General features: G+C 61.6%; 5 protein-coding genes across 11 annotated transcripts; 3 read left to right on the top strand and 2 right to left on the bottom strand.

Moving 5' to 3' along the window:
- Positions 1-12,612: 12,612 nt before the first annotated feature.
- LOC101555887 (centrin-4-like) lies at positions 12,613-15,068 on the bottom strand. Its single transcript, XM_004606289.2, has 5 exons — positions 14,950-15,068; positions 13,729-13,875; positions 13,371-13,499; positions 13,036-13,173; positions 12,613-12,891 (listed from the first exon to the last, which is right to left on the bottom strand). The coding sequence occupies exons 1-5, from the start codon at positions 14,950-14,952 to the stop codon at positions 12,802-12,804; spliced, it is 507 nt and encodes a 168-aa protein (XP_004606346.2). The 5' UTR covers positions 14,953-15,068; the 3' UTR covers positions 12,613-12,801.
- A 113-nt stretch (positions 15,069-15,181) lies between these two features.
- BBS12 (Bardet-Biedl syndrome 12) lies at positions 15,182-19,962 on the top strand. Of its 2 annotated transcripts, XM_055144918.1 has the most exons (3): positions 15,214-15,257; positions 16,297-16,361; positions 16,529-19,962. In XM_055144918.1, exon 3 carries the CDS (start codon positions 17,281-17,283, stop codon positions 19,309-19,311), a length of 2,031 nt encoding a protein of 676 aa, XP_055000893.1. In that variant the 5' UTR covers positions 15,214-15,257; positions 16,297-16,361; positions 16,529-17,280; the 3' UTR covers positions 19,312-19,962. The 2 variants fall into 2 exon arrangements, with proteins under 2 accessions (XP_004606345.2, XP_055000893.1); XM_004606288.2 differs by lacking the exon at positions 16,297-16,361 and having other exon boundaries at positions 15,182-15,257.
- A 5,207-nt stretch (positions 19,963-25,169) lies between these two features.
- Positions 25,170-39,015, top strand: FGF2 (fibroblast growth factor 2). The gene is made up of 3 exons (XM_055144924.1): positions 25,170-25,382; positions 34,516-34,619; positions 38,830-39,015. Exons 1-3 carry the CDS (start codon positions 25,223-25,225, stop codon positions 39,013-39,015), a joined length of 450 nt encoding a protein of 149 aa, XP_055000899.1. The 5' UTR covers positions 25,170-25,222.
- NUDT6 (nudix hydrolase 6) lies at positions 38,510-47,151 on the bottom strand. 5 transcript variants are annotated; one of them, XM_055144920.1, is made up of 6 exons: positions 46,115-47,151; positions 45,896-45,953; positions 45,300-45,503; positions 45,011-45,066; positions 42,118-42,175; positions 39,041-39,414 (listed from the first exon to the last, which is right to left on the bottom strand). In XM_055144920.1, the coding sequence occupies exons 2-6, from the start codon at positions 45,912-45,914 to the stop codon at positions 39,041-39,043; spliced, it is 711 nt and encodes a 236-aa protein (XP_055000895.1). In that variant the 5' UTR covers positions 45,915-45,953; positions 46,115-47,151. The 5 variants fall into 5 exon arrangements, with proteins under 5 accessions (XP_055000894.1, XP_055000898.1, XP_055000895.1 ...); XM_055144921.1 differs by having other exon boundaries at positions 45,896-45,923; XM_055144922.1 differs by having other exon boundaries at positions 45,896-45,923; positions 47,011-47,136.
- A 156-nt stretch (positions 47,152-47,307) lies between these two features.
- On the top strand, positions 47,308-59,653 carry AFG2A (AFG2 AAA ATPase homolog A). 2 transcript variants are annotated; one of them, XM_055144916.1, is made up of 16 exons: positions 47,308-47,566; positions 48,315-48,436; positions 48,858-49,015; positions 50,177-50,235; positions 50,492-51,100; positions 51,397-51,526; positions 51,720-51,776; positions 52,023-52,146; positions 52,250-52,505; positions 53,483-53,637; positions 54,874-55,083; positions 55,533-55,586; positions 56,384-56,463; positions 57,722-57,848; positions 58,059-58,223; positions 58,314-59,653. In XM_055144916.1, exons 1-16 carry the CDS (start codon positions 47,317-47,319, stop codon positions 58,488-58,490), a joined length of 2,733 nt encoding a protein of 910 aa, XP_055000891.1. In that variant the 5' UTR covers positions 47,308-47,316; the 3' UTR covers positions 58,491-59,653. The 2 variants fall into 2 exon arrangements, with proteins under 2 accessions (XP_055000891.1, XP_055000892.1); XM_055144917.1 differs by lacking the exon at positions 51,720-51,776.
- The last annotated feature ends 8,308 nt before the right edge of the window (positions 59,654-67,961 follow it).

Below are 67,961 nucleotides of genomic sequence, written 5' to 3'. Positions count from 1 at the left end.
AGCTCTTAGCCAAGGGACTTGACCGGAGAGACGCCGCAGGCCCCTCAGCCTCCTCACCTGTAAGGCCTGTGGAACAGGCCCTGTTCTCCTAGGTCCCCATGGCAGGCTCTTGGGGCCCTCTGCAAGCACTGGGGCCACACTTGCTCACCTGTCCAGGTCGACGTGGGAACTGGGTCGGCAGAGCGACTCTGAGGCAGGGGGCGGTTCCAGGACAAGTGTCTCGCTACCTTTCAGGGCCACGGGCCCATGGTGTCAGGCCGTGCGTTGGCGGGATGGGCTGCAGCTCTTCCTCTGGGCCTCCTCACCACCGCAGCCTCAGCCTGTGGACTGATGTCAGCTCCCCAGGAAGGAGAGAAAGCATGAGTAATGAGTCTGTGGAGCTGATCTTTTCTTAGGATTCATGTTCTGCTTTATAGATTTTATCAGGTAAAACCCCATTCCCTTTAGAAATCAGCATCAAAACTTTCTAATTTAAATTTGTTTGTTCACATTTGGATGGTTTCACCAGCACTCAAACAATACTCTGAGGGGAAACATGAAAAACAATCCCCTTTCTTTGTTTCAGTCTCTGTTGCCTTTCATCCCAGTCATCTCTGTAGAAACAGAGCGCCCCGGCCTTCTGGTAACAGCAAAGCTGCACAGGAGGCAGGAAGTGCTGAGCCCGTGAGTCATACGGGGGCGAGCATCACGCAGCCCCAGGCGCTGCATGGCCCAAACACTTTCCTCACCCACAGCCAAACAGATCAAGGGCACCACCACGGAAGGCTGGGCCATGCATGCAGCTGGGTACATGCCCAGAGCACACACAGACACGCATGCACATGGACATGCACAGAGGCATGTACAAGGGCACACAGAGACATGCCTGGGGCACATTCAGACACATGCACACATGTACACACGGACACATAGGTATGTACATGAGCACACCAGCATGGTCATACACAGACATGTACTTGGGCACACAGGGACATAAGGACACACATAAACACACAGGCATGTACTCAGGCATACACAGGCACACATGATGCAGACACAAATTCAGGTTTACATGTGGACACACATGGGCACACATAAGCAACATGGCACACACAGGCATACACATGGGCACACACAGGTATAGACGCATGTGTGTTCTGAGTCCTCTGGCAACCAGTCCTTGGGACACGTGTCAGTGCTGGGGGGGTCTGAGCTGCAGCCCAGGAGGGACCGAGGGTGACTGTGTGGATCCTGGACTTGAACTCTGGCCCTGAGAGGGACAGGGCAGATCCTGGAGCCCCAGCTGGTGGCCTCACGGAGGACGAGAGGACACTGCCCGGTTCTACACCTTGCCCTGAGGAAGGAGCCCACTGAAGTGCAGCTGCGACCGTGTGTGCATGTGTGTGAGCGTGAGAGTGCAGTGTAAGCATTGCATGCTGTGTACGTGTGTGAGTGTACATGAGTATACTGTGAGTTGTGTGAACACTCGGGGTGTAAGTGTGAATGCATTGTGTAAGTGTGTGAGAATGTTGTGCACGTGTGTACGGAATGTGTGCTATATGAACAAATGTGAGTGTGCGCATGTGCGAGAGCCTGTGTATATGTGTGTGTGCTCGTGAGCACCCAGCACTCAGATCACACTGCCCAAGTGAGTGCCACACCAGCCCCATGCAGGGGCCACTGAGAGCTGCTGAATCAGACTGGTGTGTGGAGGCCAATCACTGTCTCAGACTCAGAGCATTGCCCTCCCGGGCAGCACACGGCAGAATGAAGGAGCAGTGCCGTGGTAACAAACACAGCACAGGGGACAGATACTCCTGGAGTCCAGCCTGTGCGGTCTCTGGTTCTACAGACTGACATGGTAGGACAGCAAACCACCGCATAACACAGTAGGAGAGCAACACCCACCGGAGATGGTCTATGGTCAATCCACATCAAAATACCGCATAGGAGGAGAGCAGTATTCTGGAATATAACGTGACAGGAAAGACAGCACAACGCCAGGAGAATACCGTATGGCATATGTGATGTGAAACCCACAACCCTGTAACAGGAGGCCCCACAGACACAGCAGGAGACCCTGTCGTCTCCCAACACCTGCCACTGGGCCTCAGCATCACCGTTGGGGAGACCACGGGGTGTCAGTGTTACTATCAGAGTGCCCTCAGGGTGACCACAGGGCCTCGGTGCCACTGTCAGAGGTACCCTCACAGCTACCACAGACACCCTGGAGTTCGTCTACATCAAAGAGGGTTTCTTTGTCCCCACATCTGAGATCCTGTCACACGAGCAAGTATGTCTGATGGAGGGGGGGTAACTGTCCCCCATGGCCCCCAGAGAGAAGATCAAGAAGTCACTGGGCCCTGTGTCCATCTTTCCGGGGTGCCAGCTGGGTCTGTGGGCCCTCAGAGCACGGGCCAGTCACACAGTCTCAGGTCAGCAGGGCCACCCAGGCATACCTGCAGCAGAGAAGGTGCTGTGAGCACCCACCTCTGAGATGAGCCACCACAGGGGCTCCGGGCTGTGGGTCCCTCTTCCTACTTGAGAGCTCACTGGCTCAGCACCCCAAGCCCACACAAGGAAGCGACTCCAACTGGACGTGTTTTCAGTCTCCAGTGGACAGAACAAGGACAGAGGAGACAGGCCATGGGAGGGAGCTGGTGTGACGCAGAGAAGAAAATTCCCTGTGCTGAGGCGGCAGTGGCCGCCCTGGGTACTTTTCCAGTGACTCTCAGAGGTCTTGAGCCCAGAGACTTTCTGCCGGCAGGGGCTTTCCAGCCAGTTCCTCCACTGGCTCCCACAGGAAACTGCTTTGTCACCAGGGCAACACGGCAAACAGCACTTCCTGACGCAGGATCCAGGGGCTCCTGGGGAAGCCACAGAGTCCCCCAAAAACTACCCGAAAAGTAAGAGTTTCCAGGAAAACTGGGCCAAGTGGGGAAGGTGGACTAACTCGCCTGAAAACTCCCTTTGATGCACTGTCTGCTCTCAGGCAGGCCTCCCTGCCTCCACCCACCTTTCTTCCTGGGATCACGCAGCCCGAGGCGAGACAGCAGACAGATGCTAGAGTGGGGTGGGGAACAAGCCCAGTTCCAACCATGTCTGAGGACACGAAATGCTCTCCTCACAAGCAGGGGCACACACACATGCCCCGACTGAGTGGTTACTCTGGAGCTTGTGTGCACACTGCGAACCGAGGGTGCTGACCACAGACCCTGACCACGGACACAGCACAAACACCATGACATTATATGGGACACTAATACCTACTGAAGCTGACAATGACACCCATGGCGACACTGATAATGACACTGAACATGATGCCAACATGACTGACACTGTCACTGAATCTGACACTGACACTGACACTATCTCTGAAACTGACTAACTCTGACACTGGCACTGACACTGACTCTGACACTGACTCTGACACTGACACTGACTGACTCTGACACTGTCACTGACACTGACTCTAACACCAACTGACACTGACACTGACACTGACACTGACTCTGACACTGACTCTGGCACTGGCACTGACACTGATACTGACCCTGACACTGACTGACTCTGACACTGGCACTGACACTGACTCTAACACCAACTGACACTGACTGACACTGACTCTGACACTGACTGACTCTGACACTGGCACTGACACTGACTCTAACACCAACTGACACTGACACTGACACTGACTCTGACACTGACTGACTCTGACACTGGCACTGACACTGACTCTAACACCAACTGACACTGACTGACACTGACTCTGACACTGACTGACTCTGACACTGGCACTGACACTGACTCTAACACCAACTGACACTGACACTGACTCTGACACTGACTGACTCTGACACTGGCACTGACACTGACTCTAACACCAACTGACACTGACACTCACACTGACACTGACTCTGACACTGACTGACTCTGGGACTGACACTGACTCTAACACCAACTGACACTAATGCTAACACTGATACTGACTCTGACACTGACTGACTATGACACTGGCACTGACACTGACTAACACCAACTGACACTGACAATGACACTGACTCTAACACCAACTGACACTGACACTGACACTGACACTGACTGACTCTGGCACTGACACTAACTCTAACACCAACTGACACTGACTCTGACACTGATACTGACCCTGACACTGACTGACTATGACACTGGCACTGACACTGACTCTAACACCAACTGACACTGACACTGACACTGACTCTGACACTGACTGATTCTGGCACTGACACTGACACTGACTCTAACACCAACTGACACTGACACTCACACTGACACTGACTCTGACACTGACTGACACTGGCACTGACACTGACTCTAACACCAACTGACACTGACACTGACTCTGACACTGATGACTCTGGCACTGACACTGACTCTAACACCAATTGACACTGACACTCACACTGACACTGACTCTGACACTGACTGACTCTGTCACTGACACTGACTCTAACACCAACTGACACTGACTCTGACATTGACTGACTCTGGCACTGACACTGACTCTAACTCCAACTGACACTGACACTGACACTGACTCTGACACTGACTGACTCTGGCACTGACACTGACTCTAACACCAACTGACACTGACACTGACACTGACTCTGACACTGACTGACTCTGACACTGGCACTGACACTGACTCTAACACCAACTGACATTGACACTGACACTGACTCTGACACTGACTGACACTGGGACTGACACTGACTCTAACACCAACTGACACTGACACTGACTCTGACACTGACTGACTCTGGCACTGGCACTGGCACTGACTCTAACACCAACTGACACTGACACTGACTCTGACACTGACTGACTCTGGCACTGACACTGACTCTAACACCAACTGACACTGACACTGACTCTGACACTCACTGACTCTGGCACTGACACTGACTCTAACACCAACTGACACTCACTGACACTGATACTGACCCTGACACTGACTGACTCTGACACTGACACTGACTTTAACACAGCTGACACTGACACTAACACCAACTGACACTGACACTGACACTGACTCTGACACTGACTCTGGCACTGGCACTGACACTGACTGTAACACCAGCTGACACTGACACTGACTGACTATGACACTGGCACTGACACTGACTCTAACACCAACTGACACTGACACTGACTCTGACACTGACTGACTCTGGCACTGACACTGACTCTAACACCAACTGACACTGACTCTGACACTGACTGACTCTGGCACTGACACTGACTCTAACTCCAACTGTCACTGACGCTGACACTGATACTGACCCTGACACTGACTATGACACTGGCACTGACACTGACTCTAACACCAACTGACACTGACACTGACACTGACACTGACACTGACACTGACTCTGATACTGACTGACTCTGACACTGGCACTGACACTGACTCTAACACCAACTGACACTGACACTGACACTGACTCTGACACTGACTGACTCTGACACTGGCACGGACACTGACTCTAACACCAACTGACATTGACATTGACACTGACTCTGACACTGACTGACACTGGCACTGACACTGACTCTAACACCAACTGACACTGACTCTGACACTGACACTGACCCTGACACTGACTGACTATGACACTGGTACTGACACTGACTCTAACACCAACTGACACTGACACTGACACTGACTCTGACACTGACTGACTCTGGCACTGACACTGACTCTAACACCAATTGACACTGACACTCACACTGACACTGACTCTGACACTGACTGACTCTGTCACTGACACTGACTCTAACACCAACTGACACTGACTCTGACACTGACTGACTCTGGCACTGACACTGACTCTAACTCCAACTGTCACTGACACTGACACTGATACTGACCCTGACACTGACTATGACACTGGCACTGACACTGACTCTAACACCAACTGACACTGACACTGACACTGACTCTGACACTGACTCTGATACTGACTGACTCTGACACTGGCACTGACACTGAATCTAACACCAACTGACACTGACACTGACACTGACTCTGACACTGACTGACTCTGACACTGGCACTGACACTGACTCTAACACCAACTGACATTGACACTGACACTGACTCTGACACTGACTGACACTGGCACTGACACTGACTCTAACACCAACTGACACTGATGCTGACACTGACACTGACTCTGACACTGACTCTGGCACTGGCACTGACACTGATACTGACCCTGACACTGACTGACTCTGACACTGGCACTGACACTGACTCTAACACCAACTGACACTGACTGACACTGACTCTGACACTGACTGACTCTGACACTGGCACTGACACTGACTCTAACACCAACTGACACTGACACTGACACTGACTCTGACACTGACTGACTCTGACACTGGCACTGACACTGACTCTAACACCAACTGACACTGACTGACACTGACTCTGACACTGACTGACTCTGACACTGGCACTGACACTGACTCTAACACCAACTGACACTGACACTGACTCTGACACTGACTGACTCTGACACTGGCACTGACACTGACTCTAACACCAACTGACACTGACACTCACACTGACACTGACTCTGACACTGACTGACTCTGGGACTGACACTGACTCTAACACCAACTGACACTGACACTGACAATGACACTGACTCTAACACCAACTGACACTGACACTGACACTGACACTGACTGACTCTGGCACTGACACTAACTCTAACACCAACTGACACTGACTCTGACACTGATACTGACCCTGACACTGACTGACTATGACACTGGCACTGACACTGACTCTAACACCAACTGACACTGACACTGACACTGACTCTGACACTGACTGATTCTGGCACTGACACTGACACTGACTCTAACACCAACTGACACTGACACTCACACTGACACTGACTCTGACACTGACTGACACTGGCACTGACACTGACTCTAACACCAACTGACACTGACACTGACTCTGACACTGATGACTCTGGCACTGACACTGACTCTAACACCAATTGACACTGACACTCACACTGACACTGACTCTGACACTGACTGACTCTGTCACTGACACTGACTCTAACACCAACTGACACTGACTCTGACATTGACTGACTCTGGCACTGACACTGACTCTAACTCCAACTGACACTGACACTGACACTGACTCTGACACTGACTGACTCTGGCACTGACACTGACTCTAACACCAACTGACACTGACACTGACACTGACTCTGACACTGACTGACTCTGACACTGGCACTGACACTGACTCTAACACCAACTGACATTGACACTGACACTGACTCTGACACTGACTGACACTGGGACTGACACTGACTCTAACACCAACTGACACTGACACTGACTCTGACACTGACTGACTCTGGCACTGGCACTGGCACTGACTCTAACACCAACTGACACTGACACTGACTCTGACACTGACTGACTCTGGCACTGACACTGACTCTAACACCAACTGACACTGACACTGACTCTGACACTCACTGACTCTGGCACTGACACTGACTCTAACACCAACTGACACTCACTGACACTGATACTGACCCTGACACTGACTGACTCTGACACTGACACTGACTTTAACACAGCTGACACTGACACTAACACCAACTGACACTGACACTGACACTGACTCTGACACTGACTCTGGCACTGGCACTGACACTGACTGTAACACCAGCTGACACTGACACTGACTGACTATGACACTGGCACTGACACTGACTCTAACACCAACTGACACTGACACTGACTCTGACACTGACTGACTCTGGCACTGACACTGACTCTAACACCAACTGACACTGACTCTGACACTGACTGACTCTGGCACTGACACTGACTCTAACTCCAACTGTCACTGACGCTGACACTGATACTGACCCTGACACTGACTATGACACTGGCACTGACACTGACTCTAACACCAACTGACACTGACACTGACACTGACACTGACACTGACACTGACTCTGATACTGACTGACTCTGACACTGGCACTGACACTGACTCTAACACCAACTGACACTGACACTGACACTGACTCTGACACTGACTGACTCTGACACTGGCACGGACACTGACTCTAACACCAACTGACATTGACATTGACACTGACTCTGACACTGACTGACACTGGCACTGACACTGACTCTAACACCAACTGACACTGACTCTGACACTGACACTGACCCTGACACTGACTGACTATGACACTGGTACTGACACTGACTCTAACACCAACTGACACTGACACTGACACTGACTCTGACACTGACTGACTCTGGCACTGACACTGACTCTAACACCAATTGACACTGACACTCACACTGACACTGACTCTGACACTGACTGACTCTGTCACTGACACTGACTCTAACACCAACTGACACTGACTCTGACACTGACTGACTCTGGCACTGACACTGACTCTAACTCCAACTGTCACTGACACTGACACTGATACTGACCCTGACACTGACTATGACACTGGCACTGACACTGACTCTAACACCAACTGACACTGACACTGACACTGACTCTGACACTGACTCTGATACTGACTGACTCTGACACTGGCACTGACACTGAATCTAACACCAACTGACACTGACACTGACACTGACTCTGACACTGACTGACTCTGACACTGGCACTGACACTGACTCTAACACCAACTGACATTGACACTGACACTGACTCTGACACTGACTGACACTGGCACTGACACTGACTCTAACACCAACTGACACTGATGCTGACACTTATACTGACTCTGACACTGACTGACTATGACACTGACACTGACACTGACTCTGACACCAACTGACACTGGCACTGACACTCACTCTGGCACTGGCACTGACTCTAACACCAGCTGACACTGACACTGACTCTAACTCCAACTGACACTGACGCTGACACTGACTCTGACACTGACTGACTCTGACACTGGCACTGACACTGACTCTAACACCAACTGACACTGACACTGACTCTGACACTCACTGACTCTGGCACTGACACTGACTCTAACACCAACTGACACTGACACTGACACTGATACTGACCTTGACACTGACTGACTCTGACACTGACACTGACTCTAACACCAGCTGACACTGACACTAACACCAACTGACACTGACACTGACTCTGACATTGACTCTGGCACTGGCACTGACACTGACTGTAACACCAGCTGACACTGACACTGACTGACTATGACACTGGCACTGACACTGACTCTAACACCAACTGACACTGACACTGACACTGACTCTAACACCAACTGACACTGACTCTGACACTGACTCTGACACTGACTCTGGCACTGGCACTGACACTGACTCTAACACCAGCTGACACTGACACTGACACTGACTCTGACACTGACTGACTCTGGCACTGGCACTGACACTGACACTGACACTGACACTGACTCTGACACTGACACCAGGTGTCTCTGACACTGACTGTCTCTGACACTGACTGACTCTGACACTCTCACTCTGACTGACATTGATTCTGACATTGACTGACTCTGACACTGACTGATTCCAAAGGGAGCACTGAGAGCTGTGTCATGAACCCCCTTAGTCACCACTCCAGAACCCTGCGACTACCACAGCAAAGTGGCACCTTGCACACGTGGCCAGGAGACAGCCGGTGCTGGCCAGCCTGGGAGTGGGGACCAGCGGGTTGGCGTGTGCAGGGCTGGGGAGTACCCTCGGGAGGGGCCAGGCATGTTAACTGCCAGGGCCAAACCCAAGGGTGCCCGACTCACAGGTGCCAGGCTCATGTGCCACCAGTTGAGCCTAACTCCTGGCCCAGAAACACTTTTTAAATCTTTAAATGTTTCTCTCTGTTGACTCCATGGCTCACAATTTGGAATACAAGATTTGCTTCCAATAAAAATGACTTTTCATCAATGTAAACTCAGTACAAAGGAAATGGGCTAAAGTATAAGCAATTTCTATGAAACTTCCTCTGTATTGTTCCAGGCAAATGACATCTTTAGTCCTGACGTTCCTTTACATTGTCACTAACTACATCCCGCTCTCAAGCTAAAACCCACGGTCCACGGGCCGGGGCCTGAGCGCCCCCTGCTGGCGACTCCCTCGGGCCAGGGCTCAGCCTTCTCCCGGAAGCTGCGTCCGTGCTTCTGTGAGCAGCTGTGTGACCCTGGAGTCCAGAGCAGCACCAAGGAGCTGGCCTGTCCTGGGAACAAGTAGAGAACAGGATCCAGGCCAGCCCCACCTGGGGCCGGTGCTCGGCTCCGGCCGGCCGGGTTTTCGGCCCGGTTGCCCATGCCTCTGCAGAGCCGGTGGATGTGGAACGAGCGGGAACCAGAGACAGCTTTAGGAATTGGGGTTCTAGCAAGTGCTTGCACCCATGTATGGAGACTGTGAACTATCTTTGGCTACATGCTTTTCCAGGAAGGGAAATGATTCATTTTCAAACTTCAATCTTCGCGGACTTAATTACTATAATACAGAAATTGTAAACCGCGCGGCCGCGGTAGCAGCCGCGCGACATTTTATCTCTTCATTCTCATCAGTGGAAAACTTATTATCAAATATTTCCCTGTTAATAGAGCTGTATTCTTAGGGGATAAATTCCAACAAAAATAGTGAGTCTGTTTTGAAACTCTAACAACAATAGTGAGTTATGTGTTGAAATCTGGAATGTAATCAAGGTAAAGAGAAAAGGAAGTGAAATTATCACTCACGTACGGGGTGGGTTGGGGGGTGAGTGGTGGGATGTTTACTTTTTTGTTTGTTTGTTTTGTTTTTGCTTTTGTTTTTGTTTTTATTGGTGGTGGAATATGGGCACTGGTGAAGGGATGGGTGTTTGAGCATTGTGTAACTGAGATATAAGCCTGAGAACTTTGTAACTTTCCACTTGGTGATTCAATAAAATAAATTACAAAAAAAAAATTAAAAAAAAATAAAGAGAACAGGATCCAAATCCAGACCCGCCGCACGCCCTCCCTACCCAGTGTGGCTCCTGCCCACTGTCAGCCCTCCTTCCTCAGGAACCCTGAAACCAGGCCATGTGGCCTCCCCAGCCATAAGAGCTCGTGGTCTGCTGTGTCACCGTGACATATTGGCCGGGACCAAGAGAGGCAGGGGCGTCTGGAGCTGCATGCTCGGCCGCCCCCTCCCAGGACCCTGCTCTACAGGATGGAGGAGCAGGCCCCTTGCAGGGTTGGACGTGGGGTGGTGAGAGCGGCTGCTCGGGTCTGGCATGGTGCAAGAGACCCGATGCTGTTCTGGCTCGGCCGCAGTGGCCGTGGACTCGCCTCGCCGGAGGGGCAGCAGGGCTGCAAGTCCATCCCGGGCATGCCTGAGGGACGGGCAGCTTCGGGGCTCACAGGCCCCCAAACCACCAAGCCCAGACCAGGGGTGTTTGGGGGTCACTCCCGGAGGTGGTTGGCTGGCCAGGTGCGGTGGAGAGGGGGAGCCCCAGCAGGACACCGGCCCCGGGGGGTTGCACCTGGGAGGCGCAGAGGAGTGAGGTGCAGGAAGAGTCACAGTGCCAGGAGGCAACGCTGTCCCAAAAGGCTGGTCCAGGAAACGGCCAGTGCAGCTCACGCTGCCGCCCCTGCGTGCTGGGCTCAGCTGTCAGGCGAGCTCGCAGGCTGGGAGCTGACTCCCCCTGCAGGCTCCTCGGCGCACCTGCTGGGAGCGGGTGCCGTGGGCAGTGGGCCACCGAGGCTGCTCTAAGACTCCCCCCACGCGGACGCCACCGGGAGCATGTGTCTGGATCCCAGGGCATCGCAGACCCCACAGCCGCATCCAAGGGAGGGCTGGGGGACGAACTTGCAAGAACTCTCAGACATGCTTAAACACACGTGCACGGGTCTGGGGCTGGAGACAGAGTACAGCAGGCGGGGGCTTGCCTGGCATGTGGCCAGCCTGGGCTTCATCGCCACACCCCCGAGTGCTCCCAGGAATAGTCTCTGAGCACAGAGTCAGAAGTAAGCCCTGAGCACCGCCCGGGGTGGCCCAGGCCCCAAATTTATTGAAAGGGTAAATTTCAACAAATATCAGCAGACTGCTATTAATATGCTGTTTTCTGGCAACAGATAATTACTAAACAACAGCACTTAAAATTCCACAAGGCCGGAAGTAATAGTACAGTGGGGAGGGCATTTGCCTTGCATGTGGCCAACCCGGGTTTGATCTCCGGCATCCCGTATGGTCCTCCGAGCATCGCCAGGAGTAATCCCTGAGTGCAGAGCCAGGAGTAACCCCTGAGCACTCCCAGGTGTGACCAAAAAAAGACAAAAAAAAATTCACATGAATTTAGAAAATAAAAACATGTTATAAACCACTAGTCAGAGTTAATAACCTTAACTAAAAGGGTCTAGTTACAGGAAGGTCTGGAAGGTGCAGTATGTAGGTCTGATTTCAACTTCTTTACATCCAGAAGAAAATCAACAAGTAACATAGTTGCAGAAAGTTTTGTAAAATAGTTCACACTCTGAATAGCTGATTAAAAACCAAATGTCAGTCCACACCTTAAGAGTTGCACAAAAGAAAAATAACGCCTTGGAGGCATTTGGCTGTGGGGCCAACTTCAGTCACTTTATTAAGTCCCTGGCCCTGGAACTCTGAAACTCACTGCTGGGATTAATACTGGCCACCCATGGCTCAGGGGAGAGAGCAGAGCACTGAACTGCAAGACAGGTGTGAATGTGCATCGCGGAAGGAAACCACCTTCCAGAAGGGGCAAAGCTGTTAATACAAAGACGTCTTCCTCATTATTCTCAAAAACTCTTCCTCGTTTAGTTCTCCATCTCCATCACAATCTGCCTCGTTGAGCATTTCCTGTAGGACAGGAAATGTAGGTAGGATGGCCAGAGTGGAGAGGTCAGGTGCATGCCCAGGGCCGTACTCCACACCCATGGCTAAGGGACGTGACCACGGCCACCGCGTGAGGAGCACACAGGCAACGGAGTGTGGGCGGGCTACCTGCAGCTCCTCGTCCGACAGCTTCTCCCCCAGCTCCTTGGCCACCCTCTTGATGTCAGTCAGGGTGATGCTTCCCGTGCCGTCATCATCAAACAGCTTGAAAGCCTTCAGGATCTCTTCCTTTTCGTCCTTCTGACTCTGAGAAAACAAGCAGGTGCTGTCATTGGGTTTTCACGTTTGATTGCTCAGGCACTGGTGCCAGGGTGCCGAGCCCATCCCCGAAGCCCACCCCAGCCCTCTGCTGGCTCAGCGGACAGGAGGGAGGGACACACAGAAGGCTCTGCTCCCAAGGGCGGCTGGCCATGCCCCTCCCCTCCCCCCGCCTGCCTGCCTACCACTTTCACACTCATGACGGCGAGGAAGTCCTCAAAGCAGATGGTGCCGCGCCCGTCCTTGTCGATCTCGGCTACCAGGCTCTTGGTCTCCTCCTTCCTGGGCTCAAACCCCAAGGCCTGCATGGCAATCTGACACACACACACACACACACACACACACACACACACACACACACGGTCAGTGCCTGGCCTCTCCCAGAGGACCAGCTCAGTGCACTACGCACTGGCAGGGCCCAGACGCTCCCCGCACTGCGACGCCCCAGGACGGAGGCTGGCACGCTCCTCCCTCAACTGAGCACAGCTGCTCTCAGGGGCGAGCAGCAGGAGGAGCTGCCTGCCTGGGTGAGGGGTCCAGAACCTTCAGATCCTTGACATCAATGGCTCCAGACCCATCCACGTCGAACAGGTCAAAGGCCTCTCGGATTTCCTGCTTCTGGGATTGGCTCAGTTCAACTTTTGCTGCTTTTTGCTTCCACTGGTCGGCAGCCCGACGGAAGCTGGATGCCTGGAAGAAGCGCACTCGAGTGAGCACGGCACCGGGTGTGACGGAGCAGCTCCCAGGCCCAGATGGGGAGAGGTGCAGGCCAGAACCCAGAGGGCTGACCCGACTCGGTGTAGGAGAACCCAGAGGGCCGACCCACAGTCCGTGTAGGACCAGAACCCAGAGGGCTGACCCGCACTTGGTGTAGGACCAAACCAGGAGCGTCGACCTGCAGTATCTGTAGAACCAGAAACAGGAGGGCTGACCCAACTCGGTGTAGGACCAGGACCCAGAGGGCCGACCTGCAGTCCATGTAGGACCAGAACCCAGAGGGCCGGCCCACACTTGGTGGAGGACCAGAACCGGGAGGGCCGGCCACACCTGGTGTCTGCCCCCTTCTCGTCAAGGCACGGGTCACTGGCTCCCCTGGGGCTCACTACTGGGCGTCTGGGAAAGGCTGGTTCTTTGTCATGTGGGCCCGGGTGGGAGCGGTGACGCCTGTAGTCCAGCCAGTCCCACTGGGACGGTGAGAGCGAACAGGACTGTGGTGTGCAGACACAGCAAGGGAGGCCACTGTGTCCACCCTGGCCCAGCGTTTCCCGATCAAATGCCCAGACCGAGTCTCCAATGTGCTTCCCTGCAGCCCAGGGCTGAGGACCAAGTCGCTGTGTTCCAGGCCTGTGGGGCAGGAGTGTGGGCGCAGGGCGGGCACTGTCCAGGGGGCGGGAGGGGGTCCCGTCTGCCCGGTTCGCCCGGTTGTCCCGCTGGGCTGCAGCTCCCTCACTTCCACTCTTTGTGCATGCGGCTGTGGAGCCCCGCAGTGTCCCCTGCCCCGAGCCCCACAGGCAGCTCCTCCTGTGCTGTCCACCCGCCAGGGACACCTCGTCGCTGTGCTCACCACAGAAGGACTAAGGATCCCGTGGCTTGTGGCTCAGCCGCCAGAGGAGCCACCAAAGCTCTCCCTGGCCCACTCGGGAACCTTCAGCCCGACCCCACACCCAGTGCACGGCCCCTCCCCTGTCCACTCCCGGCCTCCCGGCCGTCCCCATGCCCCCACCTCCCGCCGTCCAGCCCCCGCCCGCCCGCAGCCCGGCTCACCATGTCCAGCGGCCGTGCTTCCGCGGCTTCCACGCTGCCCCGGCCGTCACTAAGGCCGCTATCCTCAGCTACCCCGTTGCTAAGGCCGCTCTAGGAACTCCCGGCGCAAGGCCCCTCTGATGGACAGTCATACTGAGCAATGGGAGCAAGGGGACTCCAGTGGCTCCCGCCCCCTCTCTCCTCAAGACCAATAGCGAGCTCACGGTCTCCTCGCCGGTGGGAAGGCGGGACTTCCGGAGTTGCCTAGCGACCGGGCCGGGCCGTACGGACGCCGGCGGCGGCGCGGGGCGTGCGGGAGCAGCTCAACGGTCAGTGGCACGGGCGAGGCTGGGCCTGCGGTGGCCGCGGCGGGTGGGGAGGGGCCGAGGGGCCGTCGGGGGCCATCAGCGCCCTTGGGGTGGCAGAAGCCGCCGTCGGACCGCCAGGAGCGGCTCTCACCCCCGCGCGAGGGCAGATGTGGGCCGAGACTGCAGGGACGTGTGTGCCAGCGCCTGTACTGGGTGCGAACACGTGTGTGAGTGTGCATGTGTGTGCGTGCACGTATGAGTGCATGTGTGCGTGAGCGCCTGTGCTGGTGTGCGTGCGCCTGCATATGTGTGTGTGCGTGTATACGTGTGTATGAGTGTGCGTGCGCAGGTCCACGCATATTGTATATGCGTGCGTGAACGTGCGTGCATGGGTGTGCATGAATATGCATGCGTGTGCGTGAAGGTGCTTGCTCGTGCATGCCCATGTGTGTATGTGCGTGAGTGTAGTTGGATCTTCCTGGGTTAGGGGAGACTGGAGTCAGTAGTAACGTGTTGGGGCTGGAAGGAGCCCCTGGCAGCGTTGCTGGCTGTGCTTTCTCCATGCGCCCTGGCCAGGAGCAGGCGTGGGGGTCCCAGGAGAGGAGTGTGACTGCTCTTCTGTCTCTGGGAAGGTCAAGGTGACACTGGCCAAGGGAGCCGGCTCTGGGGGCCGCCGTGTCGGCACAACAGGAAAGGGAGGGAGTTGGCAGAGACTTTCACGCTCCTTCATCCTTCTCTCTGTCTTCGCCTTTGGGAGCGAGGGATTCTTATTTTGAGTTTTCTGTTCATGAATCATAGTGAACTGCCACACCCTTAGTTGTTTAGGAGCTCGAGTGTGCTTAGGAAGGTTAATCGCAGACAAAGCGTTCTCAAATGGGGCCGGAATAAGGCGAGAAAGATATGGGAGGGGGCCCGTTGTGCACAGGGGGGAGAGAAGGCTTCCGGAGGGCACAGGAAATAGCCACCTTGGGTGGCAGAGGAAGCGCTCGGGCCTGCCCAGGCTGCTCGACGGGACGCCTCTCCGCAGGCCGCGTGCAGCTCCCTACGTTTCCCTGCACAGGGCAGGTGGGCAGTGGATGGGCGGATTCCAGCACGGAGGATTTGCAGGAGAAGATAGAGCAGATGGTGAGTGTGCCAGGAGAGAGGATGGGTTGGGAGGCAGATCAGAGGGCATTGGTGTTACTGCACTGGGAGAATGCGGTGGACAGTGGAAATGTGCCCACTGGACGGTCTCGAGACTGGGGGGCTGGGGGCTGGGCCTGAACGGGTTGTGAGTCTTGCTTTCGTCCTAGGGAGTGTGATGTCACTCAGGACAGACTGCAGAGCTCCCCTCGGCGCCTGGTCTCACTGGGCTGCCTCACTGCTCCCTTTGCCCTGGGATCCATCCTGCCTCGCCATCTCTCAGCTTCCCGACACACATCAGCAGTGCTGAGGCCGGCATAGAGGAAGAGCAGAAAGCTCGGCGCCGTTTGCTCCTTGGTACCTGGGATGCTGAGACCGTGGTGAGATGCTCGAGTGCCGTGACCTCCGTGTGACTGTGAACTTCGGGGCAGACGCAGCCGTTCTGCTGCGCCCCACATCCTCCTCCTCACTCCTCTTCCTGCTGAGATGCGTCCCCGGCACCCAGCTGCACCCAGCAGCGGCCCAGAGCACCCCAGCACCCTCCAGTCCTGCTCGTTCTCTCCGCCTCCGGTCTGATCGCCCGTGTCATTTCTCTCTAACCCGCCTTTGGTCCCAGTGTGGCTGCACGTGACCACATGCTCCCAGGACCAGGACTGGCCCTGCCCCACACTCGTGGCTCTCTCGGCTGGACCCCTGCCCTCTGGCACTGCTCCAGCGGCGGCCTCTCAGCACCCACGGCTTCTGGGCTCGAGTCTGGCCCCGCCCCAGCCCCGCCCACTAGCCTGCCCCCCTTGCTCTTCCCTTCGGACGCCCGCGCCTGTGCTGGAGGCGCTGCCCGTGGTTCCGGGCTGCTGTGTCCTCTCCACACGGGGACACAGGGACTGTGCAGTGAGCACCGAGGGCAGGGCCTCAGCTCTCGCAGATGACGGCACGCGGCCACGGTGGGGTCGTGGACCCAAGGCAGCACCGAGGACTTCAAGAGCTTTCGTCACTGGCAGAGAAGGGGCAAACGCTCCTGGGCCCCGTCAGAGCGTCCAAGTTCATCGTGGGCGACGGGGGCCGTGAGAGCGAGCTGGTCCGGTCAGCGCGGAGGCTGCTGGGCGCCCTGGACCTCAGCAGCGCGGCGGGCCAGCTGCTGCGGGAGGCGGTGGAGGCGCAGCACGGCACGCACCACGCGGGCACCAGCACGCTGCTGCTCCTCGTGGGCGCCTGGAGCCGCGCGGCCCAGGAGTGCCTGCAGCTGGGGGTGCCCAGCCCCGTGCTGGTGGCCGCCATGTCCGAGGGCCTGAGCGCCTGCCTCCGGGCCGTGACCGCCCTGCAGGTGCCTCTGCACGGCCTGCCCTCTCGGGGCCCCTTTCTGCAGGATGAGACCCGCGGCCCAGGGGCTGCGGGGCCGCAGCAGACCACGGCTCGCCCTCCCGAGACACCTGTCGAGCCCCGCCCCACCACCAGAGCCCAAGCGGCGGCCGGGGAGGGGCGCCCGCTCGCAGAGACCCGCCCACGGCCGTTGGCACTGACCCACAGCAGGCACTTTGCTCGGGCACGAGGGCTTCCAAGGGAGCAGGACGCCACCATCCCCCGGACGCTCCCCCGGGAGGGCCCGCCTGAGGCAGCCTGGGTGCCCGGGGCCGGTCCCGGGGTGCCCTGCTGTGAGGGCCCCGCGGGCCTGGCGGAGCTCGAGGCGGGCCTGAGTCACGGGGACCCGGGCAGCATGCAGCTGGTGGGCGTGGTGGCACGCTGGCAGTGGCGCAGTGCCCGCGCACAGCCAGGCAGCAGCCTTGACTCCTGCAGCCTGGACCTCTCCAGAGTCTTCACCTGCTGCTTCCCAGGCTTTCCAGAATCTTCTTCTTGTGTCTGCCCAGGGCTCGTCATGGCCGTGCCGTCGTCTCACATGGCTCTGGTGGCGGCACTGCAGGCCCAGCCCGTCCGGGTGGTCCTGCTGGAGGGGGACCTCAGCGCGAGTTACCGCCACCCTGGGCTCCGTGGGCCGGTGTGCCCCGTGGTGGCCAGCGTGGAGGGCCCGCAGGCCAGCCCGGGGGAGCTGTGGCTGGAGCGTGTCCTGCAGGTGCTGGCCCAGTTCAGCGTGAACCTGGTCCTGGCCCGGGGGCGTGTGTGCCCACAGCTGCGGGAGCGCTGCATGCACAGCGGCTGCCTGGCCCTCGGCTCCGTCAGTGGCCGCGCCATGCAGGCCCTGGCTGAGGCCTCGGGGGCGGTGCCCCTGGCCTACGTCACACAGCTGGAGGAGCACTGTGTGGGCACGGGGCTGCGTGTGGCCGTCGGGGAAGGCCTGCCCCGGGAGGCCGCGGAGAGGACGGGCAGGGCGGCCATCACACTGTGGGCAGAGGGGAGCCCCTTGGTCACGGCCGTGCTGGCCAGCCCCGTGGCCGCCCAGCTGCCAGCCAGGGAGGACGGGTTCTGGGTGTGCGCCCACCGCCTGAGCCAGGCGCTGCGGGACGGCCGGGTCTTCCTGGGGGGCGGTGCCGTGGAGCTGCTCTGCCTCTGCCAGCTGCACACGCTGGCCGGGACACCCCCCGGGGGGGAGGGCCAGGCCCGCCCGCCCTGGCTGGCCTCCGCCCTGGCCCTCCACAGACCCACGGTGCTCCAGGGCCTGTCCCGTGGCTGGGACAGGTACCTGTGTGCCCTCTCTGTCAACAGCGCCAGGCACGCCACGGAGCTGGACGCCAGCACCTGCACGCAGGGCTGGGTGCAGCAGGCCCTGGCCTCCGGCTCCCCTGCCGCCTACGTCATGAGGATGTGGGAGCAGCTGGGCTTCGGGGCGGTGGGCGTGGGCCGGGCCCTCAGGGCGTACGACGTGGTCACCCCTAAGGTGGAGGCGTGGCGCCGGGCGCTGGACTTGGTGTTGCTGGTCCTTCAGACAGACTGCGAGGTCATCACTGGACTCGAACCCACCCAGATAAGTTCCCAGGACTCTGGAGAACTGTTGTTTTTGTAGCGTCCATCTCCGGAGAGTGACCTGTGCTCTGTCCTGCCAATAAATGCCTCAAGCCGGTCCCTGCGGGAGCCGGCTGCTGCCCACCCGGGTCCCTGCCGTCCGTCTCTGGTGGGAGCTGGCACACACTCCCCTTCCTCCTCCACACAGGCGGGAGCTTCTGAAGGGTGCTTGGTGCTGGGAGGAGGCGCGTAGCCACGGGGGCCCCAGCTCGGCTCGTCCTGCCTGGGGGCTCTCAGGTGGGGACTCAGAATGTGGGGCTCACGGCTTGCGTGGGGAGTGTTTGCTCGGGAGATTTTGCCTGGTTGACCTGGTGCTCGTGGCACAGCCAGAGAGCTCACAGGTCTCGCCAGTGTCCAGTTGGCCCTGAAGTGTCCTGCGTGTGCCCCAGGGACAGTCGACCCGTTTTAGCTCCGCTGACTAAATGATCAGGATTCGGAGCCGAGCGGATGGAGGACCCACAGGGAGCATTCCCGCCTCACTCTGATGTCACAGGCTGGGCCCACAGGTCCTCCCTGCAGACCGGCCCCACTGACAGACTCCCTGGAACCGGGCCGGGTCCCACAGCCCCGCCCACCCTGCATGCACCAGAGGGCTGCGGGCACCAAGGCCTGGGCCTTGCTCAGCATGATCCCGTTGCTGTGTGCAGGTGTGTGCTTCCCCAGAGCTGACTGAGACCTAGCCTGCGGGGGGCGGGGGGGAACCTTTGTGTAAACCCCTGGGGCTGAGTGCTGCCTGGGCCCGACCCTTGCGCGCAGAGGCAGGTGCACTGCTGGCACTTACCAGTGCGGTGGGGGAGCCCCCTGAGCAAAGCCCAGCCCCCACGGCACATGCAGGCAGCAGGAAGCTTGTCCACACGCGTTGCTGACAGACCTCGTCAGCCCAGGGAAGGCAGCCCCTCCGTGTGGAGGGCACCCTACCTGCCCCTCAGGGGCCTTCCCTGGGAGCGTGCAGAGGGGACGGCCCTGAAGGGAGAAGCACTGGGCTCCAGAGGTTGCTGGTGGACAGAGTGTGTCAGCCAAGGGGCCCGCCTGCCCTGCCATGCTCCTGCCAGCAGAGTCTGCTGGGACCATGTTATGGCCAGTCATGATCGGTTCTGGGGCCTAGCGGATGGGTGTAAGGTGGTCAGCCTGCCCACGGGAGCACCTAAGGGCTCGGGTTGGAGTCTGCCCTGCAAAAAGGAGCCGGGACACAGGGCCAGCACTCCCAGGGCTAGCCCCAGACCCCCTCACTCACACCTGCACTAGAGCATCGCAGTTACCGCCCCACAGTGACCTCTGCTATCTGATTGGTTATACCTTACAGGTCATCAGCCGGAAGCCACCAATCTGCTTGTGTATGCAAATGCGGGTGTGGGTTGATTGTGGTGTGACCAATCAGGTTGCACATGCCCTCTGCTGGGCTTATTAGAAGATCTCAGAGGCCCTCATGTAAATGAAGTGTGTTAGGTGGCCAATCGGATCACGCGTGCGAATTTGGGCATGTAAGTCCTGGGTCCTGCCCGTCCTCCCTGGCACAGTGCCTCTGCTCAGCGCCTTCCTCCTGCTGTCCTCAGGGATCCAGGAGCCTCCGTGCACCCCGGTGTCCTGGGCTATCATCCCTTTCTGCCTTTCTGAAAACTTCAGTTTTGTTCGTGTATCTAAGACCTTGGGTTTCCAGAAGTGACTGCAACACTGGGAGTTTCTGGGAAGTATCCACTTCATCTGCAGCACCTCTGACACTCGGCGCTGGCTCCTGCGGGTCCAAGAGGACCATGAGAGCAGCTGCCTGCTGCCTCTCCAACAGTGGAAGCTCTGGCATTCTTGTCCCCTCTCACAAGCCCGCCGACTCCCCCAGTCACGTCCTCTTCAATCTAGGGCTTTGCTGGACAAGAGCACAAAGCCACCTCCACATCCCTGTACCACATGCAGGTTGTCCTCACCAGTCCAGAGAACAAGTCGCTTTCTCCTCACTCTCCCTCAACCGACAGTCCTGTCAACTCTTGCTTTCTAATGAAGCTCTTTGCTCCCATATAAGGAAAATGAACCCGGATTGCCGAGTGCATCTCCCGTCTTGGCTGCTGAAGTCAACAGCGGGTTCCATAGAAGAGGTGTCACCTAGACAACCAAAACATTACCTAGATCTCTCCATGTCCTCTAGATGCCCCGAGATAACTAGGGTGCAAGAAGGCATCCCTGAGATAACTAGAACCTGAGATAATGATCACCCTGAGCAATGTAGCTTCTCTGAGGTAACCAGAGCCGAGATAACAGCACACTGAGCAGATACTGAGCTGCTCTGAGAAGACGGAACCGTGGGGGCGAGAGAGGCCCCAAGGTGACTGGGGTGTGGCTGTGTAGAGCTGAGGCCCTGAGGAGCACAGGGCTGGTCAGTCACAGCCTCTCCTTGCAGGAAACACCATTGGAACCAGAGGCCACATCCCTGCCCCAAGCAATGCTTTCCACATCTGGACGCTGATTTGTTTGGCTGTTGTGGTTTTTTCCCCTCCTTAATGCCTTTGGGGTGTTTTGGTAAATATCCGGGTCCCCTTTCACGCAAGGCTCAGCCCCCTTAACCCAATAGTGTATGAACCCACTGGGGCCTCCTGAAGACAAGTCTGTCTCTGCAGACAGTTTGTGATCCCGACCCCCTGGTGCCTCTGTCCTCCTTCCCCCATGCTGCTCAGGCTCGGGAGGGTGGGGTCACGGCCAACCTGGGGCTGGGCAGCTGGGTGTGAACCCAGGCACTCGCGGCAGTGCCGTCCTGGGGAGGGGCAGCAGGGGCTAGTCCCGCAGCACCTCCTGAGCCTGTCAGCTCGGACAAGGGCGTGCGCTGCTGCGGTGGTCCAGGCAGCACTGGGTCACGTCCTGCCACGGGGTCACCGTGTTTTCCTGGTTGGTGGAGCCATTCCCGGCACGAAGGGCGCTCCAGCTCAGCCTGTTTGAGCTGCAGTGGTTCTCGGAGGCCCTCCCAGGCCCGCTCTGCTGACAGCTGGTGGTCCAGGGAGGCTGAGCAGTCGCTGAGCACCGGAAATCACTGAGCTCAAGTTTGCTGCCAGCACCTCCATCCCAGCTGACTCTTTGTTTCCTTAAGTGAGGGGCCCAGCCCTTGAGTGGGTTCAGGATGAAAGCAAGGCTGCTTCCCGATGACCAGCGATGAGTTAAACGCTTTCTCCACCCCAGGGGTCGCGGGAGGTCAGACCTGCATCAGGTCATGGCCGAGGAGCACAGTCATCGTGCTGGTGGAGGGACCATGAGCTGGCCAGGGGGCAGAGTGGAGGCCTGTGCAGACAGGGGGCCCAGCCCTGGTGTGGGGTGTGGCCGCCCTGTCCTCCGGCTCAGGGGCCCACCGAGGGCTGCGTGGCTGTGGCAGCCGGGCGTTTCCAGGGAAGGAGAATTGTGGTTTTGTGGGCGGAAGGACACTGGGGCCTGTCCTGGTCAGGGAGGGTGCCGGCGAGCCCCCGGGGGAGTGAGAGGGGAGCAGCTCCCCTGCCCTCCCGGATGCTGTGGAGTTACCATCCTGCCTCAGTCCCTGGATGTGGGGCCCTGTCCTGGTTAGAAGGGAGGGGCACCTTCCTCGCTGCAGCCCCTAGGCACCCCGGTATGCACCCCCCAGCTGACCATGCTGGACACGGCCTGTCCACCTTGAGGACAGTGCCCTCCGTGATCAGACGTGGCATCACCTCAGGGCTGGGCGGCTGGGGCCCTGCTGTTTCCTGTAACGTGGGTGTCACACGGTATCGCCCCTGTGCGGCTGCTAGAGGCCGTGAAATTTTAATATTTTTATAGTTTGGGGCCAGGCCCCCACTGTGCTCAGGGGCCACTCCTGGTGGGCTCTGGGACCATGTAGGGTGCAGGGGATCGAGCCAAGGCCCAGCTCTGCGACACTCTCTCTCCTGCCCCAGGGGAGCCGGGCCTCTTGCTCTCCTGTGGCTGTTGGTTACCAGCCTCCTGCCTCCCTGTCCTCGGCCACCCAGCTCACACTGGACACCAACATGTAGGACTCGCGCGTGTCTGCCTCATTGTCACTGTGCCCTGCAGGGGCAGGGCCCGCGGCCCCCGGGAGGCCTGCCGTCTCACCAGCCTTGGGCCCACGGCTTGGTGTGCGGCCAGGTGAGGCTCAGGGCCCGCCCTGAGCTGAGGGGAGTTAGCCGCCCATGCCCACACACCGGGCTGACTCCAGACACAGCAGCTGGGACCTGACAGCTCCTGAAGGGGGGTGACGGGGCAGGCTGCAGCCCTGGGCAGCAGGGGCCTCGGACAGGCGTGTGCAGGTGGAAGGGCCCTCTCTGCGGCCACCCCAGCCCAGCCCGAGCTCACCTGCCAGCGCCCAGCCTGGCCGCCACCCAGATGGCCAGGGCTGTGGTGCTGGGGGCGACGCCAGGCTCCTGTCTGCAGACTGTGCTCCCGCCCTGGGCCCTCCGCCCTGCCCTTGACACGGGTGCTTTATTTGGTCCGGCAGTGCTCAGGGCATCCTCCTGGCTCTGTGCTCAGGGATTACTCCTGGCAGTGCTCTGGAGACCGTATGTGCTGCCTGGATCAAACCCAGGCTGGCTGCGTGCTAGGCAAGCGCCCCACCCACTGCACTCTCTCTGGCCCCAGCGCCATCCCTCCAGACACTGCGGGTGCCCCTGTGGCCACTCACAGGAGTCCGTGTCCCGAGCCCAGCTAGCCACGGGTTACTGTCCTTCCACTCTCCGCCGTGCCGAGGACACCGGCCTTTATTTCAGCATGGTTTGGTTTTCCTTCTGGGACAAACTTCTGTGCCTTAGTAGTCACCACTCGAAAGCCCCCCGAGAGGTTTTCAGTGCCACAACTGTGCGAGCATCCCCAACCCCCGCAACTGCAGGGCTGCCCGTCACTCAGAACCAAGCACCCGGCCCCGCGCCAGCACAGGCGCCCTGCGCCCCACGGCTGCACGCCTCTGCCGCGCTGTGCGGCCTCTCCTCGTGGTCCCTCTGCTGTGGCCCCTCGTGGTCACTTCACTGTGGCCACTCTGCCCTGGTCTTCCCCCTGCGGTCTCTCCAATGTCACAGAGCTGTGGCCTCTCGCCTGTGGTCTCTGTGGTCACTCCGCTGTGGTCTCTCTGTGGTCTCTCTAGAGGATCAGGTGTCCCTCCTGAGGGGTCCCAGCCACAAGGGCAGGTCTGGCTGGGGGCATGGAAGAGGCACTGAGGGGACAGCCCCGCCCTGGCCTGTCCCCGACCAGGGTCCCCAAGTCTACGCCCCTCCCGGGATGTGCCTTTGCTGCGAGGCAGGGCTGGACTTTCTGGACTGTCTTGGAGTCTCGGAGCCCCTCAGCCTCCCGGTGCGCCCTGCCCTGCCCAGCGGCCTCCAGAGACAGCTCTGTCCCCCAGCTGCGGGGGTCCGGCCCAGCGGAACCGGGAAAGCTGCTTCAGTTGCTCTGGTCCCAGGTCTGGGCCCGCAGCTAGGACGGCTGCCCCATCCCGACCCGCACCCCAGCCCAGCTGCCCCCAATGCCTCCCCTCCCCCCGCCCCTCCCCGCCCCCAGCCCGGCCCTCCACACCCCCAGCCAGGTCCCCCAGCCCGGCCCCCCACATCCCCTGCCAAGTCCCCCAGTCAGGCCCTCAGTGTCCCCGCCCGGCCCGGCCCCCCAGTGTCCCCCAGCCCGTCCCCCAGTGTCCCTCCCTGCCGGTCCCGCCCGCCGCCACCGGCCCGGCCCCGCCCGCGCGGCCCGGTCCCGCCCCCCGCCTGGGCCGGGCCGGCCGGGGACTAGGGGGCCGGCGGGGGGCCGGGCCGGGCGGGACCGGCGGGGGGCCGGGCCGGGCGGGACTGGGCCGGGCGGGACCGGGCCGCGCGGGCCGGGCCGGGCCGGGCGCAGACGGGCCGGCGCTGCTCGGGCGCGGCGAGCTGGCGGGCCGGGGGCGCGGGCGGGCCCGGGCCCGGGGGGCCGCGGCGCGGGGTCCCGGCGGGGCCATGGCCTCGGGCGCCGTGTCCACGCTGCCCGACGGCGGCGCCTTCCCGCCCGGCCACTTCAGGGACCCCAAGCGGCTCTACTGCAAGAACGGGGGCTTCTTCCTGCGCATCCACCCGGACGGCCGCGTGGACGGGGCGCGCGAGAAGAGCGACCCCCACGGTGAGTGGCGTCCCCGGGGGTCAGTACTCGCGGGGCTGTGCTCCGCGCCCCCGTCCTGGCCGTGCGGCCAGGTGGGGGAGGTCTCGGCCTCCTGGGAACGTGCTGCCCACCCGCCTGGGCTCTGGGTCCCTGATGTGAGAGTCTGAGCCCCGCTGGAGTCCAGAACCTTCTCAAACTGGACCGTCAGAGTCCAGCTGGCCCCAGAGCAGGGCTTGGACACGCGCAGGGCCCTCGGGATGTGCCAGGGAGGTGCTGAGGTTGGCCGCCCGACCTGGGACTCGGGTGTGCGGAGGAGAGGGACGGCGTTCCCCAGCGCCCTCTCCCGCCCCACGCTCAGGGCCTCCAGGCCAGCCCCCACCTAGGGTCTCAGGTCTGCCCCGGGTGGGCTTTCACCGCCTGGCCCTGACTTGGTTCTTTAGCTCCCAGCGCCCTCTCCCGCCCCACGCTCAGGGCCTCCAGGCCAGCCCCCCCACCCCCAGGGTCTCAGGTCTGCCCCGGGCGCTGCGGGTGGGCTTTCACCGCCTGGCCCTGGCTTGGCTCTTTAGCTCCCAGAAGACCGTCGTGTGTTTGCTGTTCCCCTGGCTCTGTTCGTGGCCGGGCCCCTCCGGCTGCCGCTGCGCTGCAGTAACCGTGGCACGCCCACCCATCGTCCTCTCGGCGTCTGCACCACGCCTGAGGAGGTTCCAGCCTCAGTTTCTCCAGCAGCCTCTATGCCGTTGGCACCCACGAGGCGTGAGCCTCCTTCTTGCCGTGGGGCCCTGGCACCGGTGGTGTGCCCGCACGCTGTTTCCGTGCCTGCGCGTTCCCCAGACCCGTCTATTCAGCCTCTCGCCAGTTTCTGTTACTTTGTTCCTGGGTTCTAGGCGTGTTACATGTCTGCATGTCAGCCTTGCTGGAGGCACAGCGGGGCGGTGAGAAGGGCCCTTCTTCTGTCCTCTGGGCGGCTGGGCATCTGTGCTTGGAACGTGGGTCCGAGCCTGTTTCCCTGCGGCAGGCGGGGCCCGTCTGTGCGGTACGGCTGCCAAGGGTGCTCTCAGTGTCCACCTGGCCCTGGCGGGAAGAAGGGTCCTGCCCTGCCACAGGGCTCCAGGTGGGGACAGGGGCTCGTCCCGCTCCGCTTGTCGCGTCCTATGACACAGGAAGTGCTTTAGCCTTAGGCCCAGGAGAGTCAACTCCGTGGCCCAGGTCGCACTGGCCGAGGAAAGCGGAGAAGGACTTTGATGCTAGTTGGGTCTTTAGTGGTCCAAGGAGCTGTCATGAGGGTCCGGAGCTGCCATGGCTGAACGTCTTTGCCAGCGCGTACATGAACCACGGCACTGAGCCGTCTGGGCCCTCGGGGAGGGGCTGCGTGGCGGTGGCCATGCCGTCTGGGGCCTTGGAGTCAGCCCTGCAGCTGCGGGCTCTGCCCGGCTGGCACGGATCTTGCCATCAGCCAGACCGTCTGGGCAGGGACTGGAACACAGGTGCCACCAAATGCCTGGTTACCTGCCACCTCCGTTCACACTTTCGATGCTCCTGTGTGAAACCCCGGGGCTGGCAAGAGTCGGGCAGAGGGCCACACTGCACCCTCGTGAGGGAGGGATAGCTGTGACCCCTTCCCTGCCCGCTGTGGCTGGGCGGTCACTTCATCACCTCATTGTAGCTCAGCACTTCTCCAGCGGGGGGAGGAGGGAGCTGGGCCCTGGGCCAGTGGCCTCTCGGGTGTGCCTGGCACCGCACGGGCGCCCCTCACTGCCCCGCTGGGAGTGCAGTGACCCCACGCTCACCTCCCACTGTGAGGACCAGGACCAGAACTGGACCCTACGCCAACCTGGGAGCCACGGGCGGGACCCGCGCTGCAAAGCCATGTCCACCTCCTAGCCTGAGCGGAGGGGGGCCCAGGCCAGGACAGCGATGGGAGGGCGGGGCCCAGGGAGTGTGCTGGGCTGACAGGGCCCGGGCTGCCCCACCCCCACTTAGTTGTATCTTCCCAAGGGGGGGCACTGGGACGACAGGGTCAGCAGCAGCCGGGTTGGGGGGGGGGAGTTCGGAGCACTCCCTGTTCACTTTGAGGGCAGGATCCTAGGGAGCCAGACCCTGTCCCTTGGTCTGGAAATGCCCCGGGGGTCCCCACCCTGGCCCTCACCAGCCCAGCTCCCGGATTCCGGAGCTCAGCAGGGTGGACGGGGACAGGGAGTGGGGATGAGAGTCGGGGGACGAGGGGGTTGGTGAGAGGGACGAAGGCCAGGGAGGCTGATGGGAACGCGGGGACGGGGAGGGGACGGGGAGGGGGATGAGGGGCGAGGAGGTGGGGCAGGGCGGGGCCAGGGAGGGGGGCTGAGCCTGCAGTGCTTCTCAGGCAGCTCCGGGTGGTCCCTGCTGTCCCGACTCACCCGGCCACCCCTGTGCCATGGGACGGGTGGGCCCCAGTCTGCGCCCACCCCGCCCTTCCCCATTATGCAACCCAGTCATGCAAAGAGGCCTCTGCCAGGCAGAACCCCTCCCCCACCCCGCCCCCCACCCCCACGGCCAGGAAGGGGGAGCCCTGGGCAGGTGGGTCAGCTGCTCACTGGCCTGTCCACATGGCGGTTGGGCCTGGGGCTCACTCCCAGGGCTAGCGAGGGACAGAGCAGCTGTGGTCACAGACGGCGGGCCGGGGAAGGGAGGGGAGCCACCAAGCCATAGTCTGTGGGTCCTGGAAGCCCAGCGGGGGGACAGCCCGGTTCTCAGCTGCTGCCTGGTCTCCACCTGGATGGGACTTGGGGCTGCGGCTAAGCCTGAGTGTCAGTCATCCTTTCACAGAAGTGGGGTGTGAGGGAGTGGATGTAGAGTTGAGAGCGAGTGTGTGCGAGTGTGACAGTGGAGGCATGTGTGAGATTGTGAGCGAGTATGAGTGTGAAAGTATGTGTGAGTGAGTGTGTGACTATACAAGTTCAGTGTGTGCTAGAGTGCGAGAGTGAGAGGAGAGTGAGTGCATGTGACAAAGTGACTGTCAGCATGAGAGTGTGACAGTGACTGGAAGACTGAGGGAGTGTGTGAGAGTTGAGTGCATGTGTGAATGAGTGTGTGTGAGAGGAAGTATATAACTGAGTGTGTGTGAGTGAGCACAGAGAGGAAGTGTAACTGCGAGAGTGAGTGTATGAGAGGAAGTGAATAACTGTGTGAATGAGCATGAGAGAAGTGCATAACTGACTGAATGTGTGGGAATGAATGGCTGAAAGACAGTGTATAACTGAGTGTGTTTGTGAGTGTGTGAGAAGTGTGTGTAACTGTGAGAAGGAGCATATGAGAGAAGTATACAACTGTAACTGCATATGAATGAGTGGACGAGAGGAAGTGAATGACTGTGAGTGTATGAGAGGAAGTGTATAACTGACTGAACGTGTTTGTGTATGAGTTTATGAGAGGAAGTGTGGTGTAACTGAGAGTGACTGAGTTTATGAGAGGAAGTGTGTGTGAGAGTATGAGAGGTAGTGTATAACTGAATGAGTGCATAAGAGGAAATGTGTGTGTAACTCACATGACTGACTGTATCTGATGAGCACATCAGAGCAAGTGTATAACTGTGTGTGAACGAGTGAGAGGCAGTGTGTAACTGACTGAATGTGCTTATAAATGAGCGAATGAGGGGAAGTGTATAACTGCGACTAAGTGTGTGTGTATGCATGAGCTCATGAGAGGAAGTGTGTGCAACTATGAGAGTGAGACTGAGTATATGAGAGAAAGTGTGTGTATGAGAGAGAGAGAGAGAGAGAGAGAGAGAGAGAGAGAGAAACATGTGTGAACATGAGAGCTTGTTTCTTCAGTGGCTACTACATCCCCCCTCAACTCACCCTGTGAATTGCATCACCACAGAATCACCACAGAGGAGCTGGAAGGGAAGGTGGTGTCTTTCCAGTTCTGGAGACAGACACTGCAGAGGTGCCCTACATAGGACGTGGGGGTCCTCGTTAGGGCTGGAGTTGGAACGAGGGATGCAGGGGCTCCCCTGAAATGGACCGCTGTAGCTGAGGCGATCTCCAGGCGTGTGCAGGGCCCTGAGGTGCTGCTCTGGGATGTTCCCTGGCTTTGGCCCCTGAGCAGCTGCTGCCCCCAGGAGCCCGTGAGGTTCGGCCCCTGGCTCAGGAGTGGGGTGCTGGGCTACAGTGACCCCCCACAGGGTGGGTACCTGCAGCACTCCACGCTCCTGTTGGGCCAGACCACTGTGCTGGTGGCGTGTGTCACACATGTTTCCCCGTCACTCCTGAGGTGCTGCTGAACAGTAGTGGGAACTGGTTTTATGCACAGGGCCTTCTGGTCTTTGTGTTATCCCAGTGCCTCTTGTATACACACACACGCATATACACATGTGCACACACATACACCTGGACACACATGCTCACATGTGCACACATACACCTGGGTACACATATGTGCACACACATACACCTGGGCACACATGTGCATATACCCGGGTATACACACGCACACATGCCTGGGTACACTCATGCCCACACGTGCACACATTTGTACACATACATACATGTGTGGTGCACACATACACCTGGGTACACACACGCTCATGTGTACACGCATACGCCTGGGTGCACACATATGCCCACACACCTGGGTAGACATACACACATGTGCACACACATCACACACATGCCCTTGCTCTCCTAATTTCTGCTGAGAAGTGAGCGACAGTCAGGCAAGGGAGGCGCTCAGGACTGTGCTGAGGGGCCCCCTGTGTGCCTCGCACCTCACGCTGTTGGGGGCCACAGCCACTCATCAGACGCCTGTTCAGGGCTTCCTCTCCGGGAGCTGAGGAGTGTTCTAGAATGGGTGTGAGGGCCGCAGACTCCTCCTTGGTTGAGTTGTGTAGGGCGGGGAGGGGCTTCTGGCGTGTACCTGCTTCCGCACAGGCGGCTGTGCCTGCTCTGCCTGAGGGCGACTGCGGACACGTGACTCATGGGCTTTGTGATGTGATGTCTGTCTGCTGGGAGAGGAACCCTAAAGGCCGTCTCCTCCTCCTCCGGTCTCGGGTGAGTCACTTGGGGGCCAGGCTCGCGACGTGGAAAGGCGGGGGAGCGAGGGAGAGGGGAGCCTGCGGGTCAGCACCCTTCCCGAAGCTCGCTGGCTGGAGCCTGGTTCCCAGCAGGCCGGGCGGAGAAGGGGCCCTTCCTCTGAGGGACAGAGGCAGGAGCCCCCTGAGCGGGGCCTCGGGACCACGGGGTCCCCTGCAGGGGCGGGGGCTGCGGGGGCTCACCCCGCAGGAGAGAGTGTCCCCGGGGTGAGGGTTCTGCTCTTGCTGGGAACGGAGCAGGCTGCGGGGCAGGGTCGTGCCGGGTCTCCGAGGACAGAGCCTGGCCTGGAGCAGAAGCTGCTGCTGTTTTTCTGGAGGGAGCCGCTGCCGAGAAGCGGCCCTGGGCTGCCCAGAGCAGAGTCTCTGCGGCCAGGGGGATAGCGTGCAGGGCGGGTGCGGGTACAGGCCTGCCGCACTCTCCGCATGGAGCCTTCTCGGGGGCTGGGGGAGCCCCAGTGCCACCGTCCCTTGAAACAGACGCGGAGTAGGGTGCTGGGGCTCGCCGGGGCAGCAGAGGGACTGTCCTGTCTGCAGCCTGTTTCTGAGCCAGCCTCGGGACAGGTGGTCAAGGACGCCTCCCCGAGAGCAGAGCCCTGAGCACTGCCCACTCAGAAACAACCCCCAGATCTAAGTCCCCACCCAGTGAGGCCAGGGTCCCGGGGTTGGCTCTGCGCCTCTCTCACACGCCCCTTCGAGGAGGCAGAGTGTCAGGAGTCCTGGGAGGCGGGTGCCCGCGCGCCCCCGACCGCACAGAGACACCGAGGGCCCAGGCCGCAGCCCTCTCTGGCCCGGAGCCCTGCAGCTATGGGCATCTGCGCTGCGCGCCCCGGGCGTCTTGTGCAGGGGCAGCGGGAACACGGCGAGGCCGGGAGAGGAAAGCGGGCGCAGAGCCAGGCCCCCAGCGCCGAGCTGGCCTGGAAAGACTTGGTGTCGGAGACTCCTGAGTAATTGGGCGCCAGAGCTCCTGGCGCCTCCTGGAGTGTTCCAGACCCACGAGGACAAGGAGCAAAAGCAAATACAGACCCTGGCAGCGGCGGCCCTGGGGAGCCCAGAGCCGCGTCGCGGCTGCCCCTCACGCGGGCACGACCCTCGAGGCCCCGACTTGAGGAGGGTGCAGGGCGCAGGGGGCTCTCCTGGGACCCGCCTGGCCTCAGCAGGGGCCGTGGGAGCCCCCTGTGCGGTGGTCCCCTCTGCAGTGGGTCGTGCAGACACGGGCCTGAACAGCCGCCCGGGCCCACTGCCAGGACCAGCCAGTCCCAGGTGGCTCTGTGCCCACGGGGGCTGAATCTCTAGAGCAGCTGCAGAGACAAAGCCCTAGACCCCGCTTCACCCAGGAGCCCGAGTCTCCCTTCTCCCGGGACCCCAGGGCCCCCTGGCAAAGGGACAGGGTCCCCAAGAGCCGGCTGCCGCCTGGAGGCGCGTGGGCATGGAACACACCGCAGGGTGGGCACAGGAAGGACAGCAGGACACACGGCAGAGGGACAGCGGGGCAGAAATGAGATGGCGTGGGGTAGTGGGCATGTGCAGGCAGCCAGCCAGCGTGTTTCTGAGAATCAGCGGGCGGGGCAGAGCCTGTTCTGTTTGCAATTAGCTCCCTGAGGGCACTCCTGGCATCTTCCTGGTGGTCCTGTGGACGCTGAGGGCGGCTGGTGGTCCTGTGGACGCTGAGGGCGGCTGGGTGTGCCTGCAGCCATCCCAGGGGGATGGCAGGCGCTGAGGCTCAGTGCTCCCTGAAGTCTGCAAGCCCACTGCAGGCCCTGGGACAACGGGGGGACACGGCCACCTACCCTGCCCCGGAGCCAGCTTCCTCCAGACGGAAGGAACAGGAAGCCCCAGAATGTGCCGGAACATGGGCACAGACACCAGCTGCTCCTCTTCCAGACCCGGGGGCTTCGGGGTCAGAGGAGGTGCCAGACCCCAAAGGCACCCAGTATTCTTCCCCCACCCCCGCCCTGGGTGCCCGGAGCACAGAGAAAGGCCTGAGTAGGGCCGGGCCCGTTTGCCCGCCCTGCTCGGGGCTGAAGGCAGCGTGTTCCAGCTGCCAGGCCGCCCTCCCGCGGGGCCCCACCGGGCTCTGGAAGCGCTTTCCCAGAGTGACCTCCCAGAGCTGGGACGCGGCCCACTGACCAGCTGCCAGGGATGGAGGGATGGAGGGAGGGACGTGTGGAAATGGCTCGGACTCTGCGGAGGGCGTCCTGCGTCAGGCTCCCGCGTGCACGGAGAGGACGTCTGTGCTGAGCTGGACGGAGCGCGACCGGGAGCAGGAGAGGGGCCTCGCACGAGGGCACAAACGCCAGCGCTGCCAGCCTGAGCCCTCTGCGGGGGCACGCTGGGTGGGCTGCGGCAGGACCTCTGGCCCAGGTGGCCTGCTCCCTCCCCTCCTGCGGCTGCTCAGAGCAGCCCGTGTGCTGTGGGCTCAGCCGTGGCCCTGAGCCCGGCTCTGCGGACCCGCGGGCCCCGGGGTCGTGGCAGCATACATGGGCACACGTGTGAGGGCTGTGGGCCCAGCACCAGTCTCTGGGGTCCACGCTGGTTAGACGTCCCCTCTGCTGGCCTGTGCCCCCGGCCTGCCCCGCCCTGAGCTGCTCGCCTCTCGCTGCTGGGGGGCGCATGGCCCTGCCCATCCCGGGGGCAGGGAAGCACCAGACACTCCCGCCTGCCTTTGTCTTCTTGGCTTCTCTGCACGCCCGCAGCCTCTGGGGTCTGTCACACCTGGGCGCCTGGGGACAGGGCTTCTCCGGGCTGTGTGGGCCTGATGGCTGCCGCCATTCAGGAGGGCAGAGGTGGCTCTGCCAGGCCCCTCGCCCTGCGCCCGCGGTGGGCTGAGGCTTGGGACACAGCTCTGTGCCCCCTCCAGCTGGCAGGGGCCTTGCTGAGCTCCGTCCTGGGCTTCACCCGGGGCTGTGCTCAGGGGCCTTGCTGGGGGGTGCAGAGCACGCGCACGGGCCCTCGGCCCTGCCCTGGACATGTCTGCAGTGTCCACTGCTGGGACCACAGGGCGCAGGCCGTGGCCAAGCTCTGCTTACTGCACCGGCTTCTGGAAGGCGGCCTGACGTGCCGGCCGCCTCGAGCAGAGCAGGGCCAGGCTGCAGCCAGACGTGCTGTGCGGGACCCACCGAGCCCGGGCCAGTCCGGGGCCCGCCCAGAGCACGTGCACAGACCCCCACAGCAACACGCACGTGGACCCTGCGGCTTCAGTGCTCAGGCTGGGCTGCCCGCCAGGAGGCCTTCCCTCCTCCCTTTCCCTGTGCGTCTGCACGCGTGTGTGATGCGGGCAGGTGTTTGTGCTGCTGTGTGCATATGGGAACCTGTATGGGACAAGGGCTGCTGTGTGTCTGTGTATGTTCTGAGTTCAGAGTGCTCACGTGTCTGAGCACTGCTGTTGTTTGTGTGTGTGTTGGCATATATGCACATGTGTGAGTCTGGCTGTTGTATATATTTGCACACATTATGAGTGTTGGTGGTGTGTATGTGCATGTACATGTCACCATTGTATGTGCCCCCACCTGTGTTGGTGGTGTGTATGTGCATGTGTGTGTCACTGTGGTATGTCTGTGCACATGTCTCAGTGTGGTGTGTGTGCACAAGTGTGTATCCCTGTGGTATGTGTGTGTGCAAATATATGAGTGTCCCTGTGGTGTGTGCACGTGTGTGTCACTGTGGTGTGTGTACATGTGTATGAATATCACTGTGTTGTGTGTGCATGTGTATGAGTGTCACTGTTGCGTATGTGCATGTCCCTGTGGTGTGTGTGCACGTGTGTCACTGTTGCATATATGCATGTGTCACTGTGGTGTGTGCATGTGTGTGTCACTGTTGTGTGTGCACGTGTCACTATAGTGTGTACATGTGTCACTGTTGCATGTGTGCATGTGTATGTCACTGTTGTGTGTGCACGTGCGTGGGTGTCACTGTTGCGTGTGTGCATGTGGGTGTCACTGTTGTGTGTGTACACGTGTGGGTGTCACTGTGGTGTGTGCACATGTGTCACTGTTGCATGTGTGCACGTGTGGGTGTCACTGTGGTGTGTGTGTGCACACAGGTGCGCTTTGCCACGAGACCCAAAGGTGATCTTCCTGTTTCTTCTAGTCAAGCTGCAGCTGCAGGCCGAGGAGCGAGGGGTCGTGTCCATCAAGGGCGTGAGCGCCAACCGCTACCTGGCCATGAAGGACGATGGACGGCTGCTGGCTCTGGTGAGGACTTGCCTGCCTGCGGTTCCCCGGCCTCCCTGGCACACGAGCCCCTGAGCCCGAGCGTGGCCAGTCTGTGTGCAGGACCCGCCACACAGCTCCGGAAGGGGCCCAGGTGCTCGGGATCCTTCTCTGTGAGTCCCGCTTCCCAGAGCACTGAGCCCGCTGGGGTCCTGCACACCGCGTCCTGCACTCTGGCCACGCCCAGGCTCGGGCAGGAGCTCCCAAGGGTCAAGGGTTAAGCTCCGATGGGCAGTGACCGCGGGTGCCGGGACGGAAGGACTGCGGGCTCACCCCGGGAGGCTGGGCCGGGGGCTCACCGGGAGGCTCACCCCGGGAGGCTGGGCCGGGGGCTCACCCTGGAGGCTGGGCCCCGGGCAGGTGCACCAGGGCACGACCATGGCCCTAGTGCGGTGACTCTGGACACCCAAGGCAGGCAGTCCGTGGCCAGCTGGGCCTGTGTCCCACCCCTCGTCCGGTGAACAGCCCCCTAGGGCACAGGGCAGCTGCTCTGGCTCCCGGTCTCTGTTGGGGCAATCTGGAATTCTCCGGGAGAGGATGACTCCTCTCGAGGTCGCTGTGCTGGACAGTGTCAGGCAGAGCGGGGCTGACAGAAGCCCTCCCCCGGGGATGGGCCCGTGTGGTGTGCCAGGACAGAGGGGCAGGGCCCACCCTGGAACGTGTGGCCCCAGGGCCCAGCGTGGTCTGGCGGGGCAGAGTGGGTCAGCGTGGGCATGGGGGGGCAGTGGGGACAGCAGAGACAGTCTGCAGAGCTCAGGGTGAGCCCAGGGACACAGGGCACGTGGCCGGAGAGCCGGCTCTGACCCTGACAGTCCAGTAGCAGAGGAAACAGCTGCCGGGTCGGGTCGGGAGGACTGGGGACCCTGGGTGGGAGGCCATAGGTGGGCACTGCTGGGGCTGTGCGGGAGAGAAGCGAGTGGACGGCTGCCCCTTCGCAGGGTTTGGCTCAGGGGCTGGGGCTGGCTCTCCGCAGCCCAGCGGTGGACGTGTGCCCTAACCTGTCACGTGTGTGTCCGACACAACACTCAGGCCATGCAGTAGGAGATGGGTCAGCAATGTGGAGCCGCTGAGGACAGACACTGTGGGGATCCATCTCTGCCATCCGGGGTCACACACACACACACACACACACACACACGAGCAACCACAGCCCAGCCACACACACACACACACACGAGCAACCACAGCCCAGACACACACACACACACACACACACAGACACGAGCAACCACAGCCCAGCCAGAGGAATCTGAGGGCGGGGGGCGAGCTGGACCCCAGCTGGCCGAGATGCTGCTCCTTAGGTGACGCCCACCCAGCTCACGTCTTCTTTCTGGGGAGGACAGAGGAGAGGCTGTCCCGGGGAGGGCGGAGAGAGACAGAGAGGAGAGATCCTGTGAAGGGGCCCGTCCCCGAGGAAGGCTGGGCGCCTGCTGTGCTGGACACCCCAGCCCCAGGCTTCAGAGGGTACGTAGCCCCCCAGGGCCTCTGCAGACAGAAGGCCTGGATGGGGGCTTCTCCAGCTGCCTGTGGGGGGGGCCCCATCTTGTCCCCTGGATTAGCCCCAAGCTCAGGGCAGGGCAGGGAGGGCAGAGTAGGAGAGGGAAGGATGGAGGAGGGAGGGGAGAGCAGGGGAGGAGAGGGAGGGTGGAGGAGGGAGGGAGGGCAGAGCAGGAGAGGCAAAGGCATAGGGAGAGGGCAAATCAGGGGAGGGGAGAGCAGAGCAGGGCCCGGGGAGAGAGGGGAGGGCAGAACAGAGGAGGGGAGGGGAGGGGAGGGGAGGAGAGGGAGGGTGGAGGAGGGAGGGAGGGCAGAGCAGGAGAGGCAAAGGCATAGGGAGAGGGCAAATCAGGGGAGGGGAGAGCAGAGCAGGGCCCGGGGAGAGAGGGGAGGGCAGAACAGAGGAGGGGAGGGGAGGGGGGAGAGGGCAGGGGGAGGGCAGAGCAGGGGAGAGAGGGCAGGGGGAGGGTGGGGCAGGGCAGAACAGAGGAGGGGAGGGGAGGGGAGAGAGGGCAAGGGGAGAGAGGGCAGGGGGAGAGAAGGCAGGGCAGAACAGAGGAGGGGAGAGCAGGGGGAAGGAAGGAAGAGCACAGCAGGAGAGGGGAGGGCAGGGGGAGGGCAGAGCAGGGGAGAGAGGGCAGGGGAGGGCGGGGCAGGGCGGGGCAGGGCGGGGCGGGCAGGAGCCGTCCTTTTCAGCACACCTGGGCCCTGGGGTCGCTGCAGCCCTGCCAGCCCACAGGCGTTTCCTCGCGGGGCCGGGGCTGTCGGAACAGGGCTCCGACCCGTCTGAGCAGCAGGTCTGACACAGCGTGGGTCTCCCCCGCCAGGCTGACCTTTCCTGTGTGCTCTGCCCCGAGCGTCACTGCTGGGGCTTACATCATGTCTGTTTTCCATCCTCAGAAGTGGTGTAAGAAAAGGCACTTTGGAATCGTGTTGCGCAAACCCCTCCTCGCCGAGGCTGCCCAGTCACAGGACTGCGGAGGGACACACAGTGGAGCCTGAGTGGCGGGCGGGGCAGGCTCAGAGCCCGACTCGGCCTCACCGAGGAGGAGGGCGGGGTCCACGCTCGGTGGGTCCTGCGGTCCAGCAAGCCCATGTCCTCAGTTCCTGTCTGTGCTCTCCGTGGCCTGACTGCGCTGGTCCTTACTGGACCTCGCGGTGTCCCGGAGTGACACATGCACCACGCAACCTGCACATGCAGTCGTGCATCTGTGTGTAATGCAACAGTGAGGGCAGCCAGCCACGCTGCACTGGATGCGAGTGACGCGCATGTAAGAGTCTGTCCACGAGTGTGTCTGTGCCCCTAACGCGGATGTGGTTGCAGCAGGCGCTTCTGCAGACATCACCACACACACGTGAAGGCAGTTAAGCAGACACACTAGCAACACACACCAGGTGTGCTCTGCACACACCTAGCGCCTCTTCACGTGGATCACGGTGCCAGGCCTGCGCGCAGTGGGCCCAGAGAGAGGGGCCCAGCACAGCCTGGGAGCCTCTCGGCCGCCCGGTCCCACGGCTGCCCCTGCGGGAGCCAAAGCCCGTGGGGGGCCGTCAGGCCTGGAAGCAGCAGGGAACCCCAGAGCTCAGTTCCGTGGCAGCCCAGGGCCAGCCTGATTCTAAGTGTGATGTAAGGTTGTCCGGGGGGTAGTTCATGGGTTTACCTCCTAGTGACCGGCCGGCACCTGGTCTCCACTGACCACTGGTCTCTCCTAGGCCCTGGGCCGCTGTCAGCTAACTCAGAAACCTGCCCTGGTGGGGGCCGGGCTCCCACTGTCCTCTCTCCTCCCCGGCCCCCAGCCCTGCCAGCGGCACTGGAGGTCACTCGGTGACCGGCTGCCTTGCAGATGCTGCGGGGTCTGTTCTGCAGCCACATGCCCGGGGCCGGGTCTCTGGCACAGACAGGCCCGAGGGACACTGCACTGCAGGGCAGCCCCGGTGGAGGCCGACGGCGGGGACAGCGAGGCAGGGTCCTGCTCTAGGCCCGGCTTTTCTCGGTGTCTGTCACTGCGTGTGTCTCCTGAGACCCCCAGGACCCCGGAGACCCTGGTCCCAGGGCTTGACGCTTCCAGACGTCAGCAGAGACATGGCAGCAGCGAGGGGCCCGGCCCCCTGCCCTGTCTGCCCCCTGACATGTGGATCTGCCCCCGTGTCCCCCTCAGAGTCCAGCCTCACTGGCTGACCTGGGCCACCGCTCCCAGGGTCTGTGTGTGGGGGGCAAAGGGCAGGCAGGGAGGCGGGTGGGGAGTCCTCCCGGCCCCCCTGACTGGGGGTGGGCCGTGGGCCCTCGGGGCTGGGGAAGGCGCGACACTCGCCCTGCGGCTCACCACCCCCACGCCCACCCGACCGTCAGGGCAAGCGAGCAGGAGGCAGGGGGAGTTCAGGCATTTACTCAGGGGGAGGCAGTGAGGGCGCGGAGAGAGGGCTCGCACCCAGGGGGGCCGCCTGCTCCTGCAGATGGCCGGGGCGTCTGTGGCCGTCCAGAGAGGGGCCTTGGGCCCTGGGCGTCTGCACCGGCTGTGTGGGCTCCTGGGGGGCGGTCGGGCCGTGCTCGTGAGGGTCGGGACCGCAGAGCGAGACGCCATTTCCCAGAGCGGGTCTCAGCCCCTTCTGGGCGGGCCGCCTGCTGGGCGGGACTCGGCTTGGGCTGGGCTCAACCCTGCGCCCGCCCGCGGCAGCCGCTCCTCCTGTCTTCCAGAAATGCGTGACGGACGAGTGCTTCTTCCTGGAGCGGCTGGAGTCCAATAACTACAACACCTACCGCTCACGCAAGTACTCGGGCTGGTACGTGGCCCTCAAGCGCACCGGGCAGTGCAAGCTGGGGCCCCGGACGGGCCCGGGGCAGAAGGCCATCCTGTTCCTCCCCATGTCGGCCAAGAGCTGACGGCCGCCCCGCGGGGCCGCCCCGCCTAGGCCTGCGGCACCTCCCGGTGGTAGAGCTTGGGGGCCGGGCCAGGGCGCGGGGCCGGCACGTCCTGCACGGTCAGGTCCACCGTGTGGAAGCCCTGGCGGTGGCCGTGCAGCAGCAGCCGGGCCACGCTTCGGGTGACGGGCGTGGCGGGTGCCGTGGCCGCCAGCTGGTCCAGCTCCACCCACTGGCAGCGCAGGCACTCGTGGGGGCAGGGGCGGAGGGCGAAGGTCAGCGGCTGCAGGCGGCACACGAGGTACAGGTCGGACTTGCCGAAGGCCCCAGGGCTGCGGTGCTGCTGCCGGACACTCAGCAGGGACCTGAACTCGGCCCGGACCCCCGTCTCCTCCCACACCTCCCGGACCGCCGTGTCTCCTGCGGGAGAGATGCCGTCAGCTCGCTGGCCCCACACAGCTGTCAGCGCACAGATGCGCCGGGCAGCCTTGGGCCACCCCCGCCTGGATGACCTGTCACCTCTTCCTGGATGACCCGTCACCCCCACCTGGATGGCCCGTCACCTCCACCTGGATGACCTGTCACCCCTGCCTGGATGACCCGTCACCCCCGCCTGGATGACCTGTCACCTCCGCCTGGATGACCCGTCACCCCCACCTGGATGACCTGTCACCTCCACCTGGATGACCCGTCACCCCCACCTGGATGACCTGTCACCTCTTCCTGGATGACCTGTCACCTCTTCCTGGATGACCTGTCACCTCCGCTTGGATGACCTGTCATCTCCACCTGGATGGCCTGTCACCCCTGCCTGGATGACCCGTCACCCCTGCCTAGATGACCCGTCACCTCTGCCTGGATGACCCATCACCCCTGCCTAGATGACCCGTCACCTCTGCCTGGATGACCCGTCACCCCTGCCTAGATGACCCGTCACCCCTGCCTGGATGACCCGTCACAACTTGGATGACCAGTCACCCCCACCCGGATAGCCGTCACCGCTGCAGGCCAGGCCCTGGGCCCTGCCTTCTCCCCAGAGGCCCCCGCGGTGCACCCAGTCGCTGCCTCGGGCACTTGGGCGCAGGGCCATGCCCCCTCTGTCTCCCGGAGGTGTACGTGGGAGTGAAAGTGCAGAGCTGCGCTTGGAGCCTCTTCCTCCACCAGCCCATCCCGAGGGCTCAGCCAGCTGCCTTAGCACCCGAGGGCGCCTGGCCAGGGCTGGGGGGGGGGTGGGGAGCTGGGCCAGCGATGGCCTCTGCGGGTGACCTGGGCTTCCCGGGCCCCTTGCGGGGCCCCGACCAGAGTTTGGGGGCTGCTTTTGCTAAGTGCCTAGCCCCTGCATGAACTTTCCGGAATGCTGGGAGGCTCCGGCTAGTCTCTGGGGAGGGCAGGAAACTGCTTCCCAGCTGCTCCCGCCCACCTGGCGGGCTGAGCACTGTGGACGCGGGCCCTGTGCTGCCGTGCAGGCCTCAGTGCTCCTGTGTTCCACCTGGCACCCGGCCATGCTCCTCTCAGCAGCAGGGACGCCCGCGCCTGCCCCAGGAACAGTTCTGGGAGGGGCCGGCAAGGCGGCTCTGGACGCTGCCTTGGGCCGCAGTGTTGGGGGCAGGCGCTAGGCTCGCTGGGTCAGCGTTCCCTTTCTCAAGCTGAGAGAACGAGGGAAGGCTCTCCCCAGGAAGAACAGTGAGCATTCGCCCGCACACAGCATGTCGCTGGCGTTGCCGGACAGCTCTGGGAGGTGGGCATCCGGGGGCTATGCTGGAAACCCGGGCAGAGGCTCCGTGCCCAGGGCAGCCCCTTCTGTGACGCCCAGCTCTGTGCAGACATGCACGCAGGCACCTTGTCGGTGTCCTGTGCCGGAACTGGGGTGTTTCCACGTTTGACAGCCACAGGGCGCACCCAAACCCATCTCTGGGTTCCTTCTGCCGACGGAGAGGGACCAGGTGGCGGGCCTGGTGAGGCTGGTTTACTGCCGTTTCTCCTCTCGGCATCTGCTGAGTGGGGGCAGCGTGCCCAGCAGGCGGGTTCTGCACTGGCCCTGGGGCTCCCCTGCTGCTCCTGCTCCCAACTCCGGGGACAGTGGGCAGCGAGTTGCCCGTGCCTGTCTGCCCGGAGGAGGCCGCGCCCCTGGGCCTGGGCTGGGCTTACACACACACACACACACACACACACACACACACCGTGTCCCTCATGGTGCATCCCCAGGGGCTGGCCTCCGGCCCTCGCTCGGCCCTGACTTCAGTGCCCCCCTGGCCACTTCTAGCTCTGGGCAGCTCAGATGCGCAGTTTACTGCAGCCACCTGCCAGCCTCCACCTCGGCCTGTGGGCAGCGAGACAGAATACTGCTCAATCTGTAACAGTGGCACACGCCCAGGAGGCCGGCCAGACCCTCACTGGAGGTCGCGTGCACCTGGGCTGCACCTGGGCTGTCTCACTGGCCTCAGTCACCTGGTGCAGGTGCGTCTAGACACCCAAACGAGAGGCAATGTGGAGGCAGTGGGAGCCCTTCCTGCAGACCCTCTGGGGATGCCCTGGGAACCCCTCCTGAAGCCCCTCTGGGGGTGCCTGGAGATCCCCTCTGCAGACCCCCTAGAGTGCCCAGGGACCCCCCTGAAGACCTCACTGGGGGTGCACGGGAGCCTGTCCTGCAGGCCCTGTGGGGTACATGGGAACCCCGTCCTGTGGTCCCCAGCAGGGGTGCCTGGGGACCCCGCCCGCAGACACTCCTCTGTGCCCGGTCTCCCTGGCTGTCCAGAAGAGTAGGTGAAGTTCTCACAAAGGCAGGAGCCCGTCGCCCGCTTCGTAAATGATACTGATCTCCCAGTTCCCCTAAGTCAGTCCTCACATTTGCCTGGAGAAAGGGTGGTGAAGTCACACTTTCCTATCTAACCTGGACGATAATCGCAGTCCTGTCCAAAGCCGCCCTTCCTGCTAAATTCTGCTCATGGTCCAACAGAAGCACCGCAGCAGAGCCGAGAGCCGGGCAGCGGGTTTGTCCGCATGATGCCGGTTCTGGACCCTGCTAACGAGACAGCGGCTGACCCGGGGGAGAATTCACCGCCTCACTGACAGCAATCGTGCAAGAAAGCGAACCCGCAGTCCCAGGCTAGCTGGGGTACGTACCGAAGTCTTCTCCGGGCTCCGACAGGCCTCCGGGGAACTTCCACAAGTTTTTCACCTGCTGGACAAAGTCAGAAGACAGTGAGCAGGGACTCTGCTCTCTCGGGCCTGACGCGGCGTCTCGTGACTGCGCGTGAAGCCCCCTCTCCCCACGCCCCTCCTCTCCCCCTAGGAAGCTGGTGACTCAGGCCGCCACCCTCCACCTGCTTCTGCAGGAAACACAAGTTGCTTCGGTGAAAGTGGCAAGTCCTGCGTGAATGAAGGAGCAGGGTAAACATCTACTGAACGTGTGATTTGAAAAACGTGCTGCTAGTTAACTATGGACAGATGAAACAGAGGGACGTTATGATGCTGCTACACAGACGTAGGAAACAGCATAAACCGAATCACTACGGCAGGCTGTTTTAAAGTTTCACATTTATTTTCTGTATTGTGTCTGATCAGATAGTCATCTAGTAATAATAATCCACACAGTAATCGACAGAGTAACCGATTCATGTTACTCTCCACTGTAACAGAGTACCCTAGTACTAGTGCTCTCTATAGAAATGTAAGGCAGAGTAACACGGGGCAGTCCCCGTGGGAGGCGGCTCTTGGCGTGTGAATAAACGGATGGCTGGACTCCGGGTCTGTGTGTGCCTGCGCGGGGCGGGGGCCGAGCAGAGTGGGCTGCCCCGGGAGCCCGGTGCAGGACTCCATGGTGCCAGTGCTCTGCCCTGCCCGGGGCCCCACCCCCCACAGGACGGAGCAGGAAGTGGGTACCTCCGCTGCGGCTCTCAGGGAAGGGGCCACTTCCAGCTCTGCCCGCAGTGTGGCGCCGTGCCCAGATTCTGCAGACTGTTGATTCTGCGGGCACCGAGCCCCCTGCCGCCACCCTCCCGAGGTCAGTTTATAAAGCGTGTGGTGTTCTCTCGCTGGTGAGAAACCACCTGAGGGGCCCGAGTGCCAGGAGGCTGCTTCTCACTGCCGCCCCCGTAGTGCTGCAGCGTGGGTGGACCGCTGGCCCCCGCAGTGGGGCGGTGGGTGGACCGCTGGCCCCCGCAGTGCTGCAGCATGGTTGGACCGCTGGCCCCCGCAGTGCTGCAGCATGGTTGGACCGCTGGCCCCCGCAGGCTGCAGCGGTGGGTGGACCGCTGGCCCCCGCAGTGGGGCGGTGGGAGAGCCTTGTCCCGGCCCAGACCATGAGCCGGCCGGCCACTCTCATCCCGACTGGCTGAGTGCACTAGTGTGGCCCTGACCGCCCCAGGAGGGAATTCCACGTGCAGGACACTGCTGCGGGCAGTGAGGGCCCCACCACAGGCGGGAACGGAGGGCGGGAAGGGCCGTGGGGGCATGGGCCAGCCTCCGCAGAAGGGAGCGAGCACCGGGGCCTCTTCCCGGCTGCTGCTCTGCCGGGACTTATCTGCCCGTCGGCCCGTAGCCTGAGGCCCCGCGCCATCTCCAGTCCATGCTCAGTGGGGTGGGGCCTGAGGCCGAGCTTGGGGGCCGGCAGCTTCCGCCTTTGTTCTGGGCCCCTTGAGGACAGGGCAGCTCTGTGCTTCACGCGTAAAATTCCATGCGCCTTGCGCAGTCTTAGGAAGGAACTTTCCACTCTTCTGAGAAGGCTCTTCCAGGAGGTGGCCCAGCCTGCAGGCTGCCCGTGACTCACAAATGACCTTCCTGCTTTGGGGTGCTGAGAGCTGGCGCCCAGGAGGGCTGGGGTGTGCGTGCTGCGGAGGGCCCACAGACGCGTCATCCTTGCAGCAAGCAGAGCCATGCGCATGGCTGTCTATTCCCTGTCTGCATGCATGTGCGTGTGCACGCGGGCATGTGCCTGTCCATTTCCCGTGTGTCTGCACATGTGTGTGTGTCTGTGAGCACGTGTGTGTGCTGTCTGCATGCATGTGCGTGTGCACGCGGGCATGTGCCTGTCCATTTCCCATGTGTCTGCACATGTATGTGCGTGTCTGTGAGCACGTGTGTGCTGTTTGCATGCATGTGCATGCAGCACGTGGCTGTGCAGGGATGGGAAAGGGAAGGTGAGGGTGATGGGTTCTTGCCCTAGCCCTCCAAGTCAGGAACTGCAGCCCGAAAAACTGGTCTGCTGGGGACCGACTGAGTGTGAAGTGCAGTGTGAAGTGTGGTGTGTCCCCCGTCGGCCTGTCAGAGCTGTTCTGAACGCCTTGTGCAGCTGCGTTGAAAGCGTGTCCTGTAGCTAGACTCAAGTTTACATTTGGGCTTTCAGGATGAATCATTTTCTTTTTTTCTTGATCTTGGGCCACACCCGGCGGTGCTCAGAGATGGTGCCTGGTGGTGCCTGGGGGCCATCTGGGAGCTGGGGATGGAACCCGGGTCAGCAGTGCTCAGGGCAAGTCCCGACTCACTGTCGTTTCATTTCTTGGTTCCTTATGGTATTTTATCCCCACAGAGGATGGGCCTCAGGTCCTCCCTGGGTGTGGCTGGGATGGCCAGCCAGGAGTCTGTGGACAGAGCTCGGCCGCAGTCCAGCCTCCTTCTGGGGGACGCGGGGACTCTGGGTCTCTGTGCCACAGCATCACCTCAGCCAAGGCTTCGGGTCAGAACCAGAGCCGCTGCCCTCAGAGGGGCCAGCCTCCGCTCCCGCCATGGATCCCGGGACCAGCCCCTGCTCCCGCCATGGATCCCGGGACCAGCCCCTGCTCCCGCCATGGATCCCGGGACCAGCTCCTGCTCCCGCCATGGATCCCGGGACCAGCCCCTGCTCCCGCCATGGATCCCGGGACCAGCCCCAGCTCCCACCATGGATCCCGGGACCAGCCCCAGCTCCCAGTGCGGTGCCCCTGGTCTCCAAGCCACGTGAAGCACCCTTTCTAGATTAGAGGGTTTCCCGATGGCTCAGAAACGCCCTCTGCGGCCCTGGCAGTGGGGTGGGGCTCACCTGGTGTCGGTCCTGCACCACCAGGATCCGCCCAGAGTCCTCATCAAACACAGCTCCTGGGGGAGGGACAGGCTCACCAGGGGCTCAGGCCTCCCGCCCCCACGCGCGCCCCAGGCCTTGCTCCAAACCTCTCCCAGAGACACAACTTCCCTGGGAGGCCCTGGAGCGCAGCCTCCAAACCTCCCATCAGCCACTAGGAGGGTCTACAGGCCGCTGATCTGCGCAGGAGCGCGTCCCCCGTCCAGGGACCGTCCCGAGTCCCCTGAGAAACCCCGTCACCCCAACGGACCTGCCACTCCGACCTGGTGTGTGGCGAAAGCGGGCAGCCGGCTGGGCCCCTCGGCCAGCCACAAGGACAGCGTGGCCACGTCCCCTTCTGCATGGTGGAAGCGGAAGCCCAGCGAGGAGGCAGGCCCGATGCACTGGCTCTGGAGGATGGGCACCTGCAGCCATACGGCAACGCTGCCCTCGCGCTGCCAGAGCCCCAGCGCCGCTGCAAGCAGAAGAGAGCTGTGAGGAGACCCCGGGCAGGGCTGGGGCACCTCCCCGGGAAGCAGCTTCCTCGCTGGCCAGGGGTGGGGGCGGTGGGGGCTGGTCCCAGGTGTCCCAGCCACGCCCGCCCTTTTAGCACTGTGCTCATTGCCGCCAGGCTGAGGAGCGGCCCCCGAGGGGCTGGACGCGCCCACAGGTGGTCTGGCCCAGCACTGAGCCTGTGCACAGTCCCTCCCACGGGCCTGCACCCCGCAGGCTCCCTCTCCACCTCTCACTGACTCCTGCAGTTCAAACAGCTGAGTTGGTTCCTAAATAACACACATGTTCTAGAAAACTCTGAAGAAATGTCAACTTCTACAGGTGGAAAGTGAAGTTGGACATGCTTAAACATACCTTTGGCACTGACACACATCGCTGACGCCTTTTGGGGGAGCGGAGAGGCTGGGTCACTCTTGGTGGGGCCAGGAATGAAACCTGGGTCAGCCTCATGCAGGACAAGTACCCTACCCACCGTGGTATCTCTCCAGCCCCCATTACTGACATTTAATGCCTCTTATTTAAACGACTGCCTTTTATTATATATTTTTTATTTTATGCGTAAGAAAAACTCACTTCTTATGGGGATGGGTGGCCCCAGGGCCTTCCCTGGGAGTGCCTGAGAGGGCAGGCGGTACCAGGAATCAGAGGCCTCACACAGCCCCTGCCCTGCCAGCAGCCCAGCCGTTTGGATAAGCATGAGCTACGGACTCCCCTGGCCTGGGCACTAACGTGGTCTCCCTCCTACCAGAGGACCGTGACCCAGACAGAGGGGAGCCCCTGACCCCTGCAAGGTCTCTGTCACTTAGGAACAACCCGGGGACCACCCCCTCCCTGAGGAAGCCCGGTACTCTATCAAGGTGTGCTCAGGGAAGGGGTCACCAATCAGGGTGTGGTGGGCAGCCAGGACCAGGGCAGTGGGGCGAGGGGGCTTCTGCTGGCTGCAGTGGAAGGTGCCCACGAGGGTCTGGGACACAAGGGGGCCGGGGCTGCCCCACACCCTCACGGCTCCATCACTGGTGTCAAGCTGCACCAGGCTTGGTGCCATCCGCGTGCCAACAGCACAGCCCTGGCCGCGCATCAGGCCGTCCCGCGCAGCGTGTCCGACGCGGTGGCCAACCTAGGCACAGCTGGCCCTGACCGGGGTGGGGTGGGGCCCACAGACCCAGTGCCAGCCCCTCAGTGTGACACCCACTGCCCAAGGCTGGGGAGCTGCTGGGGTCACTGCGGGATGGCAGCCAGGCCCCCCAACCCCAGCCTGGGACTCGCGCTGCACGTCAGACCCGGGAGCCAGGTCGGTGCAGGGACGCCAGACAGCGGGTCACAGGAGGAGTCACGGCACGGTCAGACCTGGGGGGCAGGGGGCAGGCACGGTCAGTCCTGCACGGTCAGACCTGGGGGTGCGGAGTGCTCGGGCACCCCAGGCTGGGGGTGGGGGACGTCGGCGCGGCCCCGGCCCAGCCCCCACTTGCCCTGCAGGCGGCTCCGGAAGGCGGCGGGGTCGAGCGCGGGGCGCGCGGCCAGCCGCACCCACAGGCCCCCGAAGCGGTCGGGGTCGGCCCGCAGCTCGCCGTGCCCCAGGCCCGCAGCCCCGCGCGCCCGCCCCGCGCCCGCCCGCGCGCGCACGAGCCGCGCCAGCAACCCCCGCAGGCCCGCGCTCCGCCGCAGCGCCATGGCCGTCCGCGCTTCCGCTTCCGGTCCCGCCTCCCGCGCCTGCGCTTCCGGTCCCGCCTCCGAGCTTCCTGTCCCGCCTCCTCGCGCTTCCGCTTCCGGGCCGCATGTCCCGCGGTCCACACCGGGCCGGACCGCGCGCTGCTCCGAGGCGTCCGACCGGCGCTTCCTCGGTCTCCCCGGCCCGCCGCCTCCGCGCCCGTGACCTCTGCCCCGGAAGCACTTCTGGACCAGCCGCCGGACCCGGCATGTCCTCCCGGAAGGGCCGCCGGCCGCCCTCCCGAGGCGGGGACGGGGTCCCAGGCTCGCCGGCCGACGGCCCCGCGCTGCTGACGGTCACCGGCGCCCTGGACAAGGGTGGGCAGGGGTCGGGGTCGGGCCGGGGCCGAGGTCGGGGCCGCCCTCCCTCCTGGTGCAGGGGTGCAGGGTTCTTCCCTCCCTCCCGGGTGCAGGGGTGCGGGGTCCCTCCCTCCCGGGTGCAGGCTCCCTCTCTCCCCCCTCCCTCCCAGGTGCAGGCTCCCTCTCTCCCCCCTCCCTCCCAGGTGCAGGGGTGCGGGGTCCTTCCCTCCCTCCCGGGTGCAGGCTCCCTCTCTCCCCCCTCCCTCCCAGGTGCAGGGGTGCGGGGTCCCGTCCTCCCTCCCGGGTGCAGGCTCCCTCTCTCCCCCCTCCCTCCCGGTGCAGGGGTGTGGGGTCCCGCCCTCCCTCCCGGGTGCAGGGGTGCGGGGTCCCTCTCTCAGGGTGCAGGCTCCCTCTCTACCCCCTCCCTCCCGGGTGCAGGGGTGCAGGCGCCTCTCGGGGTCCCTCCCACATGCAGGCGGTGCCAGCCCTGCGTTTCAGGGGCAGGCCCGTGGGAGGGGCGCCCCATGCTCTCCTGAGTGCAGGGTCAGGGCTGCTCTCTGGGGGGCGCAGGGAGTGGGCGAGGTGGCCGAGGTTGCTGGGGGTCCGTGCCGTGAGCTGTCACGGGTGGGGTCTCGCGGGTAACTGGCTGTGGGATACCCTGCGTGCCCGCCCTTGGCCGGCCGCCCCGGGGCCCAGCAGGCCTGAGGCCAGTCTGGGAAGGGCCTTTCCCGCCAGCACCCAGGGACAGGGTGTTCTCTGCCGGCAGACGTCCGCGTCCCTAAGCGGTTCCAGAGCTCCCTGGTGCAGCTAGCCCTGGGCACCCTGAAGGCCGCTGGCCTGTGCATCGGCCGCCCGGCGCTGCTCACCGGCCCCCGCGGGCAGCAGGAGGTAAGGCCCAGGACCGCCCCGCTGCGGAGGCAGCCACCCCACGCTCTGCCAGAGGGGCAGGCTGCAGGACCTGCTGCACACGGCCCCCGCCCCGTCTGTCTGTCCGTCCCCCTCTCCACCACCTGGCTCTGCCCTGCGCTGTTCTCCCCTCTCCTCCCTTCGTCTCTGAGCCTGCCCAGCCCTATGCCGGGAATCTTGCTCTTGTTTTTGCTGTGGTGGCGGGAATCAGACCCAGGCCTCCTTCCCACCCGGCACTCTCGTGGGACCCGCTGGCCTTCTCGGCTCTTGCGGACTGTTCCCGCGCCTTTCCTGTTCCCTCCAGTCTGCCGCTGGCTGGGAAGTGCTGTGACAGGCTCTTGGCTGCCCCGTGCCAGCACTCCGCCCGCTGTGCCCTGCATCCCGACCCCTCTGTCCCGGGCAGATCTTCACAGCCTGGCCGGTGGCGGCCTTTCCCGGAGGAAAGGTGGGCCTGAGTGAAGCCGCCCAGAGGAGCATGGGCGTGAAGGCGGGCGACGCCGTCCGGGTGCAGCCGCTTCTGGGCGCCCTGGTGCCAGCTGAGGAGGTGGACGTGTGCCTCAGGTGTGTCTCTGCGGGCGCTTAGGTATTCGGTGAGAGCAGAGACCCGGGGCGGTTTGACGGTGCAGTGCAGGGCCGGTCCTTGTCTGCCCTTACTGGCGCTGAAGTCGTGTTGCTAGGTATCAGCACCCGCGAGGCCAGGGCCATGCCAGCGGTCAGCAAATCCCCCTCAGGGTCTCTGTCCATCGTAGCTGTAACTCTTTCACGTGCCGTTTTCAGAAGGTGCTTTGAGGGACCAGGGCGAGGGCTCCACGCCTGGGCACGGGTGTGCTGTGTGTGGCGCCAGGACGCAGGACAGACATGACCTCTCACTCGTCGCCACGCCCTGTGGCTGCAGAAGTGATTCTCTGCTCGTGGCAGCGTGGTCTGTGGCCGGGGCCTGTGGTGCTCCCTCCCTCCGCTCTGCGGAGCACAGACTTGACCGTCCCTGTGCGGATCTGTGACTAGAGCCCTTCTGAGCGTTCCTGGCTTGCGGGTTCTGTACCACGCCCTTCTGGTGTCTGCAGAGGGCAGAGTTAGGTGCCCGCTGAGAGCTGTGGGGCCGAGCCACCTCCCCCCACACCCTCTGTTCATCTCTGGCAGTCCGACCCCGGGCGTGGCTGGGCAGTGTCCAGGGGACTCGGGTTTGTGACTGGCAGTGGGCCTTGAGCACCCTCCGGGCGCTGCTGCCTCTCCTCCCTGGCCTGCTTGGCCCCCTGGGGAGTAAACTGCTTTCCCCGGAGATGAAGTGGGCAGAGAACTCGGAACGCTCCTGCTGCAGGCTCCGGGCAGGGCTGGCGCTGAGGGCAGCAGCGGGCAGCGTCGCCTGAGGGTGCTGACCCGTGCCCCGTGTGAACGGGGCTTTCTAGGGCTGGGCCTGTACTTGGCGGGGCCTGTCTGGAGGCTCGAGGCCTGGAGACGCCAGGGCCTCCGCTGTGGCTGTGGTGTGCGGGGTGTCCGCGCGCCCCCCACCAGCGTGCGTGTCTGTGTGTGTGTGAGTCTGCCTTCTGCCCTGCTGGGCAGATGGTCACTGTGAAGATGTGCCCCGCAGGGCCTGGGTCCTGCGCTTGGCCTCACAAATGAGCCCCAGCTGGGGGACTCTGCAGCCTGGAAGCGTCTGGAAGTGGCCGGGTACTGCAGGCCGTTGGCCCTTGCCCGTGGGCTCACGCCGTTTCACCCCTGCAGAGACGCAGACGTGGACATGGGGAAGGAGCCGCTGGCCGAGTGTCTGCGCAGGAAGCTGGGTGAGCCGGGCTGCGGGCGTGGGGCTGGGTCAGCTGCAGAGGTGCGAGTGCCGTGGGCTGCCGGGCACTAGCCACCGCAGGCCCCCGCCCCCAGTGCCAGGCACCCTGACCGTGGCCTCGCAGGCGAGGGCAGCCTGTGGGTGTTGCTCTCCAGACCCGCCGTGATGGGCTGCGTGTCCAGTGTCCTGCCGCTGTGCTGGCCATGGGGCCACCACTCTGCGAGAGCCAGCCTGTGCCTTCGCCCTTTTCCTTCCAGACCGCAAGGTTGTCCTGCCTGGCAACGTCCTGTCCTTCACCTTCTACATCCGGCTGCTGGAGCTGCGGGTGCTGGGTGTCCGAGGGCCGGACGGTGTGGTCCTGAGGGAGCCCCCGAGCGTGGGGGACCAGGAGGCGCAGGGCCCGGCCTCCGAGCTGTCCAGCACAGATGTCAGCACCCTGGACCTGTCCCTGCAGCTCAGCCAGCTGGAGCTGGGCACCCCCCGGCCGGCCCCGGCCACCAGCACGCCCTGCAAGCCCGCGCAGGACGACAGCTTGCCGTGCGTCTCCCAGAGCCCTGTGGACGGCTGTGGGCCTGGGCTCCAAGTCCCAAGCCCGGGTCTCAGCTCAGAGTCCGACTCCAGGCCCGCTGGGGACCGAGAGTGGCTGGACTCTGCCAGCCCGGGGGCGCAGCGCAACACGGACACGTTTTACTTTATCTCCTCGACGACCCGCATCCACTTCGCTGGTGCCCACGCAGAGTCCGGGGATCAGGACCCGATGCCCAGGGTGACCTACGACATGATCGGAGGGCTGGCCCCGCAGCTGGCTGCCCTGCGGAGGGCCGTTGAGCTGCCCCTCACCCAGCCCCAGCTGTTCCGGTGCTGCGGTGAGCAGGCTGGGGGCGTGTCTGCTCATGCGTCCCTCCCCGTGGTGTCCACATGGACGTCCAGGCTGTCCCACAGCCACACTGAGGGGCTCCCGCACGGTCACCACCAGGGCCCTGCAGACTCGGGCCCCCTCTTCTGTGTGTCTCCAGTGACCGGCGCAGGGGGCCCGGCTCTGAAGGAGGGGAGGGGGGTGGCAGCTTCTCTCCACTGGGCCCTCCCCCCTCGCTGTGAGCTCAGCCTGAGACGCGGGCAGCCGGGACACTGCTGGCAGCGCTGAGCCTTGGCCTCCCTGCAGGGGTCCCTCCCCCGACTGGAGTGCTGCTCTACGGCCCGCCAGGGACCGGGAAGACCATGATCGCCCGGGCTGTGGCCACCGAGTCCGGCGCGTCCGTCTTTGTCATCAACGGCCCCGAGATCCTGAGCAAGTAGGTCTGCGCTGGTGCCGTGGACGCCTGGCCGGGCGTGGGGCTCGGGGCTGGGCGGAGCCTCTGTCCACGCGAATGAGAGCCCAGGGAGGAGGCAGTCTCGTGCTCGGGAAACTCGGGAAGTCCAGACGAGGCTGTCCGGGCCCAGCTGGGAAGTCGGCCTGGCTGGCCCTGAGGGTGCTGTCGGCCCCAGGTTCTACGGAGAGACAGAGGCCAGCCTTCGCCGGATCTTTGCAGAAGCCTCGCGGAGGTGTGTCCTGGGGCTGGGTGGGGCCAGCGGCAGGGGACTCGGGTGCTGGGCCTGGGGTGGACACAGTCGTCCCCTGTGCTGCAAGCTGCCGGGCAGGACTGCGAGGGCTCCCCTCGGAGACCCCCGTAGCCATGAGCCCCCAGGCACAGTGTGGGGCTGCTGGGCTGGCTGTTGGGGGGCCTCGGAGGGGCCGTGAAACCCCCGCAGACGTGGGTGTGGACGGTGGAGCCTTCTCCCGGCCTGCAGACGCCCGTCCATCATCTTCATCGACGAGCTGGACGCTCTCTGCCCGCGGAGGGAAGGGGCTCAGAGTGACGTGGACAAGCGCGTGGTGGCCTCTCTGCTCACGCTCATGGACGGCCTCGGTGCTGTGAGTCCCGCCTGCACCCGGGGCTGGGCGGCTGGGTGGGCGTCGCAGATGTGGCGGGCCCCGCTGTGTGAGGGGATGCTGGCACGTGGCTTCCTCCTGCCAGGAAGGAAGTGAAGGGCGGGTGCTGGTCCTGGGGGCCACCAACCGGCCTGAGGCACTGGACACGGCCCTGCGCAGGCCCGGCCGCTTCGACCAGGAGGTGGAGATCGGCGTGCCCAGTGCCGAGGGCCGCCTGGACATCCTGCGCAAGTTGCTCCACTCCGTCCCCCACGGGCTGACCGACACGGACCTGCTGCGCCTGGCCGGCAGTGCCCATGGCTATGTGGGGGCCGACCTGAGGGCCCTGTGCAACGAGGCAGGTGAGCCTGGGGCCACGGCGGGCACCACGTCCTGCAGCGCTCAGCCGGGCCTGTGCGGTTCTGGGCACACACGTGCACACACGTATGTATGCACGCACTCATGTCCTCATACATATGCCTCACTTGGACACACACTTGTTCATATACGCACGCCCTCACATGAACGGACAGATGCACATACACACTTGCACTAACATGCACGTATGCACTCACATGAACACACATACATACGTGTACCCACACCGTCTCATTGACAGGGCCCCCTTGGGTATTTCGACACAAGGACCCCCCACAAACACACCCTCTACAGACACCCCCCACAGACTCTCCCACACATGGACACACACACCCCTCAGAAACCCCTACAGACGCCCCACACAGACTCTCCCACTCACGGACACCCCCCCCCCAGAAGCCCCTACAGACGCCCCACACGGTCTGAACGGTCAGGTGCGTGAGGCTCCATGGACAGCCCCTGTGGCAGGCCGCACCCCAGGTCTCGCTTCTCAGCACTGACCGTCTGACCTGGCACGGCCAGTGAGACGAGTTGGCCAGGCTGGGTCCAGCCAGCACAGCTGCCGGTGCCAGCAGTCAGAACACTGGGAGAGAACTCGGTGTTCTCCGCAGCTGGCTCCACGCTGCACCTGGGGGGCGGGGTGTTGGGGTGTCCGTGTCTCAGTGTGCGCGTGCGTCTGTATCTGTGTCTCCGTATATGTGCGTGTGAGTGTCTCTGTGTGCGCGCGTGGGTGGGCATCTGCGGTGGGAGTGATGTGCATGGGGGAGCCTGCTGGGTCGGGTCTGGTGTGACTCTGAAGTCGCCGAATCTGCTCCCCCCCCCCCACTGAGCAGCAGCAGGGGCGTGTGGTGGGTTTCCTGTGCCAGGCCGGTGGGGGGAGGGGAGCAGGGGGCTTCTGTCAGTCTGTCGGTGATGCTGTGTGTGGCTCTGGCAGGGGGTGAGCTGGCATCTGTCCCTGCAGGTCTGTGTGCCTTGCGGAGGGCCCAGGGGAAGCAGCCGCACGTGCCTGACAGCCGGCTGGCCGCGTCGGTGACAGTCACCCTGCAGGATTTCTTGCAGGCCATGAATGAGGTCAGGCCCAGTGCCATGAGAGAGGTGGCCGTGGATGTGCCCAGTGTAAGTGCCGCCTCCCCCTGGCCAGACTCAGCATTCAGACTCTGCCCTCGCAGCTCCCCTCCCGGAGCATTCCGCAGAACTGTGGGACACACGGCTCAGCTCTGCTCGGGGTGCCACGGGGCACGCGCTGAGCCCTGTGTGTGACGCGGAGAGAGGGAGGGAGAGAAGAGAGTGTACTGGGCGATGGACAGGACATGCAGCTCCTCACGGTGCCACAGGGCATAAGCTGGCTTCCTGTGTGTGTGAGAGAGAGGGAGTGCACGGGGAAGGGCCCACAGCTCTCCTGGGTGCCATGGAGCTCGCCGGCTTCCTCTTTGCTGCCTGTGTGCTTGCCTCACTGCCTCTGAAGTCTGCCCCCTCCCCTCAGGCACCCATGCTCGTGTCCCTGTCAGGCCACAGGCCCATGCATGCCCCGGGGGGGACACGGAGCTTGCTCCCGGGGCCTGGCACGCCTTGTTGCTTATCAGAAGCTCCTCTTCTCGCCCAGTGGGTTGCCGGGCCTGGGGGGTCTCCAGGGCCCGGTCCAGTGCCTCGGCTGGCTCCCATACGCAGAGTCACGTGTGTGGGCGTGCTGCACGTCCCTGGGGCCCGTGAGGTGGACTCTGGGTGAGGCCTGTCCTTCGGGCTCGTCTCTGCTCAGCCTAGCCCAGTTTCCACAGGCTGATTGATTGCCTGCCCCCGTCTCGCTTTCATCCTGATTTCCATTAAGCCTTGCTTGCCTTGGCTCTGAAGTGGGGAGCAGTGGTCTCGCGAGTGTGACTCGCTGCCTTTCCCAGCGCGTGCTTCCCCTGCACCCTGTCTGTTCTTCCACCGACCTGAAAGCGCTTCTTATCCCCCGGAGACATCAGTCACGGCCCGTTAGGCAGTGCTCTTTCACGCCTGTGCGGAGGAACAGGCAGGGATCATTTCACAGCCCCCGGGTGCTTCATTGGGGGACAGAGGAGGTGGGGGATGGGCAGAGCTCTGCTGGCCCGGTGATGCCGGGTCCCCGGGACCCTCGTCACGCCTGGCCCTTGTCTTTGGCCACTTGATGCTCAGGGCTTACTCCTGGCTCTGTGCTCAGGGATCACTCCTGGTGGGCTCAGGGGACCTTGTGGGATGCCGGGAAGGAGCGTGGGCTCGTCAGTGCAGGGCCGGTGCCCTCTGCGCCGTGATCGTCTGCCCTCGTGCTCTGCGCTGCTGGGTGCTGCTGGGTGCTGCTCTTTGTCTTGCACTTGCAGCACTTCTGCCTCACAGGTCTCCTGGTCGGACATCGGAGGGCTGGAAGAGATCAAGCTGAAGCTCAAGCAGGCTGTGGAGTGGCCCCAGAGACACCCCGAGGCCTTCCTCCGCATGGGCATCCGGCCCCCGAAAGGGGTCCTCCTGTACGGGCCCCCCGGCTGCTCAAAGACCATGATCGCGAAGGCGCTGGCCAGCGAGAGTGGGCTCAACTTCCTTGCTGTGAAGGTGGGAGGGGTCCCGGGGCAGCAGGAGGGTCCGGAGGGATCTGACCTGGGGAGGGGGGGCGGGGAGGGGGTGTGAGCAGCTGTGAGGAAATGGAGGGGAGGTGTGATGTGAGGGCCCGGGAGTGAGGAAGGGCGGGTAGGTGGGGTGAGGAAGCGAGGAGACGTGAGGAAGCATGAGGGGTGAGGGGGGGGGTGTGAGGTCTGAGTAGGGCTGTGCGGAGCTGTCAGCAGGAGTGAGGGAACGTGAGCAGACTTGTGCGAGGAGGTGTGGGGGAGCGTGAGGGGAGCTGTGAGCAGAGGTGTGGGTGCTGGTGTGAGTCGAGGCGTGCGCGCTCTGGGGTTCGGGGGACGGATCCCAGGCTGGCTGCATGTCCACCCCTTTCTCCTTGTGGACATTTGTCCTCGCCGGGAGGGTGCGGCAAGACACTGAGGCAGCTTGCTTTCCTGCAGGGGCCTGAGTTAATGAATAAGTACGTTGGCGAGTCTGAGCGAGCAGTGCGGGAGGTAAGACGGCCGAGCTCGCGTGTCTCACACGGGGTACGGACCTGGGAGTGGATTGTGGTTTCTTTAGGCAACAGTCCTATTTCAGGCGCGGTTCTGATTACTGAGATACAATTTGTTTCTAAATTCACCATGTTGCCTCCCTTAAGTCTCTGCCAGCTCAGTTTACTGGAGGACGGTGGTGGTCTTTCTCAGGAGGGAGACGGTGACAGTCTTTCTCAGGAGAGAGACGGTGAGGATCTTTCTCAGGAGGGAGACGGTGAGGGCCCTTTCTCAGGAGAGAGACAGTGAGGGCCCTTTCTCAGGAGGGAGACGGTGAGGGTCCTTTCTCAGGAGGGAGACGGTGAGGGTCCTTTCTCAGGAGAGAGACGGTGAGGATCTTTCTCAGGAGGGAGACAGTGAGGGCCCTTTCTCAGGAGGGAGACGGTGAGGGCCCTTTCTCAGGAGGGAGACAGTGAGGGCCCTTTCTCAGGAGAGAGACGGTGAGGATCTTTCTCAGGAGGGAGACAGTGAGGGCCCTTTCTCAGGAGAGAGACAGTGAGGGCCCTTTCTCAGGAGGGAGACAGTGAGGGCCCTTTCTCAGGAGGGAGACGGTGAGGGCCCTTTCTCAGGAGGGAGACAGTGAGGGTCCTTTCTCAGGAGGGAGACGGTGAGGGCCCTTTCTCAGGAGGGAGACGGTGAGGGCCCTTTCTCAGGAGGGAGACGGTGAGGGTCCTTTCTCAAGAAGATGCTGACAGTTGTTCTCAGGAGGAGCGCGACAGTCGATCATTTCGGACCCCCCCCCCCCATCTTCCCTACAGATCTTCCGGAAAGCTCGTGCCGTGGCCCCCTCCATCATCTTCTTTGACGAGCTCGACGCCTTGGCTGTTGAAAGGGGCAGGTGAGAGGCAGTTGCCGGGACCGTGGGGTGCCGCCCTGCGTGGATGGGCCAGGCGCCCTCCTGCCCCACCCTTGTCAGAGCCGTGGGGTGAGCGACAGTTCTCACGCATGTTCCCTGGGGAACACGGTTGCTCTTGACGTCACATCTTTCTCTGGCTTTTCCTTAATGGTGTGCTCGGCGAAGCTTGCACGTGCGACCGTAGTTTTGGGAAACTGGGGCTGCCTGAGTTCATTTCACAGTTCAGTGTCTGCTGAGGCTGTTGACATTTGCACTGGGGAAAGAGAGCAGAGGGTTGACCCCCTTCAGTCCCTGGCACAGCATCGTCCCCCAAACGCCCTCGGGTGTGCCTAGAGGGCCCGAGCACCCGCAGAGACAGTCAGTTTAGCCAGGTCTGTCATACAGTAGAAGCCCCTCAGGAAGGTGCACCGACTCAGATCTCGGTATTCCCGGGACTAAATCAGGTTCCCAGGGTTGCAGTTGCCGGAAATTACTATTGAATTCTTTGCTCTCGGGTAACAGAATTATAATCTGTTCCAGCTTGCATGTGTGGTGTGCTGATATGCACGTGTGTGGGCATGTTTCATGTGCGTGTCTTCGTGGGTGTTGGGGGGGGGGCAGAGTCTGTGGGAATTCTTCATGGGCACACGATCCCTCTCTGCCCCATTCTCAAGCTCCTCTCAGGACCTGCATGGGCTCCACTGTGCTCTTGTGCCCCAGCTCTGGGAGCGGCTGCATCCCGGGGCAGCGTTGCATGTCTGGTGTGTACATGAGAGGATGTGTGTGTGTGTGTGTGTGTGTGTGTGTGCACATGTGTGTTTGGGTGAGAGTGTTTGTGAGGGAGTGTATGTGTGCTTGGGTGAGAGTATGAGTGTGTAGGTGTGGGTGTGTGACGGGGTGTGTTGTGTGTATTGTGAGTATATGTGAGTTGTATGAGTATATATGTGTGAGAGCATGTGAGTTGTGTGTATATGTATGTGTGAGTGAATGTGTACATGAATGTGTGTATGTATGTGAGTCTGAGGGTATATGTAGTGTGTATGTACGCGTGTATATGTTTGCGAGACTATGTCAGAGAGAGAGAGAGAGAGAGTTCTCAAGGCCCGTGGCGGGGGCGGCCCACCTTCCCAGCCAGGAGCACCCTTGGTCTGAGTCTGCAGTTTGAGTGTCCAGACGTGGGCATTTCCTCGTTGCAGGACTTACGGGCTGTTGGGATTTGGGGCGTGTGTAGGGAGCTTAGTCTGTGCCTGTCCACACTCAGATCCTCAGGGGCCGGGGACGTGGCAGACCGTGTCCTGGCCCAGCTCCTGACAGAGATGGACGGCGTGGAGCAGCTGAAGGACGTGACCATCGTAGCGGCCACCAACCGGCCGGACCAGATAGACCAGGTGAGTGCTGGGCGGGGAGGGTGCGGTGGGCACACCTGTGAGCTGATGACTGGGCTTGGGGTCTGTGTCCACGTCCAGGATGCGGTGTCAGTTCTGAGCCAGGGGGCGTGTCCGTGTCCGCCTGTATGTGTCTGTCTGCCCGTGTCTGCCCTTACCTGTCGGTGTGCTGTGTCTGGGGCGTGGTGTCCACCGCCCTGGTCCCTCCCGCAGGCGCTGCTGCGGCCCGGCCGCATCGACAGTGTCATCTATGTGCCGCTGCCGGACGCGGCCACGCGGCGGGAGATCCTGGGCCTGCGGCTGCGCGCCATGCCCGTGGCCGAGGACGTGGACCTGCAGGAGCTCGTCTCCCGGACGGAGGCGTATTCCGGGGCCGAGGTGAGCGGCTCGGGGCTGCCTGGGCCCCTGTTCAACCCACCTTGCCAGCCCCCGCCCCGGGCCCCCTGACCGAGCCGTCTCACCCTGCAGATTGTGGCCGTGTGCCAGGAGGCTGGTCTGCGGGCCCTAGAGGAGGACATGGGCGCCACATGTGTCCTGCACAGACACTTCATCCAGGCCCTGGACGCCGTGCCGCCCCGCACGCCCGCCTCATCCCGGAGCTTCTACGAGAACTACCATGCTCGGAGCGGGCTGCACGCGCCCTGAGGCCGCACATGGGCACTGCCTGGGTGCTCCTTGCCGCGCGTGGCACACTCTGGGTGCTCCTTCCCCCCTGCGGCAGCACAGCGGCACAGGCAGGAGCAGGGCAGGGCTCACCCCGCGGGCATCCCCGTCCGCCCACACTCTGCACCCGTACCCCAGCCCCAGAAAGAGACGGAGACGGCTCTGCCTGCAGGGCTCACAGCTGCATCCTCGGCACCTGCCAGGTGGGGCCACAGAAGGAGCCAGGCGCAGTCCCGAGGGCAGGACTGAGCGGCCCCCACACAGGGGGGACGGGCCCTCGGCGATGGCCTCGGGACCCTCATTGTCCGGTGCACTGTTTGCCCACCGCCTTGGTTAGTGGCCCCTCGTGGTCGGGCGTGTGCGGGGCTCGGCCCAGGGAACCTCTCCCCTGCCTGGTGAGTCTCCCCGCCCTCACTCTGCGGCAGTGCTCAGGCCTAGCAGGGGAGGACAGAAGAGGGTCCCAGGTCCCCAGAGGCTCTTGGGGCTGCCCCCGCCTTCCTGCCTTGAGGGGAGGGAAGTGGCTCCTTGTTGCTCCTGAGGGTTCTGGTCTGAGGGGACAGCAGAGGCGCCTTCTGAGAAGGCCCTGGACAGCCTGTGCCCTGGGGGCGCACACTGCACCCTCCAGAGTAAACCTGTTGGTTTCGGAACCCAGGTCTCGCCTGTCATTCTAGGTCCCAGCCTGGGCTATCATTCTAGAACCCTGGTCTCGCCCGTCAGTCTAGAACTGGGCCTCAATCTCTTGTCGCTCCACAGCACCTTCTGCTGCCGGTGGCTCCTGGGATCTGACTCGGAGGTGACGTGATGTGGGTGTGGCTGCGCCATCCTGCCCATGGGGTCTCGCCTGCCCACCTGGTGCCGCCTCACTTCCTCTTTCTGAGCAGGGCCTGCTGTTCTGTCCCTGAGCCCCTCCCCAGAGTCGCCCTCGCCCCCAGCCCAGGGGCTGCAGTGCAGCGTGTGACTATGTGGGGGACACACTAGTAGCAGGGCTCAGTCATGTGTGTTCTGCTTCATGCCAGGACAGGACCACATGAGTCATCCCGGAAGTGAGACAGGTGTCCCACACAGCACCCCACAGAGATGCCCGACGTGTGCACACACACATGTGTGTGTCTGTGCACGTGTGTGTGTGTGTGTGTGTGTGTGTGTGTGTGTGTGTGTGTGTGTGTGTGTGTGTGTGTGTGTGACAGACTTATAAACATGAAGACCCAAGTCCATACCCAGTTCCCAGCATGCTGAGCCCTGCAGTGACTTTCTCTCAACACCAGGTGGTGCTTGGGTCCAAGTTCTGTCCCCTGCCTTACGGGGTCCTTTCAGAAGCCCAGAACCGGGCACTGGGCCTGGATGGAGAAGGGCAGCCCGGTCTTGCTGGATTCCAGTGGGAGACGTGGCTCTCCCCGCCTCGAAGTGTGGGTGTTCTCCTCTGTACTCTGTGCCCCATATCCGCACGCCTGCCCTTGCACCAGAACGTCATGAAGTTGGGACACGTCATAGCAGGCACTTCTGTTTTGGGGTGCCAGGGTCAAACCCAGGATCTCTGCTGCAAAGCAGGTACCACAGCCCGACGGTCCTCTCCCAGGACTGCAGTGACTCCCTCCTCACTGGGAGTGATGGGCCAGCAGCGGAGGGTCCCAGAGACGCCTTAGGAGGGTCAGGGTGTCATCACTCTGTGGCCATGTACTGCCACAGTCAGGACACAGAAACAGGCAGAGAGCCACAAACTGGCACAGTCGGTGTTGGATAACACTTTGCTGCTTCCGCAGGGAGCTTAAGGTTTGTTGAGCCACTCCTACAACAGAGCAACTGAGGCACAACTAATAGTCCTATATGCTTTTCTCTTTCCTGTATGTCATTTGTATGGTTTATTTAGCAGTGTCCTTTTTGTCTAGGCACAGGAAGATAATTGTTGCTGTGCTATGTAACATGGGAGTTAATTGACACCAAAATAATATTTTCTCCTGGGCATCCATATTTACTTGACTTAAGCCTAAGTTGCCCTTAGTTCCTAGCACTCTTAAGAGCAGGGTCCTGACGAGGGAGTGATGGACCCAGGGCAAGATGTGAGCTACCCTGGCATCGAAATGGGCCAGGTCAAGTGCCATATTTAAAAGTTAAGAGCACGGTCATGGACAGACTCATGGCCCAAGAGAGTACTTAATTGAATAAGTACCCTGATGGGGTTAGGAAGACTAACCTGGCCTGAGGACTGTGGTCTGGAATATATAGTGAGATGTCCCCAGGAAGAACCAAACTTTAAGCTTGATATATCTCTTACTATGCTCATATAAAATGACATTGCTAGGAATATTAGTAGATTTACTATGGCTATTTAAGTGGATTACTAGCTGAGTAAAGAAGAAAGCAACACACCCTGGATGGAATCCCACCCTTGCGTGGGTCTCCTAGTAGTCTGGAGCAATCTGCTTAGAGATTTTGTCCTTGAGTTGATCTCCTGGAGGAGTGGCCTTACCTCTCTTTGTTGATTTGTTAATGTTCAACCCCACCTTTGTATCCCCACTCTACATGATTTCTATAAAAACTGCTGTAAGGGGCTGGGGAGGTCCTCAGAAGGTTACAGGTTGGCGGAAGTCAGGTAAAATGGTTAGAAGGTCGGAAGAAGAAAGACAATGGCAGAAGGCTAGAGACCATCAGACAGAGACTGAAGAAGACAGGCACAGACACAAGACAGGACTTAAGAAAAAAGCACAATGGCACACATAGAAGCAGAGCACAAAGGAAAAAGAAAGCACAGCAACGAAGAGAAGACAAGAAGATGAGGAAAACAGACTTTGGAGACAGGATGATGGAACTCTGATAACCGAGACTGGCTGTAACGACAACCACGACTGCGCCATGAAAGGAGAGATCAGACGACACCAGGGAGTCCGCCCATTGCCCATCCTTCGCTCGTCATCCCGGAAGAGCCTGGGGAGGCCACTCCCGGTCCTCCAAATGCCACCTCCGTGCCTGCCTGTGCCCGGCCTGCGTGCAGACCTGCCTTCGCCACAGCCCACTGTTTATCATTTCTTATGTATCATATCACGTGTTGAGTGTGGAAAAAAACCCTCAACAGCCCAGACTCTGGAAACAGGCAGAGAGCCACATACTGTCACAGTCGGAGCACTGGAAACAGGCGGAGAGCCACATACTGTCACAGTCGGAACACTGGAAACAGGCGGAGAGCCACATACTGTCACAGTGGAACACTGGAAACAGGCGGAGAGCCACATACTGTCACAGTGGAACACTGGAAACAGGTGGAGAGCCACATACTGTCACAGTCGGGGCACTGGAAACGCGGAGAGCCACATACTGTCAGTTGGAACACTGGAAACAGGTGGAGAGCCACATACTGTCACAGTTGGGACACGAAACAGGCGGAGAGCCACATACTGTCACAATCAGGACACAGGAAACAGGCAGAGAGCCACATACTGTCACAATCAGGACACAGGAAACAGGCAGAGAGCCACATACTGTCACAATCAGGACACAGGAAACAGGTGGAGAGCCACATACTGTCACAGTCGGGGCACTGGAAACAGACGGAGAGCCACATACTGTCACAATCGGGACACTGGAAACAGGTGGAGAGCCACATACTGTCACAGTCGGGACACTGGAAACAGGCGGAGAGCCACATACTATCACAGTTGGCTCATCGGCTCCTCCAGATCACAACCACTTCAGCAATTGTGCCCTTCAAGAATTCAAGAAAACTGGTCAGCCGCATTAACCAATAATCTAGCTATGTCCACAAACTGCGAGAGCTGGGGAGAGGGTCCAGCGGTAAGGCGCCTGCCCTGCATGCCGCTGACCCTGACTCTAGCCTCACTTCAGTGCCCAGTTGGCGCCACGTCCAGGGCCCTACATGGGCCCTCCAGCCAGCTTGAACACCCATGAGGAGCACTTGAGGCCCCGTGAGAGAATTGGGCAGAAACTGGTGACTGTCCACCATGGGACGCTGATGGGCAGCAGCATTGAATCAAAGGACAGAACGAGGGGCTGGAGAGATAGCACAGTGGGTAGTGCATTTGCCTTGCATGTGGCCAACCCAGGTTCAATTCCCAGCATCCCATATGGTCCCCTGAGCACCACCAGGAGTAACCCCTGTGCCTTGCTGGGTGTGACCCAAAAAGAAATTAGAGGGCAGGAAGAGCCCCACAGATCTGGATGTGAGGTCACTGCTTGGGGACCTTGCACAAGCCAACGCTGGACATTCGGTGAGTGTCACTCGGCTTCTTCCAAGAGCCATGTGAGGGGAGTCTGGCTCGTGTCTGGGGTCTGGGTGCCATATGGACATCCCTGCTCTGTCCCTCTACCCTCGGGGACAGTGGACAGTGTCTTGGACTGCTCAGTGCCCCCGGCGGCTCCTCCACATGGGAGAGTCCCTCAGCCATGGGGGTTGGAACCATTCTCATCACTGAAGCCTGCTGTGGACCCGCCTGGCTCGGACTCTGCTGGGGTCCAAGCATGCACTTCTGCCTGGACACAGCGCTGCAGGTCGGGACAGGTTTGCCTAAAAACCCACCACTCTCCCCTCGGGAAGAGGGGAGAGCATTCTCCTGGGGTCCCGCTCAGCTAGCCATTCATGCTGGGTACCTTCTGGAACCTTCCAGGAGAGGCAGGATGGGAAGGTTGGCACCTCATCAAGTGCCAGTGGGAGGGACTTGGTGTCCTCACTGTTGCCACAACCCCCAGCAGGGGCAGGAGAGACCAGCCCAGTGCCAAGAGAAGCCAGTGCAGCTCCTGGATGAGCCTGGCACAATGGTGCCCTCTGGCGGCCATGGTGGGGAAGCACAGTAAAGCCCCCAGTCCTCGGAAGGCTGCTCCCTTCTGCTCCAAAGAGGCCCAGAGCTGACTCGAAGGAGGGAGAGTCGAGGAAGTGGGGGCCCTGGGGAACCCTCGAGGGCCACTGTGCTCTTCATCTCCCGCTTCTGGCACGTGGAAGGCATACCCATGAGACGTGCAAAGCAGGCTCGAGTGGCGACTCGGGGCTGAGCACCTACCTTGCATTTGGGAGTCCCAGGTTGGCTCCCGGTACTGCCTCCCCCACGGCCAGCACCAGACGAGTAACAGTTGTCCAGCTGTTTCTGCAGAAAAAGGCTGAAAACAGTATTGGCAGAATAGTTGAGAAGAATTTTTAAATACGTGAAAATGTAACGAAGCATGTATAACTCCTTTACAGAAAATGTATAGAACACCACTGAAAGACACCAAGAAAGATTTTCCTGTAAAGAAAAATGAATTTGCATGTCGCATATGCAGATGTTGGCTTCTCATGGTGCACACATGAGATTTAGACACTGCTAAACAATGCTGCTAAAGTGAAAAACAATGCACAGAAAATGAAAATCTAAAGGAAAATGCTACAGTAAGACATAGAATGGGAATGCAGTTGCTTGAGAATAATTCCGGAAGTGTAAATGCTGTGCATAGAGTCCGACGTGTTTATACTGATCAGGAAAATACTCGGTTTTGGCTTGAGACTTAAAATGAGGTCATTTCCAAGAGGGCAGTGGGCAGAGTGGCAGCTCTTGGGCTGAATGCAGGGGCCTTGGTTCTGTGCTGGGGCCTTTGGAGGGGTGCAGAAGCTGAGCCAGGACGTGGAGCCCCCAAAATGACCAAGAACATAAACCATCTCTCCATCAGCGTAATCCCGGTCGAAGTCTGCAGTGGCTCTGAACACAGGGACATAGCAGTTCCCGGCGTCCACGGCAGTCTGGCCTTCAGAATGAGCAGGTGTGAGTGGGGCAGCCTCAGGAAGCAGCACTGGCCAGGGACACCGAAGGCCAAGCACGGCCCCCGCCCGCGGCATCCATGCTGTGGGCTCATAACAGACCCAGGCCCCTTTCAGAGCTGCATGGACAGGTGTTCGGGCTACTCACAGCGGTTCCTCTGCCACAATCCTGGCCAGCACAGGCCTCCATTCTGGGGCCCAGCCTTGCCCAGAGCCCGCGGGCAGCTCCCAGCCCCTCGCCTTAGCCTGAGCATGCGAACACAGCTTGTCTGTGCTCCATGCCTGGGATTCTGCTGATAAGAGCATGTGACGCTGAAGCCTCAAGTCACAGGTGCCACCTGCAGAGGCTCTTGAACACGGCTCCTCTGCAGTGCCGTCCTGTCCCCAGGAGGGGAAGCCTGGGGCCACCATCACACTCGGAGGACAACCCCTTGGGGCACTAGAAGAACAGTTGTACTGAGTTTGAACGCAAAAATCCACATCATTACACTGTACTTCTAGGCCTTTCCTTCTTGGTCTATAAGTCCCACCCACGGTCTGTCTTCCAGAGAAGTCTGTCCTCAGCGATGCACAAGACTCAATGCAGCAGCGATTTCTCCCTCAAATGTGACTCCCATCCTAAGTGCTCTCCTCTGGGGCTGCGCGGCTCGGCCTGCCTGCAGTCAGGAAGCTGCGAGTTCTGTGTCTGGGCAGAGGCTGGCGGGCAGCTCTGGGCCCTGGGCTCGTTGCCAAGGCCTTCCCCATCAGCGTTCCCAGATCTGGGTTCTGGAGGGGCTCCCAGTGAGCCTGGCCAGGCCTGCTGTTTGCAGCTGGTCGCCATGGCTCTTGGAGCGGCCGCAGATGCACGGTGCGGGGATCTCACGGCGCTCCTGCCAGGAGACCCATGGTCCAACTTTCCAGTGGGACTTGGATCTGAGCTCTGGCTTGGCCTGCGTCAGCCTGGGGGCATGCGGAACCGAGTTGTGCCGTGCTCAGAAGGCCGGAGGCACCGTCCTGCTTCCGGTACAGCTGCTGCACACCTCAGAGCAGAGGCTGGGCTCCGGAGCTCCTGCCCAGCCTCCGTCACCCCGGCATGGCCCTCCGGGGTTAGCTTTCATGCAGTCCCTGTCTTTACCCAAGAAGCGCTCCAGTCTGCCCAAGCTACTGACAGACGAGGCACTGCCGGGGCTCTCCCAGCACTGCTGTCAAACTTCCCTGTCCTGCGTCAGCCTGCCAGCTGTCCGGCCTGAGCTCGGGGACCCAGGCTGACTGCCCAGCGGCCGAGCAGCTCTGCAAGGGCCCACCCGGCACCCCTCAGTCACAGCAGCAGGAAGGGGCTGAGTGCTGAGAGCTGGTGTGACCAGTAGGTCACTCACGGGGTGGACGCAGCGTTTCAGAGCTGCTGCTGCTGACTGGGTGACTGTGTGTGAGTGTGTGCATGAGTGTGCTTGTGTCTGAGTATGCACGTGTGTTTCTGTGGCTGTGTGCATGCACTTGTGTGTGCGTGTTTATCTGTGTGCATGTCTGTGCATGCATGTGTTTGTGTGTGAAGGGAACCAGACAGAGAGCAGAGGACCTCCCGGGGCCACCGCCTTCTCCGACAGCCACGGCTGTGTTCTGAGTTTCCTTAGGCTTCTAGGGGGTCCCAGACACGTCTCCCACCAAGTCCGGAACGATGCCATCTTCTTCGCCAAAGTTCTGCCATCCTCCCCACAGCCCACAGCTCCATCGCCTGTGGAAGTGGAGAGAAGGGCACTGTCCCTCAGTGGGCAGGGAGTGGCAGGCACATCAGACCATCCGTGGGGACCGGCCGGTGCTGGTGCCGGGAGGAAGAGTCTCTGGCTGTGGCTGTGTGTTCCCTGGAGCCCCTTGGTGTGGGATCATTTGTTCCCACAGGAGCGGGCACTATCTGCGTAGATCCTGGGTCTCCTGGGCCCGGCACTGGGGCTCAGACGCAGCTGGCTTGGCGAAGGCATCACAGACCCTGAAACGCCTTCATTGTTCTAGACATTAGGAGGGACAGTGTACAGAAAATGTAGATCATTTAGATTGTTTTAGCCGTCTCTTCAGTTTTTCATAAACCGTGTTTCCACAGAATTCCCCACAAACAAGTTTTATTATGTGTGTGAGAGCAAACAAGTCTCTTCTACAAAATTCAAGGAATAAAAGCTCATGTTGTTGGAAATGCTCTATCCTTGGCAGGAAAGACCCTGTGAGGGAAGGGAGGTGCCACAGGGCCGCACCCCACAGGCCGGCCACCGCCTTCCCAGTCTGCACCCAACCCTTTCTCCTCCCGCCTGAGCGCAGATCTGAAGAGGATAGAAGGAAAGTCCCCCGGAGGGACGAGGGTCCCCAGAACACCCCAATAAGTGCACCCTGTGAAGAAGCAAGGAGCAAGGCCCCCCATTCACTGCCCCAGCACTGCTGGACCCACTGGTTCGGTTGGCTGAGAGTGACTGGGGGTGGCCTGTGCCCCCCACCCCCAAGAAAAACCCCGATGGAGATGGGGAAAGGCATGGAGGGGTGTGGCACTCTGCTCGTCAGAAGCATGGGCAGGCCATGGCAGCGGGCTCGAGGGAGGGGCGCTGGGGAAGGCCGGACGCCTCACGAGTCTTGAGGTCCAGTTTCCAAGCTTCCCACTTGGCCGGGTTCCAGGAATGTCTTAGAAGCAAACAGCTTCCCCCGCTGGGTGGCCGTCAGGGCTTAGGGACACGTCTGCCCTGGTTTTCTGTGGGACCTGCCTTTGTCTCAATGGTCAGATTGTGGAAGCAAGTTAATGGGATCGCACACAGTCCGGCCCGAGCTGTTTTCACAGCCAAGACTCCAGGACACCTGCCACTCGGGCCTCCCTGTGGGACGGCCACCGCATGCACCATGTTCAGACACCCCTGCTCAGAGCAGACCTGGTGTGGAGTGACAGCCGTGTTCTCACAAAGGACACGAGTAGCCCGACCCACGCCAGGCTCTGCACAGCAGACAGAGAGGAGCACTCTGGGCTCGGACCCAGGTTCCTCGGGGGCCTCACCTGCCAGCCTTTCTGCACACGCCACTGTCTCTACCGAACTCTTCATCAGTCCACTGCTTGCTCTTACTTCTGAAGGGTTCTGAGATCCCCAAGTCTCTGCAGTGCGGAAGGCTCAGCTTACAGGACCCTGTTATACGCAAGAACTGTTGGTCTCTGTCTGAGCACCCTGGGTCCCACTCTGAAAGGGCCTTCACAGCCCTGAGCTGCCGGCACCGTACGGCTCCGCTCTCAGTGAGCACGCTGCTTTCAGGGGTTTCAGCAGGGGCCGAGCCCCGGCACAGTGGGGAGGGCATGTGCTTGCATGCAGATGGCCCAGGCTCCATCCCTGCATCCCAGGGGTGACCCCTGAGCACGGGGCAGGAGTCAGCCCTGCGCTATACCAGGTGTGTCTTCCCAGACCCCCTCAGAGGAAAAAAAAAGTTTGCACAGAAGGACCCAAAGAAGCAAGTCCGTGAGCCCAGCTGACACCCTCATTCAGACCCAGGTTTAAAATGTCCGTGGCTTGTGGGGGTGTTGGAAGGGGCCGGTCAATCCAAGGGTCTTCCTGTCGTAGACAGATGCAGATGAGGGGTTGGGTTTGTGTTGCCAACAGCTGAAACCGAGGAAATCTTCCCACCCGGGCGCCTCGGAGAAGCATCTGCCAGAAGGTCCCGCTCTGGCCGAGCCTGCACGAGGCCCAGCTGCTGAGGCCTGGCTGTCCTGCAGGACCCCG

Source organism: Sorex araneus, chromosome 7, assembly GCF_027595985.1.
Source record: "Sorex araneus isolate mSorAra2 chromosome 7, mSorAra2.pri, whole genome shotgun sequence".
NCBI classification, from domain to species: Eukaryota; Metazoa; Chordata; class Mammalia; order Eulipotyphla; family Soricidae; genus Sorex; species Sorex araneus.
The sequence above is the reverse complement of the archived record's forward strand: the minus strand, read 5'-3'. Positions and strand labels throughout refer to the sequence as shown.

Excerpts from the sequence above, each read along its gene's own strand:
- LOC101555887 (XM_004606289.2), bottom strand. Across the intron at positions 13,500-13,728 it reads TTGATGTCAAGGATCTGAAG|ATTGCCATGCAGGCCTTGGG; the intron begins GTTCTGGACCCC and ends TGTGTGTGTCAG. Across the intron at positions 12,892-13,035 it reads TGTCGGACGAGGAGCTGCAG|GAAATGCTCAACGAGGCAGA; the intron begins GTAGCCCGCCCA and ends CCTGTCCTACAG.
- BBS12 (XM_004606288.2), top strand. The coding sequence starts at position 17,281 with ATGACGGCACGCGGCCACGGTGGGGTCGTGGACCCAAGGCAGCACCGA.
- FGF2 (XM_055144924.1), top strand. The coding sequence starts at position 25,223 with ATGGCCTCGGGCGCCGTGTCCACGCTGCCCGACGGCGGCGCCTTCCCG. Across the intron at positions 25,383-34,515 it reads CGAGAAGAGCGACCCCCACG|TCAAGCTGCAGCTGCAGGCC; the intron begins GTGAGTGGCGTC and ends TGTTTCTTCTAG. Across the intron at positions 34,620-38,829 it reads ATGGACGGCTGCTGGCTCTG|AAATGCGTGACGGACGAGTG; the intron begins GTGAGGACTTGC and ends CCTGTCTTCCAG.
- NUDT6 (XM_055144919.1), bottom strand. Across the intron at positions 42,176-45,010 it reads TGGTGCAGGACCGACACCAG|CAGGTGAAAAACTTGTGGAA; the intron begins GTGAGCCCCACC and ends GACTTTGTCCAG. Across the intron at positions 39,415-42,117 it reads GGAGCCCGGAGAAGACTTCG|GAGACACGGCGGTCCGGGAG; the intron begins GTACGTACCCCA and ends TCTCTCCCGCAG.
- AFG2A (XM_055144916.1), top strand. The coding sequence starts at position 47,317 with ATGTCCCGCGGTCCACACCGGGCCGGACCGCGCGCTGCTCCGAGGCGT. Across the intron at positions 51,101-51,396 it reads CCAGCTGTTCCGGTGCTGCG|GGGTCCCTCCCCCGACTGGA; the intron begins GTGAGCAGGCTG and ends GCCTCCCTGCAG. Across the intron at positions 52,147-52,249 it reads TCATGGACGGCCTCGGTGCT|GAAGGAAGTGAAGGGCGGGT; the intron begins GTGAGTCCCGCC and ends TCCTCCTGCCAG.